General features: G+C 40.7%; 1 protein-coding gene across 1 annotated transcript; it reads right to left on the bottom strand.

Moving 5' to 3' along the window:
* Window positions 1-28,703: 28,703 nt before the first annotated feature.
* KCNK5 (potassium two pore domain channel subfamily K member 5) lies at window positions 28,704-63,419 on the bottom strand. The gene is made up of 5 exons (XM_030946103.1): window positions 63,042-63,419; window positions 37,524-37,635; window positions 35,950-36,116; window positions 34,695-34,863; window positions 28,704-33,869 (listed from the first exon to the last, which is right to left on the bottom strand). The coding sequence occupies exons 1-5, from the start codon at window positions 63,225-63,227 to the stop codon at window positions 33,055-33,057; spliced, it is 1,449 nt and encodes a 482-aa protein (XP_030801963.1). The 5' UTR covers window positions 63,228-63,419; the 3' UTR covers window positions 28,704-33,054.
* Window positions 63,420-72,089: the final 8,670 nt, after the last annotated feature.

The raw sequence follows: 72,089 nt of genomic DNA, 5'->3' as shown, positions 1-72,089 counted from the left end.
GTCAGAGGGTTCATGGCAAGGGATATTTTCTAACTGCTCTGCTCTCCAGGCCTCACCAGGGCATGCTTCCTACATCCCCACATCTCCTCATTGTAGCAGAATGGCTCCAGATTGAGACCAGCTTAGCTGAAGATGTCTTTATGTAACTCCTCCCATTCCAGCCTGTCCGAACCGGTCCTGAGGAGCTCATTCCTCTGCTCAGCTTTTATATGAGAGCAGAGGTAGCTTTGCAAAACAGCCTCAACTAGGATGAATCCTACCTAGCCTGCACAGCATCTGCAGGAAAGCGTGGGTCATAGATATGATTGGTGCTTCCAAGGAAATATCGCTCCTTTTCATTCCTGAAGGTCCGGACAGGGACAGAGGGACTGTCCTGGCAGGGGGCAGCAGAAATCCCTGTCATGTTTACAGGGTCTCTTACAAGCAAGTAAGCGCACAATGAGCAGGAGTCAAAGTACAAATCACAGCTGAGCCCATGAAGCTTTTCTAGCTTCAGGTATCAGATATCCAGCCTTAGGCCAGGCAGTAAAAGACCCTCCGAGCTCTACCATCTCATGATCAATCACTCCTGGAAATGACCAACCCAGCGATGCCAGCACATCTCTGAGGGGCAGCCCAGGAGAGGTTAATGTTGCTCAGAGAGGAAAAGAGCAGTACTCCTATCTTCATCCCTTCAGGGTATTTGTATTGGCACAGACATTGTGTAACTCCCAGGGAAAAGGAGATTGTCATTCTCAGGAACACTTCACAGTATGAAGAGCCTGTGTTCTATTCTCAGGGTGAGTGTTACTGAGAAGGACAAAAATGAATGAAACCTGGCCATGAACTAAAGAATATAAAAGAATGTATTTGCCTTTTTCAGAGGAAATACATATTTGCAGCTTTACTTGCATTTTAAAACAAGCAGACAAAGGATTTTTTTTTCTCCTATATGAGAGACAGACAGGGAAGAATTTGTTTACTTTAACTGCAGAATTTTATAGATGGTCTGAAGTTGGGGGAAGCATTTTAACCAGCTGAAGCTTGAGATACTTTAGGGCTGGGAAAATAGTTTATCTTCCATGTTTGATTTGGATGGCTTTATAAAAGGACAGAAAGGTCCAATTTTGCTTGTAAGTGTCACAGCAGCAGGAAACAATCTTACTTCCCTGAGCTGTCATTCCCATTAACCAGTCTCCAGACTCATGTATTTATAAACCTAGTTGTCCATTTTCTCTCCAGAGTCCGATTTTGTCAAGCTATGGTAAAGCTCCTTTATGCTTTTGTGTGCCTCAAAAGATGCTCTTTCTGCTTCCAGACTGCCTTCCCTGGCCATATGCATGTTCTGTTCTGGCTCTAGCAAAGTCACAAGGTGCATGTGAGCTAACCTACTTCTTATCTGTTGAGGTGTCTGCTTCTGAGATCTGATATCCTTCAGATGTTTGTGTTAATGAACTATTGCCAGCAATATCACTGAGAGGTTTTGTTATTTCTTCCCTCCATCATGTTTGCATACTTTTCTTTCAAGTCTTCTGTCTTCTCAAACTTGACAGCCTTACACACCGTTTCAGTGTGTAACATCATTAATAAAGTAAATTATCAAGTGAAAGCAAACCTCACCCATGTTATTCACTTGCAGCAGAGAGCAAAGCAGCACATCTTTCCTTAACTGTGGTCAATACCTGATAATGCTGGATATTTTTAAGAAGTCAAGAGATGGGCACCATATCTTCCTTTGAATTTAACATCAAATACTAAAATCCAAAAGCTGCTCATCTGTACATAGGTGAAGGGATCTTTTTTTAAATTTCCATTTTGTTTTCTTCTTTGGCTCCTCTTGTTTTCTGAACCCTACAATCCAAAAAACCACTGTAGGGGTTTTCTGCCTCTGCCTAAAAATGAGATAAATATGATTGGAGCATATATTTAGAATAACTCAGATGTCACTACCAGTTTATTAAATCAGCTGAAATTAAAGGTGGCTGCCAGGCATCAGTCTTCTCTTTTGTTTTGTGTGTTAGTTGTGGCAGAGATATTTCATAAGCCATGTGAACTTGAGACTATAGGGCTTTACCAGGCGACAAGAAACCTTAGGGGGAAAAGCTCCATATAGCCTTTTGTTGCAGACTCCTTTGTGCATTTGTGCTTCCTTCTAAAAGGTCAAAATCATGGCAATGAACAAAAGAGAAGGCATTGTTGCCCTGATTTTTTAAGTTTTTCTAAGCCTTCTGATGTTTACATTCTTGTGACAAACTTTCTCACACACTTTATGTAAATAACTTACTGTTTTGCATTTTTTTATGGAGGAGGAGAAATTTGATGGACTGTCGGTTTGTCCATTGTCATTGGAGAGGTGGCACTGTCACCCTCCAATCCACTGTCACTTTTGGAAATCTATAAATGTTGGAGTCAGAAATTAAAAATTCTCTTTTTACCCTTGAGAGAGCTGCATGTCCGTGTCATTTCGTGTCCTATAGTGACAAGGCGTCTCTTGACAAAGCCTTCACCCTCTCACCTCCAGTTCCCATCTCTTCCAAAGCAGCTAGTTCTGAGCTTACACAGGGATATTTTAAGAAGAATTAAAGTGCTGGGAAGGGCCTTCTTTGAAGGAATGTGGGGATAGCTGTGCATGGATTTGATGAAAATTAAAGAACACATGCAATTCTTGGAGCTACCAGAAAAGTTTGGGCCAGAGGATGTGGCTCTGAACTCATATAAGGGAATACAAAGGCAACAAAAATCTTTAGGATGCCAGTATACCAACCAATACATATTTTAGGTCTTTTATTCTTTTCATTATCTCTTCTTTTGACAGCACCTCTGGTCCCTGCTGCTCAGATATCAGCATGTGTGGGGTGAGGATGTTTAAGCTCTCTCCACAGATGATGTTTACGGCTTTCAGACCAGCCACTTCATCTGCCCAGCCCACACAACTGACAAAAGCGATTGCAACATATCCTAAAACCTTACCCCAAATCCCCCACCCACTTATCCAGGAAAAAACTGACGCTTATTGGTTTTTAAAGTAGTGCTCCTCCTCTGTCCACACCATAAGGTAAAATTTATGATGCAATCTATATTTGAGTGTAATTAATTCATTAAGCCTCTTCACAAAAACTTTTATGAAAATACAGGTTTTATCAGACACCAGGAGGATTTGCTTTGACACAGAAGGCAAATGCAGAGGCAGCACAGTGCTATTTGCTACTGTAGAGTTTCCTCAGGAGATAAAAGTAGGAAGCACTGGAAGTTCCAACACTATTGGAAGTTTTGTAGAGTTGATAATACAGAAAGTATTCACGCACTTTTTCCCCGCCTATCACCATGTCTTTAAGGTTTTGTTGGAATGGTTTGCTTCCTATCATGATTATTATTAAATATTTGGTAATATTTTCCCCAGCTGACTTATAGATCATAGAATATCCTGAGCTGGAAGAGACCCACAAGCATCATTGAAGTCCAGCTCCTGGCCCTGCAAAGGACAGACCCACGAGTCACACCATGTGCCTGAGAGCGTTGTCCAAATGCTTCTTGAACTCTGTCAGATGTGATCACTTCCCTGTGGAACCTCTTCCAGTGCCCAAACACCCTTTTTTTGTCTGGTCTTGTTTTGAAAATTCAGCTAAGTTCTTTTTCTAGCTCAGAACAATAAAATCTACACCATATTTCAGTAACAGCTACCTGTGCCATGGTATAAAAAGGAAATGGTCCCGAGGAACTGAACAAATTGTTTTCCCCCTACTTCTCCCACCTTTTACTCTCACTATACCCACACGTTTCCAAAATACACAGTTTTGGAACTTTTAAAAATCATTCTTTACTATGGTTGGATGGTGCCATTTCTAAAACTGTAAACTGTCCTGACATATGCTGCACTGCAGAAAAAAGATTCCCCACAAACCACCTACACACACAAAAATTACTGATGGAGAAGCATTAAGTTGGAGAAGGATAAAGGTCAGACCCACAGCACATAAGTGCTCAGAAAATCATTTGTGGTTTTGTGGTGTAAAAGTAGCATGACTTTTTTATCAAACAATGGTACTCTGATGCTGTCATAGCTTTAGAGATTATTCCACTTCTTGACTCGGAGTTCACAACTGGCCAGAAAAACAACTTCTAAAGGAATAAGCAAGTTCAATGATAACTTCCTTAGTAGTGGATGAAAACTACTTGAGCAATCTGAGACACACAGTGTCCCAACCACAAGACTATCACCAAATGTTATTTCTTGTCACCCTGTGACTCACTTAAGAGGCAGCTATTAAAACCATGAAGGTCTCATTGCTCTTTTTCCCCATGAAGCTTGGATCCAAGTGCTGGGAACTTGGATGACACAGCAGCTCATGATGAGTGGTTTATAGCATCAGACTACTTAAGAAGTATAAACTAATGCTAACTTCCTCTGTTTAAATCTTTACAATAAAAGTTTTAATTTGAGCCTCACTAAAACTAGAGTTGCTCCATAAGTAGAAGAGACTGAGCACACCAGCCACTTCCAGTTTGCTGTATGTGGGACAGGCAATATTAGTGCCCAGTTTCCAAAATATGCTGCATTTCATACCTTGTTCTTCTGCAGTGCAAAGAGGAACAGGTTGGGGATTTTGTTGTTTGGTTGGGGTTTTTTTTCTGAAGTCAAGCTGACAGCTTGACAGTATTTCAACAGAGGAGAAAGCCCCTGCAGAAATGTGAGGATGTACACAATAATATTCAGGAAATAATATTCAGGCAATTGAATTCTTGAGGGCGGACAGACTGCTAGATGCTGAGCCAACCCATCCTGAGGGACATTGCTCTCACCAAAAGCTGGTATATGAAGAAGCAACTTGCTTCACTCTGAGAGGACTTGTTCTTGGAGGTAACAAAATCAGATAAAACTTTTTGCAAAAAAAAGAGCTGCAAATACTGTCTACGATGAGAACAGGGCAGGAAACTCACTGGACTGGGAGATTTACTTGCTCTTTTTCAAGTCTGGTAAATTGCACAGAAATGTGCATGAGAAGAGCAGGTAAATACCAAATGAAAGAAATGTTCTTTGTGTCTGGTCCAGACAAGAGCTGAGGCCAAAGTCAACACAAAGAGGTAGCTTTAGTCATAAAACCCCTCAGTTGTCTTGATGGCCTGGGTTTTTTTCCTCCTTCCTTAGGAATGTCGTAATTACGTGCAACAAAGAAAGATTTAATACAGTTTGCTTAAATATTAACTACCTATGATTTGAGGAGAAACCACAGACTTAGCATAAATATTCTGCTTTTATATGCCAGTGAATGACACATATCCCCTCTTCTGAAAGGGCATCACGCTTACCCCTTCTCAGCAGTATGCAGAGAGTCATGATTGCTTGGTTGATGGGAAGAATTTCTTTCCACAGCTATCAAGGAGGGAATCAGAAAATTATGGTTGCATGATAGGCTAAAATATAATATAATGGACAAAATCAGTGAAAAAGAAAACACAATATCAGGAACAAGAGCATTTAAGTCTCTGTGGGGGAAAAAAAGTTTCAGAGTATATAAAGTATGCATTGAAAATAAATGAAACCTCCATAAAAAGATGTTTTCTTTCCTCCTTGGGAAAGAAAAACGAATACATTTAAAATCTTTACTGAAAGTCAGGAGGAGACATTTGAAACAATATCTGTGCTACACAATTATCTCTGTGATTTTCAAACTGCTGAAAGAGTTTATTCATTCTGTTCTTGCCAAACATAAAAGTGCATAATTGAAATCGTCTGGTTTTTTTTTTGTTTTTGTTTTTTGTTGTTTTTTTTTTTTAATATGACTTGATTTGGAATTGCTTCAGTGCTTATTTAGAGTACCAGTTCAGAGTCCTTTACCCTCCATTCAAATCCAGCTCTGGTGTGGCAGAGGCTGTAATGAACACATAGAATTTGCTCAGCCAAGGACTAGACCAGCTGCTGCCCACCCACACCTCATCATTTTGTTCTCTGACTCTGGGTGCAGAGGCATGACCTGAGCATGGGCAGCATCTTCATTACCAACACACTGATGAGCCTCTTAGAAATTAATACAACCTTTCCAGAGTTATGAACATTTACACAAGGGTGACTGGGTGAGAGAGTCCACTGGGAGCCAAGGGAACAGGTAGCACAATACAATTCTGTTCCTCAGTCCTCAGGCTGCATCTTTTGTGGAGCTTAAAGCTGCCTAAACCTGGAGTAAAGCAGCTTAAAGACTACCACATTATGGTGGCTAATCACAACTATAGAAATGCCATTAATGAGTGTTATTTAACTGCTGCATTCACTATATAACCACATTATTGCATGCTTGGATTTTCACTTATGTCCTTGCTGTATCAGTACCATGACTCAGTGGACAATAATTCTTAGCTTATTTTCCAGCTTCTTTGTGGTCTCTCCCATTGATGCATGCAGCACAAGACAGGAAAAAGACGGCAGAAAACAGTTCAGATCCTGCCACTGTAAGTAGACCTGAAAGCCAAATCTTCAGGCATTGTTGCATCCAGCATTGCTCACTGATGGGAAGCATTGTGCTAAGTGTTTGGCCCTGGTCTTGTACATTGGAGCTGTGCTAGTAACTTTGTGAGCTATCAGGACTGAAGGCACCTAAATATTCCTCTTCCAGCCTTTGTACTGGTGCTGTAGTGCTTCCAGATGTAAGAGCAATATGAATGCAGGATATGGTGCACTCTTTGCACAGGATTTGACTTAGGGTCCCTTATCCAAACAACACTCCAAGCAAGGACTACTTCTCCTGAGTAATTAGCCCCTCTCCTAGACCGTGGTGCTCATCATGGCGTGGCTCTTGCTCTGGTCTCACCAACTTTATGGCAAGTGCTTGCAGTGTTCACAAGGCTGGGCTGGGAGCGTGAGGGGCAGAGCACACACAGCTTGGCACAGACATGAGCTTTACCATCTATAGAAGACCTTTGGATGCTCTAGAGGCTGAGAACAGCAGATGTAAAAATTCCTGGATCTCTGATTTTTAATTAAAGATTTAATCCTGTCATTTGACATTTTCTATTCCAAGATTTCTCCAGTGGTGAGCTTCTTCAATTGGCTCAACGCACCTTGTAATCCCACATCTTCAGATCAGCTGTCAGCTGGATCACTGAGTCTCCTCCACAAACACATACATTTTGACATGATGATGTTATGTGTACATGAGATGTACATTCCTGGGAGTCATTGTTGACTGGGGAAACAGATCTCAGCTCCTCAGAATGTTGAGAAGAGTTGCCAATTCTTTTGGGAGTGATTTGAAGTAACTTAAAAAGCCAGGCAACTAAGGACAGAATGACCACTCCTACCTCCTGTCAGATTTCATCAGCCCTTTCATAGTGCTAGACAGGTACTTCAGTAAATTTAACTCTTTTATTACACCCTCCCAATCCTTCAGGTTTTGAAGTCACTCAGTCACTGTGAAATTCTGGGGACTGAATAAGAATTTACTGCAAAAATATTATCTGTGGGGCTTAAATCCTACTTGGTTTTAGATTATTACTTGGAGCACATTTCATATATGCTGCTTCTACCAGCTGTGATGACTAGACCAAGTAAATAACTAATATATATTAGTTGTATACTGAGAGAGAGGAGCTACAGGTGCAGTCCAGGAACAAGAGCAGTTGCTGTGGCTGCTGCTGTTGAGGAGCCATCCCATGGTCTGCAGCCTTTAGCCTGGGGGACAGCAACCATAAATAACCTAAGAGATCTTCCTGATTATGGAAAAACCTCACAGCAATATGTTCTGTGCTTCCATCAATCCAAGACAGCATGAAATAGCCTTTTTTAAATATTTGATTTCTTTTGGAAAAAAATAAAAGGTCAAAAAATGGTAAATGTTCAAAATTGAAAGTTCAGAAGAATATTTTGGAATCAGAGACGTTTAAATCTATCAGGAGCTCAAGATGTCACCTACAGCTTGTTTGATCCAGATAGAAATATCTGAACTTAGGTGTTCCCTGGCACAGGGATCTTTTAAAAACCTCCAAAATCAGAGTCTCCAAAATGGGCTATGTAGCTTATTTCTAGACTTAGAAAGTTCTTTTCAATCCTTCAGATGAGTGCTGATCACTTTTACATCCTGCCTGTACTGGACATGGAGAGCACTTGATGACATTTTTTTGAAATCTATTATCAGACAAGCTGATGACTTTCATCTGGAATAAGTATTTTCCTTTAAATTTCTTCCACCTTCCACACAGTTCTTATCATACTTCTTGATTGACTGCAACTTGTGATATCAGTTGTGAATTGTGGTGCCTTTGTCAAAAGATTTGGAAGGTCTATGTCACCAGGGATACACTTTTACATTGTCTTAATTTTGGGTAAATTTGAGACACTGAAATTTTGGGATGTTCTGTACATGGACCAGGAAAGCCCTTTCCCCTTTAACGGAGTATTTCAGTTTCACTATAACATTATAGTCACTTGCATTACTTCAAGCTTAAAATACTTTTCTTCCCAATAAGATAGGCAACTATTTGTGCTGATAGGCTTAGATAACTTTTCAGTTCAGCAACCTGTGAATTAATTGAACTTCCCTTCAATTCCATTTACTCAACACAGTAAAAGTCAATGAAGATATACTACAGAATAATGTTTCCAATGTCTAAGTTGTACATCAGTGGACCGGGTGTTTATGTGACATTTATTTGTAGTTGTTGTTGAATTTCTCTCCACAGCAGGACTGATTCCTTGATTTTGCATACCACTATCTAACAATCACTAAAGCAGGATTAATACTACAGGCATATTTCAAATATTTGCTAATGATTATGATTATCTTCTTTGGTCCTGGTTCCTACACAGCATCTGGGCATCTGTCAGTTGAAAATGTTGTGCAAGTGTTTTGCAACACTCCTAGTGTCCTCTTCTGCAGAAGGAACACAGGCGTTCTCTGCTGCAGACTTTGTTTGTTTAACATAGTGATCAAAAGGCACATTGCATTGCCACCAAACCTTGAGTCACCTTCCCCAAGGAACAATCACCCTTTCTTTCCATTTGGGTGGAGATTGTATATTTCTTAGTAAGGCAGTGGTGATCTCAGTCCAAAATTTCTTGATAATACTTGCTAAGCAGAAGAGGGCTGTTTTATATTGAGGTGGCAGAAAAAAGGTTCGTTGCATACGCGCTGGTAAGCTTTGTCATTGCAGCACTGAGACCATGGCAGCAGCCTCATGTCTGGTTTCTTCTCAGCACAGCTAAAGAGGGAGAGGGAAGGAGCATCTTTATAGGTGGTGCTGTTAGCTTTGCAAAAACATCTGGCAGATCCTGCCTGTAGCAAAGGAACAGAAATGTCTCTCAAATTTTTTTTCAGACATGCTGCCTGGTGTGCTTTCTCAGTTTCTAATGGAGACATTATTCTGTGGAATCACTGGGTTTGGCTTTTTATGGCTAGCAAGACGCAGCAATATCAGGACACATCAGGATACACCCTGTTGGTGACTGTTTGCCTGCAGCAGCACGTGGTAGCAGAGGGAAATGGTGGGAGGTGGAAGGTGATGAAGCTGCCTGTCATGTGCTCGAGGACGGACTGGAGTGTGAGCAAGACTGGTTAATCCTGCCCTAGAGGAGGAAAACCAGAAGACTTTGCAGCCAAAAGCCACTTCCTTTTGCAACAAGATGAAAAGCAGGAGGGAGGAAGGAAGGGGAGGAAGGGCAGGGTTCAGAGCCAGGCATATGACAAAACCAACCCATTGGGGTCTCTCTGTTTCTCTCCCATTACTGCCATAACCCTCCCAGCAGCGTGGTCAGGGGCAGAAGGGACTAGAACAGCGGTTAAAGGGACATGCAGGGGATGCAGGGTGGCATATCGGAAATTTGCTGGAATTGGACATTTGGGCTGGACCATGACGGGGCTCTAGAGAGTTACTCATAATACAAAGTTTCAAAATATGTTCAACTCACGCTCAAAAAATGACTTCTGTCTGAGGGCGGGGCATGTTTTCCCCAGCCCCTGCTTGTGAGACAAATAGAAAAATGGGAGGGGGGTGAAATTACTGCAGTGAACTGTTTAAATGAAGAGAGTTGCACTGAAGTTTGCTCAGGTAATACTTCATCTTGCTGCCTGTTTTCTAGAGGCTGTCCACAGCAGGTACCTGATAACACAACTGGGTCCTGGTAGGACACAAAAGCAGCACAGGAGTGTGGCTGGGAGCCTGAGCCTGGGCTCAGCAAGGACTTTGGGGATTTTATGTAAGCTATTTTATGAATTAGGACAACTGATACTGAGCTCCTATGGTTTTTTAAAAGGCTGTCTGCAATCAGAAAGATTATTACTTTCTTTTAGCCTCAAAGAGACAGCAGCTGGTAGATGATAGTTGCCTTTAGCCTATTATTTTTTCTTATATGAATTTTTGCTCTTCTTTCCCAAATGGCTAAAAGTATGAATCTCCTTGTACACAGATACACTTCTGTACTGTCTAACTAAAAAAAAAAAAATGTTTAGAGCAATGGCAGGAAATTCTTCTAATTTTCACTATCAGATTGCTCTTAAAAATTATTGGATCTTATGGCTGGTCCAAATTTTGAACTGGGTACCAGTGCTACTGCTTTACCATCACTGACCTGGGATGATCCTTTCAAAGGCACTTCTGAATAGATACATCTTGACTGCTGCAAATAATTCAGCTGTGACTATCCCTGCATGATTGTGGTGTGAACTGACAGTGACCAGACGCCTGGATTTCTCACAGTTGCAGAAGATGAAGTGACAGAACGGTGTTTGAGCCTGATGGGAGGAAAGCTTCTTCCCAGCCTGTCTGACTTTAAAAAGATCTTTGCTTGCATCAGCCATGTATCAAGTCGCTCTGACCTGCTACGGTCAGGTTTCCATAAATACAATCTACAAAAGGAAATACTTGCTCTAGCTAGTGCTGCAGGAAATTACAGGTCAATTCATTTATCATATGCATCAGTATAATATAGCAGTGGGTGCACACATTATTCCTTTGATTATTCAGAGCATTGCTCTAAATCACTTGGTGCTCAGGACATGTTCCTGCAGATGGCAAGAACCAGCAAGTTCAGTCTAAATTGGGGAGCCATAATTTGCTGTCTCTGTCAGTTACACTGACAGCTACATGGAAGTTTAGCTGTGTTACTGAGCGCTCTCGTGCTCTCTCAGCTTGAAATTAACCTTCAGGTGATGTCCAGGGCAGATGGACATCAGAAGCCAGAGAAGACTCATCTCCTCTGGAGATGCAAACTGATGTGTGATTTTCCCTGCTTTGTCTTTAGCTCTCCCCCTTCCATTTCCATCTGTCTTTACCTGAAACTGCAGATAAGATATGTGGTACCTGCCTGCCTTTTCCACAGTTGTCACTCTGGGGAGGTGGGGACAAGAAGCAATCAGAAATTAGCAATACATATGAGGAGTTTGCCAACATAGTAAAAGAAATAACATTGATAACATAGCTCTTTGCTTTGAAGCTCTTTTGATCTAGCTGATTTCAAAGCACTTCACAACAGGGCAAAGTTCAAGTGCTCTACTGCTTTTTTTCAGCTGGGACCACTGAAGCACAGAGATGTACTAGAATGTGTTCTAAATTACCCACTGAGCCAGGACTTGCTGCACCTGGCACTCTAAAGAGCCCTTGCTTTATCTTAATTAATATGATGTAGGGTGGGCAACTCAAGCCTGGTGAGACATGCAAGGAAGCAAACACAGTCTTTGCAGGAGTCACACATGCCATAGGAAGGATTCAGTAAGGGTTGGTGCCTCCTTTCAAGCTCCATTAGAGTCTCTCCCAGTATTTCTTCTGTCTGTTGCATTCTCTTCCTGCAGATGTTTTGAAATATATATATTAAAAAATTCCTGATGAGTATCTTCATGATGACGGCTCAGCAGTTATTACAAGACTCAAAGCCAAATCCTCACTTCTAAAAGTCTTTTTGAGACCTGAAATTCCTTGTAGGAATAAGGGTCTCTCACAATCAAAACCATCTATCTCCAGGGGACTAGAAGGATGATCTAGTGTGGGTTAACATCAACACTCAGATTATCCTTGTGCTAGGTACAGAAGTAAAGGAAGCCTCTAAGTTTTACTTGGAGGTATTGGGAGCTGTTGGAAGAACAACAGATTCCCTTAAGCTGATCATTCCCTGCTGCTGATGTTCCCTCTTCCCAAAGCATTCCCAAGTATTTTAATTTGTCTTGAGTTTTTAGCATAAAGAAAAATGTTGGATAATACCATAGTGAGACATATCTTTAAATACTTTTTTTATGTTTGCAGAGGTTTACAGGGTGAACATTTTGGTGGAAAGAAGTTTCTGGTGTTATCAATATTTTTCACTGTATAACTTTAAGATTTCCTTAAGGACATTCACTGAGTGGGGTTAAAGAAAAAAAGAAAGAAGTAGCTTTCATCGTTTGCCAGTGAAATTCAGTTTTTGTTTCTCACACTGAGGTCTCAGAGATTTGTTGTCCTTGTCACATGAAGCACTTCATGACAGGAAAATGATGTTCCATTACCAAAAGTGATCAGCAGAAAAATCCTGGCAGTGCAGCCATGCTTGATATTTACTTAAATCAGCTATTGTTTTAGCAAATTGGATCCACTTTTACAGCAAGGTGTTTAGATTTGGAAACATATCAAATTGAAAGGGAAAACACAGCTGCTGATCTATTTAAATGTGTATTTATTTACTGAACTAAGCATAAATTTGAGAAAGGTGGCAAAATAATATTTCTGTGCAGAAGTGAATTTGGTTTATCAATTCTCCATACTTTCAAAACTTCAGTATGCTGCAAAACTAGGTTGAAAAAATATGACAGTATTGCAGACTTATCAAAAGGAGATAGAGCTGGAATGAGGACAGCTGCTTATATAAACATCTGTGAGGGAGGGACAGACAATGTGGGATAATAAACAAGTTAATCAGTTCTTCTTCCTAAAATTCACCTCTATTTCATTTTCACCACAAGGCACTAACACTCAGATAGCTGCTAAGGTGAGCAGAGTAGCTTAGAGAGCCATTTTTCAGGTAGCAAATACCAGTGCATGAATCTGTGTTCAAGATTTCACACCAAAGGTAAATGCCATATTCCTGGCTCACAGAAGTCATGCAGCATGCACAGGACTGACCGAAGAAAGAAGCTTCGCTGATTTGTCTCCAGGTGTTTTGGGAATTACAGCCTTCCCCATGGTGAAAGCTGAGCTCAGGATCTGGGATGAGAGGAGGATCACCAGAGCAACAGCCCTCAGCCACTCAGCAGAGTGTGCATCTGTGCATCAGTGGCACGAGGTACTGCAGGTAACGCAGCTCCTCTCAGCCCTCTGATGAAAGTATCCCCGTCTTTAGGGTGTCTTCAGAGCCTCTTAGAAAAGACATTTCAGATGTGCAGAGTCTCTCTGGGCCTGCCTTCAGTGCTCAGCCTGTGTCCCCAGCCCCAGCTGCAATCCCCTGTTTTAGGGCTCTTCTCCAGCCAGGAAATATTGTCAGCACCTCCCAACACTGCAGCTCTTTGGTAACACAGCTCCAGTCAATCCCCATGCAGTGTAAAGCATGCCAGGAGAAAATACACTTCTTTGCTATTATTTTGCTTGCATCAAGGGTTTTGTAGCTGCAGTTATTGTGGTTTTCCCTCCTGCATTCTTAATTGAGACACAAAACAAATTGTTTTTTAGATGAAATTGACTCTTACTTTTAATCTCCATTCTGCTGCTTGTGGGGGTGTTTCCTGGAACATCTAGGGTTTGATTTTGTTCCCCTAGAGAAGCTCGGGACATTTCAGCCAGATTTGAGTTAAGTCTGACCTGAAATGTGATGTCAGCTCTCATACACTGAAGTTTGTTAAAAATATGAAAACATAGTGTGAATCATAAAGAACAAAATTATTTTGATTCCAGGATTATGATTCTAGCTGGAAAAAATGAGAATCAGTAAACTGAAGACACAAAATGATGCTTTGCCTTTGATGCATTTCCCTTGAAAGGGGAGAAGAAATAACTAAATGCATCTGTTGATCAGAGTATGAAAAGCAGATACAGTACGATTTATTGCTATTGATAAAATAGCAATAGTATTGATAACAATAGCACCTAGAGTTTATTGCTGTAATAGAGTATTCCTTGCTGAATTTCCTGGCGTGAAAAAGGCATCTTTGTTTGATGAGCTTTAATCTGTAAAAATTCCTGACTACTGCTGTGCACACTGGAGTGGAGCAGAGAAAGGCAAATATGCTGGTTAAGGAGAAGATGAAGGACATCAGCTTGTTTAGTCTAACAAAATAAGCACAAAATAGTGAAGTGGGGATACAATTACTGTAAGTAAGTACACAGGGCCATAACACTTTGAAAGGAAGAGAATACTTAAGCTAAAGGATAAGGTTAGCTTACTAAAAATAGGTAAGAACACGTCAAGAACAGATCTCTGCTGGAAAACAGATTTCCAGGCCCCAAAGGAATGAGAATTTGGAACAGTCTTCTTCGAGAGCTGAAATCCCTCATTAGTTTTAAAGGGAAGCTGGATGTATTTGTGAAAACAGTACCTGAGATGCCCGTGGAATATGCCTGCTTGTGCAGAAGATGAAGATACTCTCTGCTCTGGCATTTTTATTTTCAGCCCTTTCTTTTGGATGTAGCATGAGAAAAAATTCAGAAATTATGCAGTCCAGACACACATCTTCACTGTACAATTACAGGGCAGTAAGGGTGCACCTCTAGTGCATCTGTCAGTGGGAGTTGAAACATGGCCTTTCTCACATGCAGAGCTGTTATCAGTCAAACTAAGCAAAAACAAATTTTCAACAAGTGAAAAAAGTTACTTGTTTCTCCACATGCTGTATTTTAGTCATTTGTTTCTCTCCATGCTGTATTTTGTTCCCAAAAGAAAGAAACCAGGAATGTACTCCCTTGGTATGAAGGATAAAATGGAGAAACTTTATTGCTTTGGAAATGACCTTGTTGAGTTGCTCCAAGTAAATTGATGGTTTTACATCTATCAAGTGCAAAGATTAAAAAGCAAACCTCCCTACTACACCTAGACAGCAGCAAGAGAGGGAACAAAATACATAATTTAATGGGAGTTGGTGAATCTGAGGAGTCAGTGGGGAATCAGACCTGCCAAACTTTTGCTACATCAGGCTGCTGAGGTAAACTGCCTCTTGTGCTTTGCTGCTGCCAGAAGGATTCCTCAGGCATCAGCTCCAGTGAGATCATTAGCCTGAACAAGGTACTCCTCTCAGCAGAATTAAGTCACAGTCTCCAAACATTCAGACATCATGACTCAGGCCTCACAGAGGCACAAGTTTTATCTTTAAAAGGCCTTTGATTTGTTAAGTATGTGTTTGTCTAATCTGATAAAACTTTAAATGCTGTTTTACCAGTCTTTTGCATAAAAGATCAGGACAGATTAGGGTATGCCTGATCCTCAGTGTGAAATTCTGACAATGCTGCAGGCAGTGGGAGTTCTGCTGCTGACTTCAATAGACCAGATGCCTTTACTTTCATCTCGGGAACCCTTGCCACTGGTGAATAAAAGCTTCATTTGTGAATTACAGAGGAAGATCAGTTCTCTTCCTTTGTAATTGAAGAAATTAGTAACCAAAGGGTCAATTTGAAAGATATTGTTACCTAATGCAAAAACTGGGGAGAAAACGCAGTTCCTCAGCTGTTATTAAAATTAAACTACCTAAGATGTCACTTCTTAGATCCTATGAAAGAGGATCTGGAGCTCATTACAGGCAAGAAAACAAGCAATCCAGGAGATGTTTATTTGATAGATAAGATTATATTTTGACTCATTTTTTATATGTCTTTTGAGCTATGTAATTCATTGGCCAACGGGCTGCCTCTCCCATGAAAGCTCTGGTAATTAATACAAACTCACCAAAAGCCTCAGATCTTTTCTGTAGTGAAGCTTTATGGTAATGTGAATATTCACATCCCAAACCAGCGCTTCTCTACTGCTTCTTCCATGCTGCAGACAAGACAGTAGCAAAAGAACATCTCTGTGCAGCACAGTCTTGAGAGAACCATCTTTAGTTGAAGAGAGTAGGAGTCCTGAAGCTGGAGATAAGGATCAACATGAAGTAAATAGTTGAGCACCTGCATTCATTCCCCAGTGATAGTATGGGACATTTCTGAAGGTCTTCAAAAGCACGAGGAAGGTCTGGCCTTTGGGATAACTGGATGGAGTATCTCAGATAGTTACACTTGTCTTTAGTTTGGAGGAGCAAACACTTCTACAGGACACAAGGGCACTGTGGTTTGATTTCGGTAGTAAATCAGTTGCACAAATTCCTTATAATCCATATGAAAAGCAATGACAGAAAATAAACAGATTTTGAAAGTTATATCAATGTCTTAATTTCTTTTTGAGGTATATGAGCTTTCTGTAAACCACCAAGGACAATGCCACACAGGATGCAAAGGATGCAAAGTTACCATGCTGCTCTGCCAAAACATGTTCCAAAGGACAGTAGCTGTTACTGCAAAGACTTATGCAGTTTCAAAGGAGTATGTGGAATGCAAAATGATTTGCATTAGGTGCTGAGACGATCTGGTGAAGTCCTGGTCACATCTGTCTTAGACATAAATTTGGGTGGCAAGATCATGGGAAGGGTTTGTTACTGTAAAGTCGGGTGTTGATAGATCAGATTGTTTCAAAGTAAATGCTTGTATGGCAGTAAGTCATGAGCAGGACAGAGACACTTTTCCAGGTGGAGCAGAGGAAAAATCCAGTTGATTTAGTCCTGAAGCAGGATCCAACAGCAACGTTGAGGCTCCTTCTCTATGGCTCAAGGGTGATATACCACCACAATGGCAGCTTCTTCAGACAAAGACCAAAGCAGAAAGTTCCTCCTGAAGACCTTGCTAACTTTGAGGTGTTGAGAGATGTTTAGTTGGTTTTGAACTTCTGAGGTTACAAAAAACAGAAGCAGATTCAAAGAGGTGGAGGGGAATTCCATCTTATATGTGGAGGCTGGAGACTGATCAAAATGGCTCGCAGAAAAGCACACTAGAAGAGAAACTGGGAGTGGCTAAGGAGACTAGAACCCCAATGGCACTGCTGTATGGATTTGGGGAAGGCAAAATGTCTAATCTTGGCAGATGGCATGCACATATATCCCCAGTCATGTGCACACTGACACTGTCTCAAAGAATAATCCAGGTTTTCCAATTGCTGTTCTAAGACAAGATAAAAATTTATAAAAATAAGTTATTTTGATAAATTGGATTTAAACATATAAAGTTAAAGAAAACAAATGGTATCACAAGTTTTGAATTACAGTTGCCATTTAAACATTTCTTCTCCGACAAAAGAATTGTTGCTTTCTATTTGTGCCATTGCTAGAGGTGTACATTGCTATTTGTTATTATGGACAAGCAAGCAAAGGGAAGAGAACAATTATTTTCTGAAAACTATTACTTGTATAGAGTTTCATATTTATTTTCAATACTTTGAATTTTAGAAAATTATCATGACCAACAGTAGCTTATTTAAAAAGTTAATATAAAGCAGTTTGCAGTAGTTAGATGGCTGTTGCTAGTCTGTGAGTCTTTCCATAATGTATTTTACCAGGAGTCGAATCTATTGGATTTTACAGCTGCAGTTGATATGAAAGATCCATCCAAACCTTGCAAGACAGGGCTGTGTTGTGAGTGCTTCCTCCCTGATAGTGTTCAAGGCCAGGTTGGATGGGGCATTGAGCAACCTGGTCTAGGGGGAGTTGTCCCTGCCCATGGCAGGGTGGGTTGGAACTAAATAAATCTTTAAGGACCCTTCCAACCCCAGCCATTCTATGCTTCTGTGGTTCTGTGAATAGGTCAGCCTGAACACTGAAACTGTGGTCTACATTTTCAGTGGTGTTGGTGTGCTACTCCATTTATCCAGTAATCTGTTGCCAAGCTAATGTCTCACACACATGTCCTTCAAGTAAATACAATTGTTTTTTAACATTGTCTCAGATTTCTACATACTGTTGGTGCTGCCACTGCTTCTGACCCCAATACTGGCTTTCCAGGATTCAGTGGGATTTCCAGCAGGATTCAGTGCAACATTTCAAGCCTACAGTGTGTTCGAGCACTGTGTGACCCTTCAGAGTTAAAGGTGCCAGCTAATATTACCAGCCTGCTGGCACACCCATGGTAGCCATTCAAGCAATTCTCTTTGACCACTCTTGCTTACGTTCCCTGAGCTTACAAACCAACTGGACTGTACTTTCCTTGGAAATGAAAGAAAGAAACACTGTGAACAGCAATCGGCAGAGCTGTTCTTGTTCTTGTTCGCTATGAACTGGCTTGTTCATAAATAACCTGAAATCACATTCCACTTTAATAAGTGACAGACTTTCTCCTTGCAAACACCAGGACAGAACGAGCAGAAGGGATTGCCTGCCCTGTATCACGAGGATGCTGCTGCTACAGGTGCTGTAGGAATCTGCTCACAGAGTGTTTGCACAGGTCTGCTCCCCACCCCATGACGGATTGCAGGGAGTCAGTGTATCCTCCTCTCCTCCTGTCCAGGGATTTGGGCTAGCTGAAGAGATGGAGCTGTTGCCTGACGTGTTCCTGTGTTTCTACAGGGTGCCAGTAGAGGGCAAGGATGGCTTTAGGCTTGATGTGAGCAATCACACAGGTTGCCCGGCAGAGCAGAAAAATTGCAAGAGCTAAGGGAAAAGGCAAAAATGTATGGGAGTCTGGGAAAAAGAGTGCCCCAGGACCTCTCTCGTAGCTCCTTCTTCTGTCTTGTGAGACAGGCAAGTGCTGCGGACCATGGTGGTGAGCCCACCTGTGACAGGAGCCTTGCAGGACTCAGGGACAGGAGTTTGTCTGTCCTCAGCGGGACAGACATGGCCCTGCCTGCATAAGGTGCTGTCGGTCCCCTCCAAGCCTAGGAGAGGGACAGGCCTGGCTGCTGTATCTGCTGTGAACAGAGGCTGCTCTGTTACACTGGTCCAACCCCCACTTCTTCATCAGCTTTCCCACCGCCTTTCTTGAACTGCTGCTTAACATGAGCTACGAGGAAGAGTCTTCCACTGATATCACATGGGACCTCATTTCCCTCTTCTTTGCTGGAAAATTTTAAATACAAGGGTAAAGAAGTTTTTTGGCTCTATTCTGGGGAAATGGAATTAGCTGCAGTATAAATAATCTTTAAAGGTTTTGTAATTCAAATAACCTAATAAATTGAGAATAAGAAAGGCAGCTCTTACTTAGGTACTTTCTCTGAGCTGAATAAAACATCATTTATGTCAGTAAGTACTTCAGATAGTCTCTAATATACCTTAGTAAAGCATTGTTTTCTCTTTTCACTGCAATTTCAAGTCCTCTTTCCAGTTGATTTATAAGTTCATTATAATATGCTTCCCTTCTCTACAAGCACATTGTAGGTGTCTAAGAAGATTGTTAATTCTTCTGCTCCAGAAACAGAAATAGCGTAACATTTTGTAAATTTGTCTGAGTCTCTCTCAGGAGCTGATGTAAAACCTTTCAAAGGGAAAAAAAAAAAAACAAAACCAAAAAGAAAACCAAACCAGTGATAAAAATGGAAGTGAATTGTAAATAAGCTTCTTGCTTTTTTTCCTGAAAGAACCTTTTTTCATAAGACTTCCCAATAGTTAGAGGTTTTGCCAGTTCTCTCACCCACAAAGGGAGTGATGTTCCTCTGAGACACCAGTTGCTGCTCTTTAGCTATGACTGTGCAAAGCATCTGTGCTACTCTGGTAGGCAAAGCCTTTCACAGAGGTTCTTACCTATTTTTCCATCCCTTCAATTAGGCAGTGAGGAAAATGAACAGGGACTTGTTACACAGCAGTGAAAGGCCACCAAATGTAGAACTGTAGAACTTCTGGAGAACTGTAATCAAGAGATGACTTTTGTAACTTTACGTGCATGACAACTGATGTACAGAACAACCACTTCATCCAAGTCACATAAATCCATACATGTGGCTGAAAAGCAATGGAAGATGACTAAGGAGTGGGAGGGAAAGATAGGCAAGGAGAACATACTGTTCAAGGAGAAGCTGATGGAAAAGAAAGAGAATAATTTCCTTCTTTCAAGTGGAAAAGCAGATGGGATACACTGACGTAGACATAGCAATATTTGCCTCAACACTATTATATCCAAACACTTGACACTGGAAAGGAGAGCCAGACAATGAACTAGAAGATTCCACACAGCACCATATTCCAGTGGCCTTGACAACTAAGGAAGTGCAGGAAATAGAAAGGATATGAAGTCTCCTTGTCTTTTTATTATTTACCTTTTAATGTTAGTACATTCTAACCATGTTGGGGCAGCCAGTTAAGTAGAAGAGTAATTTCTACAATGCATATGAAATATTGCATCTAATTTACAGCAGAGTCTCATTAGTCTGAGTAACCCTAATGCATAAGAGCAATAATTTAGAGAGTGATAAGAACAGAGCAGACCTCTTAGGATGGACCCAAACTACAGCTGAAAGGGACCTCTAGAGAAAACCAAATATGCCCTTCTGTACTGGGTGTCCCTGCATGTAGCAAGTCTATCCCGAACAGTTCATCTGTTTGCCTAAACCATTTGCAAATTCTCCAAGAATTTAAAGTCCATGTCCGCCTAGGAGTTTATTGCTCTTACAGTTGGAAATCACTTTGTTGTAGCACTAGGCTCTGTCATGTTTATTGCAATGTTGACAGATTTCTTTTATTATTTTCTCCAAGGCCTACAAAGGAACAGTTTAGCCCCTGCTTAGCACTCTTCAGCAGTCTTTTACCCATCAGAAAACTTATGTGTACTGGCTCTTTTGTTTTCTTTTTTAGCCTGAATAATCATATTTTCAGCCTTTTCTAATGACTTTCTCAAATGCCATCCTTTCTTAAAACATTTTCTTTTTTGCTATAATAGAGACTGTTCTCAATTTAGCTACACCTTCCTTAAAATCTGATGATCTGATTCCATGCAAAAGTCTATATTAACCCCACCATCCTAGAGAGTGGAACAATACTTCTTTCTCATCTCTCACATGTTCTAATTTTGCTCATACATCTCAGGAATTATGGCTTTGGAAGCCATCTGATGTGTTTGCTGGGGGATCTTTGACGCCTCCCAGATCCTTTCTTACAGTAGTAATTCTGATGTTATTATAGATATTTTATTTTATTTTAATTATCTTTAAAGTGTTTGAAATTACTTTCTTGAGGTGGGAGGATGGGATTTTAAGAATTTCTTTATATGGGCTCTATACTGGTGCATGTTGATTTCTTTCTCATTAATTCTGGTTTTAGTTTCTTCCTGTTTTGCTGCCCAGAGTCCTCTGCGCCCAGGACAGTGAAAAATTAAAATGAAGATGAGAACAGGAACCAATTATTTCTACTTGCTAATGAGAACATAAAATTATCACAAAATTAAACTTCAGAGAATTGCATGTTATGCGTAAGAAAAATTACTACGTTAGCTGAAAAAAGAACCTGCTGAGGGAGGTGGTGGAAACAGCACCAGTAGATCTTGCCAAAGCTACAACCAGACTTGTCAGCACAGTGTCATATGGGTTTGCTCACTGCAAAGAGTCACACATTTGTGAGGAAGGAGGTCTGCTCACACTCCGTGGCCTCCTAAAGATTTAATAGCATTAAAAATGGGCAAGAGCAAATGAACTTTGCATGAGGGATTCTGCAAAGGGGACCCACCTAGGTTCTGGTCTGATCCTGAGTGAAACAGCACCACTGTCTCCCTTGTGAGAAGATGGGTGAATGGAGCAGCAGCAAGACATGAGACACCTCATGGTCTGTAACAGGGAACAAGGTTATTGCACCAAGAATTATCAGCTGCCCTCCTGGAGAGTCTTCTCAACAAGAGAGGGTTGTGTGCTTCTCATGAAGCATATGGGCATCATTCTTTGTTTAAATGCCATATAATGGAAACCTTTAGTATGAAGATATAGGTTTACCTCTTTTTAACCCTGAGGATCACTGTGGTGAATTAGTGGGAGGGAGGAAACAACTCTTTATTGCGAAGTGATTACAATTTTTGCTTCTTCCAAATTCTTTCCCAGCAGGTGGCATATGGTGGCACATGCCCTGCCCTCCTTGCCTGTGGATTTCTATTAAGGGAACAAGTCCCATCCCAGAGTCCCAGCGCACAGGCATGCTTCAGGGCATTCAACTGCAACAAGAAATACAAGAGACAGTGTTCTAAAACTGTGGAATCCACCCAAACTCATGCTCTTATCCTTCCCACTGCAAATATTAGCCCGGCCTAAACATAAGCCCAAGTAAAGGTCTGTTTAGCAGGACATGGGGATGTAGAAGAATCTTTTTAACCTATAGTTGACATGGTTTCTTATTCCCCCTCATGCAGAGTACCTGCTGTGTGCAGGTACTGGGGTACTATTGTGAACACCTGGGGTGAGGGTTGTTCCATTTTCCTACTCCTTTTCGAAGTTCTAGAAGGTGATTGTCTCCATCTAGTCCTGTTTCTAGGGCTTCATTTTTGTGTACAATGGCTTTGGTGCTGCTAGATATCCCTGATACTTGAAGAAAACTCCTCTACCTCAGTTCAAGACTAACCAGCCAAGAGTGATGCAAACTATAAAAATATCTCTGATAATTCTGCCTGGGACCACTGGCAGCTGCTATTCATAATCTGTCCTTCTGTGCCTGTAATCAGCTGATTGCCCCTGTCTGAAATGGTCCCTTTACACTCCCTGGCACCATAACACCCTAGAATTCATCTATGGCACGTGGCACCAGCAGCATCCATCCTGTGAACTCGTGCCCTCATGCATTATCAGCTTTCTATAGACTCCTTCATAACCCAAGTGGCAAATCTCATGGTGGGTGCTTCTGCACAGGGGTGGTGTGAGACCCCATTCCCACTCGTCCCCTCTCCCTGGCATTTTGAGGCCACTTGGAGCCAAGTGTTACACATAAATGGTTCCTGACATTGATCTATGGTATTTTAAAGTCACAGCTTTGGCATTTATTTGGAATTACTGTAACTGGGTAAGTAGCACATATGGATTTCTCTACTGCTTAAAAAGATTCCACTGTGGGAGTTTTCTGTACCCTAAAGATTTGATATGTAGGCTGTCTAGATTATATTGGTTGCCATCTGGTTTTCAGTCCCACTCTTTGTTTTCAGTCTCCAGGCCATTATGCCTTTAGTAAATAATCAAACATATTTTGTTCTATTCAATTTCTTTTCTTCTGGTGAATTGTTGATTAGGAGCCAAAGGTTTATTTAAACAGGTGACAGCTTTGCTTCTTACTTGGTGCATTGGTAACAAGATTTTAAGTCACATCCACAAAGACAAATGTAGTCATGCCAAGAGATCTGAAAACACAACAACAAACTAAAGTGTATCTAAGGTGTGGAAGCCTTCTGGAGAATTCCAGACTAGAAAGAGCTAAGCTTTATCCTCCCAGTTCAGAGGCTGCAGCAGTAGGGACCACTGTGGTTATGAAGTGGGGTGGAGGAGCGTAGGAGTGGCAGTAAGTGGGAACTGCAGTGGGAAGAAGGGGAGGAGAAACATGCAGCTAGAAAAGGTGCAACTAAAATTCACAGTAGGCACAGCCTCTTTCCAAACCTGTTTTGAACTGGAGCCTCACTAACAAATCCCTGTATTTCAATAGGCTTGCCCAATCCACTTCATTGCCCCCTAGAGAAGTTCTACCCTTGCCCTTTACTGAACTACATCCATGCAAATCCTAATCCCCAGCAGATAAACATAGTGTGGCTGAAAGTGTGCAAAAGCTTGACTTTTTCACTGAAGGAAGCCATGAGTGCTCAGCTGGGGGCCTTGTTTGTTCAGTGTCTGCCTCCTGTAGCTGAAGCAGTTCAGACTGACATTGTTTGAGGGGAGAAGCCAAGTCTGTCTTCTGGCTGTCAGCCTCAAATGCCAAGAGGCTGCTGTGTCCTGCCTGCAGGCAGCTGTGATGTTCCTAGGGGGCATGGGACAGATGCAACACAGCTGAGGGAAGGGGAAATTAAGAAATTAAGACATATAAGCAAGAAGACAAGCGGTGGGAACCAGAAGATAGAGACTAAAGGGTTGGAAGTGGCATCTTTCCTTAAAAAATTGGTTGGGTCATTACTGCATAGGTCTGACTAGAATGTGTGTTTGAAACCACAGTTCTCCCCACCCTGAGTCTTGTTGATATTGCTTTCAAGAATGGTCATTTTACAGTAAATACACTCTGACAAGCCCAAAGTCTCTTCCTCCCTCTCTGTGCCAAGAGTTTATCCCATGCATTTCCAAAACCACACAGCACTTGAAGGCACAGTAATATCTGGAGGCAGAAGCTTTTAAATAAGAGCCAGTTAGAGCTACAATCCATCTCCACCTTTTTTTTTAAATTTTCCTTGCATTCTTTGAAAGAAGCCTGTCTCAAGCCTACACATTTTAAAAGACTGCCAGTTCTTTCCTGCAGATTTTGCACCTTTCAGCTGTTAAGCATCCATAAGATTATACTTTGCATCTACTGACAAACATCATAGAGTTAAACTCCCCCAGAGACTTGGCCAGAAAACATATTCAGAAAACTGCTTGAAATTATTTGCCAGAAAACTAATTTCTTAGTGTTTTACAGCAATTAACAGATTCCTCAGCTACTGTAGTTCTGATTTCTTCCTGTACTTGATACAAATTTTATATCTTGCCCTAAAAAAAATAATTTCTTAATTCAACACCCCATCCCTTTAACTTTGCCTGACTGACATGCTGGGATTACCAGAACTGGGGCTAAATGTCAGGCTCTCTCAATTTGAGCAGCTGTGAAGGATAGAGAACTTACACCACAGAACTACAGATAACTTGAAGGTTAAATTCTAAAAGCAGGTATTTGCTTTACCTTCTTGCCTTCACCTGATCTCTATCATATATCTCAGAAGCTAGTCTTAAAATTTACATCCGTGAATTTCACTTTCTGAAGCAGCACAGAAAAAAACTTAAAATTTGAATCTTCTTCATTGTATGAAAGAAAGCCATCCTTTCAAGCCTTTCTCATTTTAAGCTGCCAATTTTCTACCATTTATTAAAAACTAACAGCCACAAAACCAGCCAAAGAGTGCAGTGTCCCCCTCAGGTGTCCAAGGGGTGTTGCTTACTCCTGCTTTTGTATTAATTTCCCATTCTAATCAGCAATTAAAAAGCAGGCCAATTAGCTTACTATTTTTCCTTCTTTTCCAGCTGTGCCAGAGATGAGTTGGCAAAAGCCCCAGGATGAGAGGAATAGAGTATATCAATACAGATTGTCTGCATCTGAAGTGTTAATATGTTCCTTTACTTTTGCTACCTGCCAACAACCCATAAGCCACAAATATGAAGGTTGCCAGAGAAGAACAACAGAGCTTTAAGAATAAACACTTGCACTTCAGCTTCAGAAGCTTGTGACTTCTATTTCAATGTGAACACAGATTTATTCCACATTGGTGTGCACATATTTTGCCGTTCTGCCCAGCAACCAGGAGTGTGTAGGAACAAGTGCTCCTCTGCAGAGTTTATTTTGATCAGTATGGATAGCGCCCAGCCCACAAATCAGCACAGAAGAGGATTTTTGTCTCTGATCTTAGCGACATTAGGAATGAGGCTACTTCCTCATACACCCAAAGGCTCAGCTAGATAAACAGAAATGTGATCAACACGTGTCCAAAGCCAAAAGTCCACAGAACACTGCAAAGCTGTTGACAGGCCTTAAACAGGAATTCTTTGCTCTTGTTCATTCATACTGAGTGCATTAATTCTCCTTACAATTACAGGCATATTATGGTGCCACACTATACTTTCATATCAAATAAGATTAAAAGTGTGTGAAAGTATTTACATTTTACCTGAATTAATAATGCATTGAAGTAATTTGAAAACATGACTGCTTTTGTTTAGCATATTTAGGAGAGTAGCCAAAAGAATGTTATTAAAAGTTAGCATGGGGAATTTCAAATAATGTCTATAGGAAAAAAACCTGACTTGTACTTAAGGTATTTTGTGGTTTAACCTCCTCACAGAGGAGAAATGCATAGTTTCAGAGATTTTCAATTTTTCAGAATTCATATTTTCAATTTCTTTTTTCCTCTTTCTTTGTCTTTCACAGCCCCACCCCAGTAAGGAGAAAAGAGGAGACAGGGTATATTTTCTACAGCTTTCTCCATGTAGGAAACAACATAACCATCAAAATATGAAGAGTGAGTTATCACTCCTCTGCTCTTTCCTATGAGCAGCACAGAGTGACAAGAGGGAGAGAGATTTTGGCATCCCATAAAAAATATTCTGAAAACAGAAAACTAAAACTCTTTGACTTCACAGTTTTTTGACTTGTAAAATCAAAAATGATAATCAGAATATTTCTCACATGTTAATATATTTTTCATATATTTACTCATTTTTTTATTAACCAGAAGGAGTTCTTGCTTGGAATCTTGGCTATCAGAGGAAGCCCTCCCAACTACGACATGATATCTGGCTTACAGGGAGCCTCTGTGCAGGATAAAGCTTCCAGCATCCCAGTCCACATTAACTCTCCCTTTCCAGAGAAGCCATGCTGGTGTGAAACAGCAAATTCCCTTGGTCAGTTGGATGAGTATTTGTGAGTGTTCTGTTTTGGACCTCTATGCTCGTATCAGTCGTGGTACCACTCCCTGTGCTGGGCTGGCTGGGTGTCCCAGATAACCAGTGGCTGCTGCTTTGTTCACCCCAGGATGCACAACACCTGCTCACACACCTCTAGTCCACAAAACCCCAACCCCTTATGAGTCTGTTTCCTTGGGAGCTGGGAATAAAATCGAGGCAGTTAAAACTTTGCACCCCTTTTTCCCTGAGTCTTTGCCCTTGTGCCACGAGTCAGCAGAAGTTGCATCAGCTGCATGCAAAAGCAGGTATTTGCCAAAAATAAAGTGAATATCCCTCCCCAACCCCTTCAAATACCCCAAGCTGCACAAGACCTGGTGCTGAACAAGTCTGAGTGGAGAGGTAAGGGCCTGCCAGGAGGAGACAATGCCATGGCTTTGCTCTCAGAGAGATAGGTGACTCTGGTCAGGGCTGGGTTTACTCCCCTTCACCCATCACTTCCCCCTTTTCCTCAGGGATGAAGCCACAGCCCAGAATCAGGCAGTAAAGCCAGGCAGGTTGTGTGGAGGAGGCCCAGTCTGGGTGCAGGTCAAGGGAATTCTCCAAGAAACAAAAAGAAGTAAAAATCTAAGGAACGTTGTACTCAGCACAACCTTTTATTCTTATATATCACAGTATTAGTTATCTTGCCAAGGGCAGGTTGAGGCTAAAAGTGTATTGGAAAAAAAAAAGTAAAAATCAACGAACCAAAAAAAAAAACCCCAAAACCAGCCAACCCTTGCCAACAGACACAAGGTACAAGTCAGGAATTTAAAAAGAAAACCCTTCCTCTTTAAACTATAGGTAACAGAGCTCCACCACCTCCTTGCATAAGAGTTGAGACAGGTATTTTATGGGTTCTTCAGGACCCGGGTCCAGCTACAGGAAATTGCCCTGAATGGAGCAGCATTGCCCTGTTTAAAATGGTCCTGAACTGCAACTCATCCTGGTTTCTTACTGTCTTAATCTCAGAAATAAAGGTTTGAATTCTCTATGCCCACGAGCTGCAGGTTGCTGGTTTCATGTTGCACCAGGCACTGGTAAAGGCCTACAATACACATTCAGTGAAAACATTTCAGGCTTTTTAAGTGTCAGCTGCTCTGTGATTTTATCTATTAAGCCATTGTGTTCAGAGAACCTGCAGCCAGGCATGGACCATTAGAACCGCACGTAACAGATACAAGTTTGTCCTGTTTTCCTACTTCTTGCCACCCTCCCCTCAATAAATTAATGACACTACTAAAATTCCAAGGGCAGAAGGTGAACAATAGTGTCCAGCCTGCTGGGAGCTGATAGAAATATTACTGGGTGCTTTCCAGACTCCATGCTATGTGCTGCCCTCAGCCCCATGAGGAGCTGCCACCTCCCTCTTTGGCTGTTTTTGGCATCAGTCACCAGTCAGGCACTTCTTCCTTCACTGCTCCTGTTGTGTGGCTGAAGGAAAAGCAGAGATTGGTTACCCTCACTCAAATCCTGCAGCATCCAGCCTTTGCTGCCATGCCCATGCATCTCCCCACTTTCCTAGCTTGCGCCTCAGCAATTCTACTTATTTGTCTAAAAGCCAAGGTTCAGTCTCTTCCCTCTCAGGCTGAGGCTGTCCCAGTTTCTTCAGGTGGCTCCATCTCTACCATGGGTATCACCAAGTCACACTTTGCTGCCCATTAAGGCAGGTAGTTAGCTATTTTCCAGCGTGTTGCCAAGGAAACTGCTGGAGCTGAAGGACTGCAAATAGTTCTAGCCTGAAAAATGGTGAGCACTGCTACTGGAAATATTGCAAAAATTCATAAACAGCTACTCAGATATTTTAATACCTCTGGCATGAGATTCAGATACCAGTCATAAATGTCCATTTTATTTTATCACAGTACTGATTAATTCTAACATTTCCCATCTTTGTGTATCTTCTTTAAAAGCAGCCCACTGATAAAACACAGCCCTTAAAATAAACTTCAGTTTATTTTTCAACAGCTGTCCAAAATCCACGTTGAATAATACTTCGCTATGCTGTATCTAATTGAAGACCAGATGCCGTTGAACTGAAGTCATCAATACCCTGTACAAGTTAAGGCATCTGCTTGCACAAAACAGCTTGCTTTTTTGGCTCTTTACCTTCCAGCTTTTTGGGCCAGGACCAGTCTCATCTGTAAGGTACAAGTGTAGGTAGTTGTAGAAAGAAATATTGATTGCCATTCTTCTCATGACAGAGAGGATAAACTGTAAATTTTTTATTGCAAAATATTAAAATAAATTACATTTTACAAAGACTTAGCAAATATTTACATACAGTGTGATTCCAGTGACAATCAGCAACAAAGAACAGACAGACGGGCATATTATGGAGTGATAAGAGTCAGAACTGCACAAATGTCAAAAGCCGTATAAAGACAAGCAAATTTTTTAAAGTTAAATCCATCACAAATGGAATGAATCCCACGAGGCACAAAAATTACATGCCTACAAAGTCCTTTTGTTTAGTCAACAGACATATTGCTTTTTGCTCTCCTCGTTTGTCTCTGCACACTCTCCCAGATCAACTGGAGGAAAAATAAAATCTTCGCACATACAGCCGTGGATCTGTTATCAGTCTGGTTTTCATTCTGCGTGCTTTGTGATATCCATTGCCAGCAACAGATTCACGAATCATTAGTTCAGAAAAATGAAACACTCTGATTTCGTATTTCCTCAGTGACTTCGTACCAGTGTATCAGATGTGTCAGGCTGCCTGATGTGAGACAGGTATCTGAAAGTGATGCCCTTCTGGTAAAAACAGGCTTCAGTAACGCAGTACAAACCCAAGAAGCATCACAATGATGTCATGAAGAATGGGGTCACATAGTCTTACAGCACTTAAAAGGCCTTTTGTAGGAACAGACTTCCATGGTCACATTTCAGGATTTAATTTTTGAAAAAAAGAGTAAAATTGAAAGTACTGGCTCATCTTGGCAAAATTAATAACTGAATCCATCCTTCACATGATGTGACTGGAAATAAAATCTACTTGTAGGCAACAGCTAGAAGGAAGAGTTTTCACTGCTATTCCATCCCTTCCTTATACATGCTTTTAAGCTTTTTTCCTTCCTTAAATATCCCTCTTTCCTCTCTTTCCAGGAAATCTGTCTCACCTATAAAACCAACTCCACAGCTTTAAGAAAACTGCTAACATTATTAGTTAGTCAAATGAAATCAATAGGTGTCCAAAGAAAATGTTTCCAGATTGACCAAATAATTGAAATAACTACAAGACATAACCAGGTAAGCACTGGGGAATTCACTCAGAGACACTTTTGGAGCTGAATAGAACAAAATCCAGCCTGGACAACCCTCTAAGTCATTACATGTAAATCTGAAGGCAGAAAGATATTAGTTTAGATCCCCCAGGCAGCTTCTTTTCTCAAGATGTGGAAGACAGGCAGACAAAAAGCTGTCCTGTTTAGCTCTTCGGCACTTCTGAGATGGCACCATAATTTTAAAAACCCTGGGAATGGTTCAGCTTTTTGGAGAGAGCCATTATGAAAGCTATGCATCAACTAAACCCCTCCAAAACTCTGAAACATGTAGGGCTTACTGAGACCAATTCTGTTGGCCCCTGCGTAAAGAGGAATTTTTTCCCAGTGTTAAGATTACATTAAGGCACATGGTGGGATATCTTGAGAACAGTTTTGTGAGGTGTGATCATGTTTCCCCAAAAAACAGGGAATATTGTACTTTGTTTTAATAAATTTAAACTATTACTTTAAATCCCATGATACTTATTATACAGACTTATAGTCTATGCTGACTACACTGGGAAAGGCCAGAGAGCCACATCTAGCTTGATAATATGAAACAGATCCCATCTATTCTCAGCTCTGGCATACAAGTGCACTTTGCTACGCAGAACAGAGTCTGGGTTCCAGTGTGCAACATCCTCTCCCAGTCAAAGCAGCCCAGCCAAGTGTCTGGGTTATATTATTTCAGTATTAAAGAGACTCTTTTCTTTCTTTTTTTTCTTGTTTTTTAAATGAAGATTGAACTATGCTTTTCCATTTCATGCACTTGCTGAAAGTCTTTTCTCCTCATTGTCCTGTAGCTCTCTAACTGTTACTAAAACTTTGATCTTTGTATCAATAATGGAAGACAAGTTGGAGGACAACAAAAACTATAAAAACTATATGGAGTGCTTTCTCATTTTATTTTAAGTTAGTGTGGACTTTTTAAACAAAAAATACAAAAAAAAAAAAAAAAGAGAGAAGGCTAAACTGATTACACAAGCATCCTGCACATATGCACACAATCCTACCTAACATTTCTTACAGTTATTAAGTACAGCTGTCAACCACAGCCCTTCAGATACAAAAACTTGAAGGGCTTGGAGTAATTTTAGAAGAGTGGGGATTAAGGTATCTTACTAGAAGTAAATAAGAATCATCTTGATATGGCCTCTCCTTCTTTCCTGTCAGATACAAGTCAAATTCATCCAGCCACCCCTGCTCCAAATAGCGTAAATATAATAAAATTTGATTACAAATGAGAATCTCTCTTCAACAACACTACCATATATTGCAGATTAAATACAAATCAAATGATGTTGACTCCACAGTTGTTTAGTATGACAGGTGGACACAAGTTGGCCACAATTTGGCCATTGTGTTCACATTCTATTTGAAAAAATGCCATAAATGTGGAAAATTATAGGAAAGAAACAGAATAGTAAAGACAGTCCCTTGTTTCACAGTAGATAACTTCAAAACTCCCATCTCTAGCCATCCCAAGGCTAGCTTCCCATGTATCCCCCTTCTTCTGTGGGACAGGCCAGCAACTGAAGCTGCAGCCAATATTTGCAGATATCAGAAATAGCCAGTAATTTAAGATTAGCATTGCAAGGTTCCAAAAGGTCTTCTTACAGAGCTAGTGAGTCTGCCAGCATTACACTGAAAATGAGACTGGGACAACTTTTAACTGTTCACTGAACTTTGGAAACTTTTGGACATACCATAATGGCTTAAATACTCTAAAACCAAACAGATCAGCAGAACCTGACATGCTAAGGTTTAAAGGTCTTGGCTATCTTCTGTTCCAAGCGTATTGTATAAAACTGAAGTCAATACCTCTTGCCAGCATATAATCAAGAGCCTCATGTGAAAGAGTTGTCAGGGTTAATGCACAGACATAGGAAAAGAAAGAAAAAGAAAACCATGGTAAAATTTCTTAGTAGCCAAAACAATTTGGGCATACATGCTATGAAGAGACATGCTTCCTTCTAGTGAGTAGCCCATCTCCAAGTCAAAAGATAATACTTTCAGAAGCTTAGAGCCAAAGTTCCTTCTAAAAAAAAGTGCCTTATGGCCCGAAGTCATTTGATCACATCTGTTTGCCCAAGGTTTGATATTGCCCAACCTTCTATCAAGTGAGATAGAAAAACCATTGTATACGCACATAGGTCAAACTCTAAAAACAAAACAAAACAATACATGAAGTGTAATCAACTGTTTCAAAAATCATCTCCCATTCAAGTCATGTCTGAAGTACCAAAGCAGGGAGGAACATCGAACAACAATACTGACTAACACACTGCCCAGATCAGCAGCAGTGCTACAGGTCCCTTCTGACAGGCATTAGGGCATTTGGAGAACATCTGTGCTTCCCAAGGTGATTTTTTCCTAAGAAGAACAGTGTCAATAAAACTTCACCTGTACACAGATACTGTATAAGGTTCATTCAAGTATTTCCTTTAGGAAATGGACAGTGGAAGGACACTTTCAACATTAAAAAAGTTCATTGCATCCTGCTTGTGCCCATACATGCTTTGATCAGTAAGTCTTCCAGTCATTTTACTCTTTGACAGTTCTGGAGCTGATATGCAGCTTAGCAGCCCAACTGGCGAGCTTCATCCCAGATTTTTCCTTGTTAGAGGGCTCCTTCTCGATCCATTCCTTTGGAACTCTTAGTATTTTATTTATGAAATTAGAATTCACTATAATTTGACAAGCACTGACGTACTCTACGGAGATGTTTCAGAGCTTCCTTCTCAGTCTGCCAGCACAGCTCAGCTCAGATCTGTGTGCCCTGGCATTCCATCCAAAGTTTCTCTTTAAGTACAGCGCCATATTTTCGGCAGTAACAACTTAACAATGAGCAACCCCCTTGATTTCATTTGTGACACATGCTGGATTCAAATCCAGGTTTTCAGAGGTGAAAGGCTAATGGAGTAACCGAATGTATTTGATGCCCAAAACAGTCTTGCAACAGTATAGTTACAATCCCAAACTATTTCCTCAATGAAATGCATGAACTCAGAGCAGATCCAGTGTATTAACTAGTCTTTTCTATTTTGTTCAAGAACCATGAAATCTAAAGAAGGAGTGGGACTCCAAATTCAACTGTTATTTTACAAGTCTTTCAGAAAAGCAAAGCTGAAAGGCTCAGAAGCCAACTTAGGATGGGAAAAGGAGATTGAAGTTTCTTAGTCTGGGACTTGCTTCTGTTTTCAAAGAGACGGGAGAAGCTGCAAACCTATTTTTCTCCTTGCTCTATGTTCAATATGCACTGACCCCTTTCAGAAAACCATTGTCCAGCATGCTTCACGTGGCAGCCTTCACATTGCTTACTGTATTATATTCATTCATCAGTTGTTCATAAGGCACAGAAAGTTCTAGCTCATTATTGGTAAAGGTAGATTCATCAGAGGATGGGAATTTTACCAATTTTTTTGCAGTTTCAGATTCCTCTGCAAGATTATCATCCATAGAGGATTTTGATGTTTCCTCATCATCTGAGATATCTTCCTCTTCATCATCATCTTCATTTACAAATGTTATATTGGCATTCTCAAATATTAAGGGCCGATAGTCTCTGGAATCCCACACTTCACCTTCTTCTTCACTAATCCTGTCCAGCTGGTTCACAAACATGGTTCCTTCTAGAGGGCTGTCTCCAATGTTTTTGTCATGGAGGGGTCTCAGTACGTGACCATTCTGAATGTCCAGGGAAGACTCATCATACTCAAATGACTCTGTTTTTGTGTAAGTCACCTGAACATCTATACTGGCGTTCATTTGTTTGGCATTTTCCACTATAATCATTTTGTCATTGCTTGTCTTCAGGGCCTTCTTCCCAATTTGCTTTATAAGGTCATTGTAGGTCTCTTCCTTCTTTGAAAGAAAGCTGAAAATGTTGACATCCTTTGAGGTACCCATCTGAAGGGGTTTTTTAGGCCGAGGGTGGTTCTCAAATGACTCTTTTCTTTTTTTCCTCCGTTTCTTGATTGCTTTGTGGACTTCCACAAACATACTGACCTTCCAGTTAACAAAGAGTGAGAGCCAAGCTAGTCCCAGATAGATCCATAACTCCACAAAATATCTGTAAAGCGCATGATAGTTTGCATCTGGATTTACACCTACAGGAAATTAAAAACAGAAACATTACTGTAAGAAGACTCACAGCTGATAAACCTTTGAAGTTGTGACCCTGAGAATTGCTCTCTTCCTCACTAAAAGAGCCTTGTTATTTGAACACCACTCATAGAGGTAGCAAGTGAGGAAATGAAAGAAAAAGTTGATCCCACATCTTCCACTTCTTGGGTACACATATTCTGACCACTGGACTAACAAAATAAAAATGAAGTATATTTATCCTCTCCTTGTAAGATATAAAAGTGAACATTTTTCTGTTTAAAAATTACCAGTCTTCTTCCTGCCACTGAAATATGCATATATAGGTACCTTCCTTGAGAAAAAGATTCAGAGTTCCAGGTATGAGGACCAAAGTGCTGAACAAAGCAGTGGCTTTTAGAGAAAAGAAGAGGTTTAGGAGGAGAGAGGAATATGCTCAGCATTCCCCATTGACTAGTTCTAGGCAGGTGTAGAAAACATTGCCCAATGCCTACACATCCTGCTTAGTATATTGGATCCCATTCAAAGGTGCACAACTAACATGGTGGACAGGGTAGTTCCTTGCCTGAAATACAGACCTGGGGTACCAGAAGGACTTATGGACTCTAGAACTTGGCTGCAAAATTAACCCAATAAAGGCCTTAGGTGTCTACACCAACACTGAAGAGCCAGATCTAGTCCACTGGATCAGTACCTGGCCTTAACAGAATAGTCTATCCTGCAAAATGTGCTGTAAAAGCTTAGAAAACAAATTTTCAAATTAAGAGTTTGGAAATAGAATTGTGACGCTGTGCATGTAATAAAATAATACATAAAATACAATTACTGACCAGCAACAAAATCTCCAAATCCTATGGTGGTGATAGTGATGAATGAGAAATAGAGGCCTTCAATGTAGTTCCATCCTTCAGTCATCATGAAGACAAAGGGAGGAATAACCAGATGGACCAAGACACCCCAAACAATGAATATAGCCGTGCATGTAATTTGGGCTTTCCTCTGCAAAGAAAAAGAAAAAGTCAGGGAACAATCTCAATTTTTTTTCCCACCCATGGCACCAAGAATCATCTGACAGTACCAGATATTTCAGTTTTGTGCCAACAATTTAGCCACCATAATTAAAAGTCCCTAAAAGTGACTGAAGTAAACACACCTTTTTTTTTCCTTTAGGCAGAACTCCCTACCGTCGCAACTATTTGCTCAAAAAGGATTATTTGCTCATAGCTTTCTTTCATGCTCTTGGAAGAGTTTAAGGAGTCCCTAGTATTTTATAAATTGGAATGGGATATGGACACAGCACTCTAGTCTAAAAAGCCAGCACCTCTAATTTTCCTTTTACTCATTTCAATACAGAAGATCAGAAGCATTTTAAGTTGTTTCTCTCCCATTTCTGTTTCCTTCCCTTTGCCACTCATGTAAACCTCTGTACAAACCTCAACATACACACATATTATCACCATTACTTTCTGTATTTTCTTCTCAGGTGCAAACCCAAGAAATTTCTTGCTCTGATTCTGAAACTAAAGCAGTCCCAGTGCCCACCAGGCACTATGACCCTACATTGCCTCCCATTTCTTCGCAGAGTTAGAACTGAGAATTCACTTGCAGTGGGGAAAGCAGGAGAAAGAATCCCAAACAAATCATCACCAAAAACCCAACAAAATGCCACAAACAAAAAAGCAAAAGCCGGTAACTCAGAACAAAATATTGTTTTGCAGTAGGTTCACTGCACAGCAGGAAATATTTGTGCTAGCATGCAAGCAGAGGGAGGCAAGCATATTTTCATTCCTGGCCTGAGGAGCCTGAATGAAATGTCTGTGAAATAGAGCCTCATGCACATTAGTTCTAAAGGTCTTTAACATAAGAAGTGGTATCAAAGGTTTTTATGAGATCTCATTTTGCCAAACTTCTTGCAGAACTAACACATCAAACCCCATCCCTCTTTTAGTTCTTTCAATGCAACACCATTTGGGAAAATTTGTGCAAGTGTTCATTTACTACTAGATAAGCAGGCAAGTTATGAAATGCAAGCTTAATTCATGCATCAAAACTACACAGTTCAAGGGTAAACAAGTAAGGGCTTACCAGGCTTACTCCTCTTTTAGTCAGAAACTGGCCCAGCCTCTTGGCACGTCCTCCAAAGAATTTCCCCAGAGCACTGATCCACGTCAAGCAGAGAGGGACTCCAAAAAGCCCATAAAATATGCAGAAGAGACGCCCAGCGTGTGTCTTTGGGGAAACATTTCCATAACCTGGAAGAGATAAGCATGTCCTCCGTCTGTTCTGGCTGAAGAGAATTCAAGGCAATTCCAGCTGTGCACAAAACAACACTGTGTGGGCTCCTACTGTGTTGGGCACTCCTTACTTCACCATCTAAAAGGGATTTAGTTTACTCCAGCTGCCCATCTTCTGAAACTGGATGCATTCCAATTCTACTCTAACAAACACATATTCCATTACTGCACTTTAGTGTTCCCTAGATTTAGTGCATCTTTTTCTGGACAAGATGGGATAAATAAAAAATAAAGCTCATCTCAAAACTTCTAATGTGATGTCCCAGTCTTAAGCAGCACTGTTAAAACTTGACTGATTTAATTTTACAGTGTGAAACTCAAAATTCATCCTGAAGCTAGGTCCCAGGTGAAAGATACATTATACACATTTAACTTGTGACCTGGTACCTTTGCAGGGTAAGAGCTTGTGAGTTAAGTGCAAGGCAAGTAAGTGCAAGATATTTCAAATTAATTTAGTTCTTTGCTGGTCATAGAACCCAAGAGGGTATTACAGATTCAGGCTCTAAAATCAGCAGCCTATATTCTAACCTTCTGATAGAGTCTTCTTATTTAGGTGTGTTATTGACTTCAACATTTTTCATAAGTTATAATATAAGCTGGGTATTGTGAATTTTAAATAATAAAGAAAGCCACAGTACTGCATATGGTTTAACAGTAAGACTTCTACATTCAGATTTCTCTGGTTATTTTGCATTCCCCCTTTTTTTTTAATTGTGCAACAAGTGTGTAACAGCACCATGTAGCAAAGATTTTTCTGCAAAAGCAGAAGGCAAATGATGTTGAGTTCTGAAAACTTGTATATCACAGGAGAAAGACGTTTTCCAGCGCAGAGGATCTTATAAGGACAAATCAGTAGTGATATTTAAAAAGCAACAGTTGCTCTGCTTCACCTTTTTTTAAGAGGTGGATAAAAAATATAGTTAGTTATGTAAGCCAGAACACTGATAATTTAGTAGTAGCTTAAGAGAACGTGTGTGTAACAAGACAGCAATCCAAAAACCTCATATGCACTTGCTTTAGGTATTCATTTGATGGAATGCTTTGTTACACTTTCGTTTTGGAATTTCATGATTTGGAAATTTAAGTGCATAAATCAATGGAACTGGAATGACACTAGCCAACCACAACAGCACCTTTAGTCCATTACTTATTGGAAAGGCACATTTCCCTCTTCTGTACACACATGGAGAGGGTGCCAAAACCCTTGGTTTTTTCCTCCATGAATCTGCAGGTGAACACACGCTTTAGGCAGCTCCAGCCAAGGGACTTTATTCGGTGGCTACCTTGACACAGAAATGGGATAGTACAAAAAGAGTAGAGCCTACAGAAAACTACAGATTGGAAGGTTGACATAGTAAAATTTACCGATTGTCGTGATCACAGTAGCAGCAAAGATCACAGCATTAGGCCAATTCCAGTTGTTAAAAGTATTGTTCCCAGTGATGGCAACCCCCTGTCCAGCAGCATCTGACACAATCTGTAAGGAAAAAGTAACAATCAATCTTGTAAAATCCTGGCAGCCTAAAAAAAGAAATGTGTCTGTTCCTCTCAGGCTTTCCCCCTTAGCTCATACTTTCAAAATAATCTCTTCAGTTTTTTGTGAAGGCTGGCCTAGTATATTCACTAACAATAATTTTATGAAATACTAAAAACTTTCTTCACATATGAAAAACTAATGCAGGTGCTCTGACGTTTCAATTGGGAGTTTCAATTAGTTATTTACTTGACTTACAAGTTTAAATGGATGTCTTCCAGACAGCAAATAACACTCCTGCAAACTGAACTAGCATTTAACCTCCAGTGCAGATCTTGAATTTGGTTTAATATTAGGGACATCTTCAAAACTACTATCCATTTCAAAACACTGTTACATGCCTCAGCTTGACTTGGGTATGAATGGCATAGAATCCTTGGCAAAGCTCATGTGATTCATGTTAATTCACCTGCTGTCTCTACCAAAGTGAAACCATCTAAAAGCAAATGGTAAAACTGTAATTTTCAAAGACAGAGAATTAACATTTTTTTCAAAGCATTTCATGCAACAGGATTCCAATCATTGCCCCTGAATCAGGCCCTTTTGTTCTCCCACGCTGGAATCTGGTAGCTGTGACAAATGCAAAGCACTAATTCTTATTCAGTGCAGAAAGTGCAAGCTTCAGATCAAAACCATGCATCTTGCTGATTCTCGAGTTCATTTCTACCTCCCCAAAGTAAAAGGACAAAACCAAACAGATATACTGTATTCCCTCTGGGAAATCTCAAGTTATTTAAATGTTTGCCCTGTAGCATCATGATGCAGTTAAAGCCTTACCACGTTACTCTGCTTTTTTCCCTTCAGTGTAAACACTGAACAAAACTCTGAGGCTACATCAATAGACAGAAAAGGTGAAGATATTTCCAAATACTGATTTATAATGTTACCCACTGTCTGCATTTCTCTCTCAATAAGTGATGAACATAGAAACTATCTGCAGCTAAATATTTTAAAAACTGGAAGCAAAACAGTTTAGAAATTTTTTTTAGAAATAAACATGACAGGTGATGTTTATTTTAAACTAGCAACAACTTTTAAAGGTAACAACCAACTCTTCCTTCCCCCATCACCCTTTCCTTCCTTTCTATTTGATTAAGATCTGATCTTGGACCCAGCAGAGACTCTACACAAAGTTCAATGACTACTGAAAACATACACAAGTTAACACAGGTTTTAATTATTCTTGAGACTTATTACATATCACCACCCTCCTACTGTAATAAAAATGCCCTCAAATGAATGTATTGTACATATACAAGATGCACATAATTTAATTAAAAATGCACTTTCAACACACTGTTGTGTGTTGTTCCAGGCTGTTCCAGAAGATAAAAGGAGAAGCACTGCAAATGAATGAAGGTAAAGAACTCTTTTTTTTTCTCCTGGTAAACTCAAAGTGTGTGTAAAACTGGATGCAGTATCTTTCCATAGCCTACAGGCTCTGGATAGAAAAGGGACAGAGTTCTCACCAAGACACTCATTTATCATGAGAAAGTGGTGTACAAATGAGAAGCAGCCCTAAAACAGGCAGGTTGAGGGCAGGCAAGTAAAACACACAATGTTTTGAGAGCAGGCAAGTAAAACACACAAACCCTCTTCCAAAAAAATAAATGGATCACAAGAGCTCATCTGAGAAGAAACCAATCAAAGTACAATCACTCATTTCTGCCATGGTCTGCAGAGGAACTTCCTGAAAGTCCCAAAGGACATCCAAATCACCTGAAAAACACAATCTGTAATCTATTATTCTTGAAAAGATGCCTTGACTTCTTCCATTGCCTAAATATTACACTAAGAGCCAGTTTTCCATTCATTCTCCATTCCATAATCAGACTTGGATATTTTTTAGTTGTTGTTTCCTCACAAAGCAAGTGATCTCCAAGAGACCCAGTGAACTATCCACTCCCATTATCTCATTGCATTAATCCACCTTGGCCTGACCTCATGAGCTCAGTTTCCCAGCACACACAATTATGTCAAGACCTGCCAGGATTTGAGGTCTGGAGGTCTAAAGAGGCCCCAGATCTGAGGGGAAGAAGCTGCTGGACTGAGTGGCACACAGTTGCCCTTTGCAGCCAGGCAGCTAACATTCTGGGGGAGATGGCCAGCTCTACAAGTTAAAGGAACCCTTGGTATGGAGAACCAGAGATAATTCTCCAGACACAACTGGCACCCTCTTCCTATCCCTATTTGCACACAGCTATTGGCTATTAGCACATAATTACCTAAGATCTACAGTCCAGTCTTCTAAGTTACTTCATGCCTGCAATAAGTCTGAATGTACTATATGCATCCCAGCTGCAGGAACAAAGACAGTCACAAAACATGCTTATATAGCTTTGGTGCTGTGGGAAATATGTAGCTGCTTTCCAAGCAGCTTAACTTTTGCCCATACTGAAATAATTAAAGATTCTGGCTTAAAAAAAAAAAGGTGAGTGGACACAATACAACTGAACAGCAAACATGGTTGTGTTTTTTTGCTTGGCAAATCTGTTAGGCTCAAATGTCAGAGATGACTTTGTTTTCATATGCGAGGACATAGAATGCCCCAGGTTGGCTGCGCTTAATTTCCTAAAATACAGAAAACTTCCACCAAAAAGTCTTTGGATTGTAAAAAACAAGGCATGGAAGAAGAGGGTAGATGGTGCAAGTGTTAGTATCTTGAAAGACGTAATTTTAAAATACTTTTTCAAGTATGCCCAAATGCAAAAGCTGAAAATAACTAACTTATAATTTATACATCACCTTAGGTCTCACCTCAAGAAAGTTCATACTGATAAAGGCAGGACTGTTTTAGGCACCTGCCACTTGAACTTCCCCCATATGAGTAAGAGTAGGGCTGGAATGTTCTCAAAACAGATTTTAAAACAGCAAGAAGAGATCTTGGCCCATATAGGTCACACACCATTACTGATTTTACTCTAAGAGTTAAGGAGTGCAAGAAAATCTTAAGAGACTCTAGTAAGGAACAGTTGGGTCTGATGACAGTAAGCAATAGGAAGAAAAAAGGACTTCTGGGGTACTTGTGACTAGATAGACAGATACACCAGACTGAAGACAGAAGACAATAAACCGACTATATATAAACTAGTGCAACAGATCCTGCCCCACAGGCACCCTATTACATACAGGAAGAACAGCCAGATATTGCTCAGAGCCAGGTCTCTTTTGAAGAGGCTAAAGCCTCCCGTGTTATTCAAAGCATTCCCTGGGGATCTCACTTACAGGTCTAATGGCAGCTTTAAGGTTCTCCCAGTGGTATGAACAATTGTCTTTTGAAATGCTATTTTTCCACAAGAAAGGAGATGTAATTGAACTATTAAGCCTGAAATTAGACCCAATGGCTTTCATTCTACTCCCAAGAATATTACAACGTAATGGACAATCACAGCTTCTGAAAGCTGAATCCATTAAAGCAAGAACTGATGCATCCTTTGAGGACTCCTAGGCTTTGTCCTCACTCCTGACTCCAAAAGAACATAGGAGTAAGTTTGCTTCTTTCTCAAGTTGTTTTATCAAGGATGTAAAGATTTAGTGCACTGAAAAACACTGAATTTAGAATCTACCAAGTACTTTAGAGACTTCCCTACAAGAAATAAAAAAGCTTTAACAGCAATCTTTTTTCACACTGACATCTAAATCTTTTATACAATTTGAAGAAACCAGAGAAGTGCAGTAGTTATCTAATCAGAGGTAAGTATAATACTGACAATTAGCCAATCACAATGAAATTGTCCAGGGTAATATATTTTAAATTTAAACTATCAGATGAACAGTATACTTCTGTTCATCTTTTACCAGATTTCAGTTTTTAACCAAATCCAGCAGCAGCAGGGCTAAACAGATAGGTGAAGTGGTACAAGCAACTGTATGAACAAAATGCCTAAAGGAATTCGTAGTGACTTTAAAACTACATAAACAGTTAAAATCCATGCCATGCAAATTGCACACCCTTTTACTTGTCCCACACGGGTTTTACAGTGATTTAGGTTTTCTGGCTCCAGCTATAAAGTTACAGTAGCAGTCAGCTGTTTATAATAATCTTATTTTTAGATGCAATAAAAACATATTTAATTGTTAATGGATATGTTTCCAATAGTAAAAAACCTGAGTCATATGTTAAGACTCCCAGGTCAGATATACATTACAAAGTTCTGGTGACCTGGATAATATTGTCACAGGACTGACTACCTGTATATAAAGAGAAAAGAAACCCTCTCAGCCAGTAACCCTTTTGAAGGAAAAAGGCCTGTGGGTGGTCACAGCTAAATTGACAGGACAGCATACTCAGACTCATTATGCAGACAGGCAGCACAGTGGCCACTGGGGGAAGTTTCCTGTCCTGTTGGCATATTGCACTTTGATGTCTGCGTACACATTAAAAGCAGCAGAAGCTATTTCACAGGCACAGTCTGAATTTTGTAAGTACTTTATAGCTAGATCAAGTTGTAAGATCACAGTCAAACTAGAATATATTAATCCTGGCTTACAGCTCTCATAGCTCAACTACAGAGTAAGTTTCTGTATTTAGTTGTTAAACAACAAATATATATCTAATGTAATACTAAACACCATAATTTATTGTTTTGAGTTACAGTCACTGGAGAAAGACAAAACAACAAACAAACAAGGTAGATATTGAAGGTGATTGGCTTTCACTCTGCACCCCCAATGTGCCCCAACTGAACGGAAGATACTGTCCATCAGAGGAAATATTTTCCTCTCTGGAATACCTTGGCAGCTTGGGTTTTGGGTAAGGAAGGGGAAAGTGAAGCCAACTATGCAACTAATGATTTTACCAATGAATAAAAAACTCTTTCCCCCCAATTACTTTTCACGTCTAGAAATATGAGGTATACACAAGTAATGTTTTATTAGAAATTCCTGTTTGAGTTCTTCAAAGACTTCATATTAACCTATATATTCTTTCACCTCTCTTCCCAACCTCAAAGACAGATGCAGTACTGCTAAGAAAATCTTGCTGTGCCACGCTGCTTACTTTGGTAGCCAGAGACACAACGTGGCAGAGCTGCAGAAAGCCGAGAGAATTCACATACGGTGAAATGATTTCATTGAGGCAGCAGAAAGATCAGCTATTCCCATGTCATCTTTAGAACGGCTGCTATACATGTGTCAGTGCACAGAAATGGAAGCTCATTACTTCTTGGAAAGGAAAAAAAAAATTCTTTAAGGATTAGAATACAAAAACCTCACACAGCCTAGAATACAAAAGAGCAGCACCCTCTCTGGACATGTTTCTGCCACTTGGCACCTGGCACATTTCATATGTGATCTGCTCAAGGCAAGAGCTCTCAGGAAAGCATGGTAGTAACCATCCTCCCCTTCTAAGCAGCTCAAAGCCATGAGAAAAGCACACAATTGTGGTTCCTGCCATCTTTATTCACTGCCATCTCTAGTGTAATGACAGACTTACCCTAACTGCTCGCTTGGTCTCAAGCGTTCCCATCGGAATCACACTGGCAACATGACCAGGGCCAGCACACGGGGCCAAGTGGACAAGCCCTTGAGGCTGCCTTTGCCACTTGACAGTCTCTGCAGGATTACACAAACAAGCAGGACTTAGGATAGCTGACCTCTCATTTCCCTCTCAGCATTATCTGTGTTTGCAGTATGAATTTCATGTTTGTCAGGGCAAGAACCATGCCAGATGTAAAAAGAAGTCTTTTAGCTGAGTCCTGGATTTCCTACTTCTCTTCTGTGGGGAATGGTTTGCGACCTTTTTTGAGAAAGAAAAATAAGACAAATGAACCACATTGTCTCAGTCTGACAGGCAACACCCTTGTGTCTTGCTAACCTGTGAAAGTTTTACTGTCCTTTACTGACCTATGCAGAGAGTTGAGCTGGAAGCAAGAGGTGCAGGATATGAGTCAGCAGCACCTGCAGTATAGGAGGATGGTGGGAATTAATAAGTTCCACATTAAGTGAAGAGGACATCAGTTGACTACATAAGTCTGGTTCCGGATCAACTAAGCATAAAAGAGTGAACACCCAGCTGGCTTATGTTAAACTAGGTACTGCAAGACTCTTGATAATCCTAGAATTTGTATAGTCTGTTTTAACAAACAAAATCCAAGGCAGAAATATCTTGTTTCTAACAGGACAATGGGGTTGTGGATGGTAGCCACCTACCACAAGGTCAAAGTTGAAACTGAAACAAAAAATAGGAAGTAATCATTGAGGGAATTATGTTAACTTTCACTTCTAGAAGAATAGAAACTCCACAAGCTTCATGCTTAATGTTGACAGATGTAAATAACACACATAATCAAAAGAATACATGAAGATTATGCAAAAAACTAGAGAGATCACTAGCACTATATAGGATTCCTTCTCCTTTATGTATGAATTGAAATAGAAGAAAAAAATAAAAACAAACCCTGGAAAGCAAGTATTATTCCTCAGGTTTACATTCTGATGTAGATCAACTACAAATAGCAGGGGAAAAGTTTACCCCTTGCTGTCATAACCAATCACTTTATGAATGCAGTGCAAGTGCTATAGCAAGTGCATACATATTTTGCATTTTTCAATCAATGGTTTAGTCTTAAAATATATATTCAATCAATGGTTTAGTCTTTCTCTTATCAAAAGACAAAGTTTTGAAAATTCCCAGTGGGGGAAAAAAATCCTGGCAAAACATGGATTAACATACTTCAAGGGAGGAGTTTTTTTCCAACAATAGCAAGATTTAATCCAAAATGAGATGATATTTTCACACTTCTATCAATACAGCAAATAGAATATTATCTTCTCACTTTTCCACAGTCTTGGGAAAAAGAAGAACTCAAAGAAGTTTTGCTGGTTTTTAAACTGCTTCAACATGTCAGTGGTTTTTGTTTATTTGTGTGATTTTAATAAGGCAATTATAAAAGTTATTTAAATTTTCTACAAGTGACTTTAAATGATCCACCAGGATCTTACAGCATATAAACCAGAAAGGGATATATAGAGTTTGAATGCATTGTATATAACACACTTTATCCAAAAGGTTATATAACAAGATTGAACTTGCTCCGCAGAAAGAGTTTGGCTAATCTTGTGGATTCTTCATTTACCCAGCCAACTTCTTAGTGTTTCATTCTGTTCATGCAACAGTGCTCCTCAATGCATAAATTAATTACAGAACCAAGACTCACTATTGCTTTCCCTTCATTATGCTTTACTTTGGTCTCTCAGGAACTTGTGCCTTCACCTAAGCAGAATTTTCCTTACCTAACTGAGCCTCCAGCACATGCCACTTCATAGAAAGCTGTCCCCACATCTAAGCCTGATAGTTAAAGAATGCATGTAAATACATGCCTGGTTTTCACTCTGCATAGTTTTGTGATACAACCAACAGCAAATTAGGCATCATTTTTGGCTGTTAGTTTAGAACACAGAATACCCAGAAGATTTCTTTACATGTCGTGCTCTTGATTTCTTACTTAAGTCATTTTGTCACAATTCATTATTGATTTATTTTTAAATGAGAAAACTCCTGTTCTGAGACTTCGATGTGGCTGGCACCTTTTTTTTTAACAGTCTTGCTAGTTTTATTGCAATATGTTATTATCTCCATTTAGGTGGAGAAAGCACAGAGTGGGATACCTTGTGCTCTACTGGACTTTGAAAGCACATTCCAGTGAAAGTAATCAAGTACTTGCTATGAAGAAAACTGTGGATTAGAGCTCAACATCTCTTTTAATTTACTGATTAACCAGCACAGAACAGGCTGTCCAGTAAGAACACCAAAGACAAGAAACTACCAAACAAGATACTATCAAACACAGAGAAACACAGAAATAGTCTTTACTAGAGAGAAAATACTCTTGACTAAATAACTGCATGTAAAGAAGCCCTGTGTATGTCCTTCGAAGGGTGTAACTGAGTTTGAAGAGGGATTAGAAAACATTGACATCTTAATCCTACACAGATACCTTTACACTTGAGAATATTCACTATTTAGTATAATTCTGAGGAAGCCTCTGTAAGGTTTATTTACATACTCAGAACCAAGGAAGAACACTGACATTCCCCAAAGCAAACTGGAACTGCTCAACATGAGCTCCAAAATCTCTCTGCAAGAGTTTGTTGAATATGCCAGTGAACTCCTATTTGCATGTGAAGTTCTATCACATTAGCTGCTCTTAAAATTCACACTACCCAATCCCAGAATCACCTGTAAATGCAAAGAGTATTTAAACAACAGCATCCTTGCTATGGGTTAGTGAATCCATTGTGTTTGTGTGGCCATGCTTTGGTAGCTGGGAGGACTACAGGGGTGGCTTCTGTGAGGATCTTCTTGAAGCTTCCTCCATGTCCAGCAGAGCCAATGCCAGCCAGTTCCAAGATGGATGGGCAAGGCTGGGCCTATCAGAAATGATGGTAACACCTCTATAATAATGTGGTTAAAAAGGAAAAAAATGTTATTGTTCCAATGTAACTGCAGCCAGAGCAGAGAGGCGTGCGAATGTGGGAGGAACAGCTCTGCAGACACCAAGGTCAGTGCAGAAGGAGGGGCAGGAGGTGCTCCAGGCTCTGGAGCTGAGATTCCCCTGCAGCCCCTAATGGGGACCATGGTGGAGCAGCTGTGCCCCTGCAGCCCACGGATGTCCCTGGGGATGCAGAGATCCACCTGCAGCCTGTGGAGCAGCCCCACAGCAGAGCAGGTGGATGCCTGAGAGGAGGCTGTGACCCCATGGGAGGCCTGTGCTGGAGCAGGGTCCTGGCAGGAACGTGCAGACCCATGGAGAGAGCTCACTCTGGAGCAGGTTTCCTGGTAGGACTGTGACTGCATGGGGGACCCACGTTGGAGCAGGCTGTGCCTGAAGGACTGAACCCCATGGAAGAGTGACCCACATGCAGCAGTTCAGAGAGAACTGCTGTCCATGGGACAGACTCATGCTGGAGAAATTCATGGAGAGCTGTCTCCTGTGGGAGGGACTCCATGGCAAAGCAGGGGAACAGCTCCTCTCCCTGAGCAGTGCCAGGAGTGTGATGAGCTGACCATAACACCCCCATTCCCTGTCTACCTGAGCCACTGAGTGGGAGGAGGTAGAGCCTATGAAGGAGGGAGGGGTAAGGGGAAGGTTTTTTTAAGATTTATTTTACTTTTCATCATCCTGCTCTGATTTTGTTAGTAATAAATTCAATTAATATCCCAAGTTGAAACTGTTTTGCCTGTGATGGTAATTGGCGAGTGATCTCTTCCTGTCCTTATCTCAACTCACAAACTTTTCACTGTATTTTCTCTCTCCTATCCCGTTGCAGAGGGTAGGGATAGAGACTTTGGTGAGTGCCTGGCATCCAGCCAGTGTCAACCCACCACATTTTACTATTGCATACAGCCTCCAGAACCTTCCAAAAATGTGTGTGAGTGAAGTTTTTCAGAAGAATTTGTGTTTAGATACAATGCCATTATAAATAAAATGTAAGACATAATATTGTCACACCTCCCTACCTTTATTAAGGCTAGTGGCTTAAGAATCTGTCCTGACTTTGCAGAATAGACCTGCTTTCTAACCAAGTGGAATGGACCTGCTTTCTAACCATTCTGCCAAGTGGAAAAGAGTTTTCCCACACCTTCTCCCAGGCACTGATGATAGATAGTATTTTTCCACTCTTTAGCACCACTATTTTAACACAGCACCAATTATACACATGTTAAACAATGCAGGAAGTTCTTCAGTGGACTGAGTCTCAAAAGGAACAGAGTGACAAATTTCAATCTGGGCATTTCAGGATTTTTTTCTTCTGGGTTTTTTGTTTTTGCAAGTGCAGAGTGTCTGTGGAAACAATGCTAAAATGATGAATTTGTAACAGAGACCAAGCACTTGGCTTTGTTAATCCATAACTGCTGACAGTGACAACCCAGTGAAGAGAGGAAATAATTGATTTAACATGCAAAGGGCAGTCTCATTAAAGACAGTAATACAGGCAAAGCACCTCCCTTTGTCTCTATGTATTCTTACTCTATATGCTTCATAGTTGGTAAAATGAATGAGGGTAGAGAATGTACATTTGTCACAGGCAGAAACACTCCTTATTTCAGTCTTTTAAGTGCTCATCTGTTTTTCTTGTTTTTCAATTAAAATTTAATCAGACTAAGTGATCCTTTAGAAAGGCAATCTGTTAATTAACCCGTATTAGACAGCAGAAATCATGCTCTTCAAGTACAATCTCAATTTATTATCCAGAAATAGCTCTCATTAGTCAGAGACAAGAAGGGGGGGAAAGATTTTACATACAAATTTAGAAGATATATGCTCTGCTCTGGTTTTAGCTTGTTATCTGAAGGCCATGCAATAAATCATGAATTTGGAGGAGATGTAAAGAACTATCTCTTTACATGCCTGAACCTGAAAGACACATAAAACTCTAATTGTGGCTTAAATATAATATTTATGAGTCTAGAAACTTCAGGACACAGTCCAGTGGAAACAAGTTGTGAGTTTACAGATAAATTAATTCTACATCATTGTTTGGAAACAGAAAAGGTAAATAATCCTGACAGCTATTCCCTGCTTGAATGGATGATCAAAATTAGACAAAGCATGAGCAGCATCAAACAGGATACGTAAGACTTGATGATAAAAATTTGATGGCACTCTATAGTGCCAGCATTTGCTATATTGAATATTTTTTTTCCTTACTTTCCCCTGCACACACTCCACTCACCACATCCTACCTCCCAATTAAAAACCAGACATTCACGTGCTGGACATTTTAGTAATTCATATAGATGTAAATGGCGATCACTGCAATGAATTCTACTCTATCTACAAAAAGTCCATAGGGGTGCTTCTACTTGGAGAAACAGTCTTAGTATTGTTTAATGTTCTGCAAGATTAGCTGCTCAATCAGGGCTGGTAACAAGCACCACCACCTTTTCCTTCCCTCCAAGGTGGACACAAACATCACAAAGTTTTGCAGGGAAAGTTACAGCTGAGTAATAAACCTAATCAAGAGAGCTTTCCTGAGGATATGATGCTTCCCAAGATGCAAGTGCACATTTTTTTTTGTGTCACTTGGCATGGAGAACAAAGATTTACAGATAATTTTAAAGTTAGTGGAAGATATCTTGGTAAACAATCCCCATTGAAATGATGAGAGAATTATCTCCTGTGGGACAAACAAATGGGTGGAGATCAAACTTAACCCTCCTAGCTTCCCAACTTCTGCAATATCTGAAAATTAATAGAAAGACAGTAGTTCCAGGAAAGGCTCTCAATTTAATAACAAGAAAGTGCCGGCCTGTAGAAGAGAACCACAGAAAAACCATTTGACTTAGTTCAATTATAGGGACAACAGACTAGCAAAATACAGTTTGAAAGTCATCTATTTTCTTTAATTTCCTACTTCAGTCTAGGCTGTAAACTTAAATTCTCCTTGAATTAGCCTGCAGTAACAGGAGAACTCCAAAACTTCCGTATCTTGAAATTGGACCTCATTGCCCTTGAGAACAACATAGGTTTTGTCATTAATTTTATTTAGAGAAGATAAGCAAGTTGTACTGCAAAAATAAAGGGTGAGAGGAGATAGCATTGCTTTCTTTTTACTGTATCATAAACTATAATGCAAGACCACAAACAAAAACCATTTAAACAAAAAATCCATTTTGGTATAGGAATAAACAACAAAAAAATAAGTCTGAATGAAACTATGCTGCAAATTAAAACAGGCTCTCAACCAGGCAATAGCTGTTAATCAAAGCATTCAGCACGGTAGTGTATAAGAACCTCCCTGCCCAAGCCAAGGTCTAGATTAACAGTGATTAGTTTAGCTAATGTAAATATTTCTGCAATGTAGTGTTAGGGGTAAGATTTTGGATCTGGAATCCTTATTACTACTATAGCGCACTGCGGAGCATATTTTGTCTTTAGTAAAATCCTCTTAGTAAGAGAGGAGGAGCTCTTCAGAGAGATGGCGGGAGAAAGGTTTTACTCTTCTACCATTTTCTGTGGCTCCATTTAAAGGGGTGCAGGAGCTCTTCCTCAAGGATGGACACAATGCCGAGTGCCCAAGAGATAAATGGTGAAGAGCAAACAAATTACTTGGAAAGAAACAACTCTACTGATAAATAGAAGACTAATACTTTTGCAGCATGAGCTTGATTTATTTTTTCTCCTGACAGACTTCTAACAAGAAGGACTTTAAGTAAGATTTGAGTCATGCAGAATACATATCATTTTCTTTCCTGAATATACTAGCAATTCTACAACATGGATGCATTGCCCTACTGACTTTGTGAAGCCTTATCTTAAGGCCACATGGAAAAGAAGTACAAGTCAAGATCACTGATTTCGTAATGATACTTTGCACTCCTTATTTGTACCAAGTGCTATTCTACTGAAGGTTTACAGATGGCTGTTACATCTACAGTTACAGACATAACACAAGAGCTGTCCTCTTCGGATTAAGCACATTTTGCATGGAAATATTCCATCTGACAATGGAAAAACACTAATCTCAGCAACATGGTCCAGTGAAAGGTATCCCTGCCCATGGCAAGGGGGTTGGAACTGGATTATCTTTAAGGCTCCTTCCAACACAAACCATTCTATAATTTTTTTCTTTTGCTTTGTAAGAAGCAATGCAAAAGTTACATTTGTTTTTGCAGCTTTCCATCATAAGCATCTATTTTATAAAACAGTGTTTTAAAAATAGGCAGTGTAAGACATTTTCAGTCAAAACACACACGTGTTTTCTAAAAAGTCCTCACATGGTGTACAGGAGTGTTTGTGGAAACCTGTTATAGGCTGCCCAGACATGATTTGGATAATACTTATTGATTTCATGGTCCACAATGAGTTCTATGTTTTGCCTTTCTCCATCCTCACGGAAACTTCCCACACTACCTTTACTGAAAGGAATGTCCTAAATCTGAGGCTTCATTTTTCATGCAGTAAAATTCAAGAATAGAATCACAGAAGGATGTTCAGCCCAAACAAGGCTGAACCTAAGCACAGATCCTCTCTAAGGCAAATTGAGGCAAAGCCAGCATTGCTCACGTGAACTGATAGAAAAACAGAGTAGTCAGGCCTTTGGAAATATCTGTTGCTCTTTCTACACGATGAAATCAAGCATGCAAACACGCCTTGAAGAGAAAGTGAACGTAACACCACTGATCAGAAACCAAGCAGTTTTAAGATGCTACATGGTGAATTTTGAGGGGTTTTGATAAATTGAACCATTACAGTTGAATGAATAATCCCTCACTACCAAACTCTACTGTCCTGCTGCTAATTTTGCTTTGACATAGCAACTAGCTAACAACATGCTTGATTAGAGACCTCCTGGCCCAGATGTATAAAATAGAAGACTAGGGGTAAACTACTGTGATGAGAGAATTAATTAATTCTGCAATAACCCCCCAAGTTTTGGAGTAGTTTCTATTTTAGAGTGAAACATGAAGTAATTGAGATTTAGGTGGTATGAGTCCATAAAAAACCAATTTCAATAACTGGAGTTCTATTTCTATTATGCAGTTCAAATAGGTGGTACTGTTTCCTTTGGAAAAAAAGGTCTAATGTGTAGGGAAATTAACCTCTTGGAGGCATGTCAATATTTTTACAGCATACACTGTTTAAGACTTGCTTGGGTATGATGTATAGCATGGACAGTTAATTTTCCCATAAGTCATAATTCATAGGACAAACAATGTGAGGGATATTAATGGTAAGAGATCAACAAGGTTATTTCCTTTTTGTGACTTTCTGCAGAGTTAAATAATAAGTGAAACTCTTAATTCAGCAAATAAGTTAACTGGAACTATTTTGTCATCGCAGAATTGAATACTGAAGCTTCCCTATTTGTGATACTTGCAGATCCTATGCTTCAGCAAACTAATGTTGCTTAATTTTATTTCCCCTTTTGATTTCTGTGCAATGGATGTAAATACCAACTGTTTTGAAGAGGCATCTGGCTTTCTTGACAGATCATGACTACAGAATTTAGCAGTTTATATTTTTCCCCTATTAATTTCAGGACTAGAGTCCAGTTTTATGAACTACTTAATAAAGTATTTTGATGAAAAGCATATTCAGTGCTTTACCAGCATTCCCTTGCTCTTTTGATTAATGCAGTAATAGAAATGTTTCCTTTTCACTTTCCCAAGTTCCACATAGACATGTTCTGAAGACAAATTAGCTAAAGGTTATTGCTGCATGAGAACTGCAGCTGTTCTGCAGATGCTGAGTGTCCCTACTTTTCATTGACTTACCAACATTCTCATTCAGAAATAAAACCTATCAGACTATGTCATAGCTTTCATTAGTATAGCTTAATTTGGTGGACTTCTGTTCCAAAATGCTTATAACACACTTTGCCTTGGATGGAGAAAAGAAAAAAAAGGTATTTTGACAACTTTTATGTTGCATCAACTGAAATTAAGACACTGGAATAATCTGTAATACCAGATTAGGCTTCCTTCCTATCTGACTACATACATGGTGACTAATGTAGCCAACTCCCCTTTAGAAGGGGTTTGGAAAATGCTGTTGTCCCCATTTCAGAGATAAGAGAGTGGAAGCAGAAGAGTCAAGAGTTTAATCAAGCCCTCACACCAGCTGGTGACCTGTGTTAGGCAGGGCTAGAACCAGACTGTTTGCATGAGACTCTTGCAACAGAGCTGGTACCGATTGCATAAGCAGATGGTAACCCATGGAGCAGTCTGTTTCCAAAATAATACATTTCAGTTCAGTAGCAATTGATTTAAGTAGATTTAAATGAAACCAAAACAGTCCTATTGTCAATAAAAACACAGTTTATTGAGATGAATTTATAAGATGCAGAGGGGTTGGACAGAAAATGTTGATATTACACAGGAGAAGTAGAAGAGGAAACTGAGTTTAAAATTAAGCTTCCCACCACCCCCTCCCCCCCAACCTGCCATGCTCTCACTGTATAAGAACAGTTAATTAGAACAAGTCAAAACACAAGTGATCTAAACCTGAGAGCTTTGCTTACAGAGGCCCAATAAGCTTCTCAACTCCGTGAGTGAATTGAAACATAAAGTAACACTGCATACTATATTTGCTCCCATTTATAGCAATGCATTAAAATATGCTTCAGGTTAAGAAATTAACAGAAGCTACTTGTTAAGAACACTCTAAAAATTGTTCGGTTTCTTAGGCACCAGAAGCAAAGTGCCATAGACCTTTGGTTTCACAAGCACTTTTGTATTGCATCCCCAAATTTCAACACAACCTTAAAGGTCTTGTTTCTCTGAAGACATGCTAGAGGCTGCTGCTGAAGCATGCGAGTAGCATCACACACCTCATTTCCTATTTAACAACTATCCTAACAACTTACTTGTCTGACAATTCAGGGAGCTTACACATGCTAGAATAAAAATCTTGCTTGTCCCAACAGCATCAAATAAAACAAAGTGATCAGACTTGGGTGGAGCAGAGTACTACTTGCAACAACATTTTTAATCAGGTAGACTTCTGAACTACAGAACAGGAACAAGAAAAAGACACACTGTTGGCTATTAACGCTTTAGGGTAGTACCTTCACTTAAGCCACCTTGTTAAGGCAAAACAACCAGGTTTCCAGGGTCAACCAAAAACTTTTCATAACTTCAACCACACCAGTCTATATATCATTCCTGTTTCAGGCAGCAGGAGGAGGAGGCAAGGCAAGGCATGCTTCCAATGTCAACAGGGACAGGATGCTCTGTATGACTAGCAAGGTGATGGGTTTCTCTTAAGGGGTCTAACAAGGGCAAAAAACCTGCCACAGAAAGGCTCTTAGCTTTGAGACTTCTGTTATTATGTATTTAGCTTTACCCAGGGCTTAAACCTAAAATAAAGTATTTTTATTATAAATCTCTTCAACACTAGGTTAGCTGAAGACTGATCTTTGAGGAGGACTGGGGAAAGAGTGGAGGCTGCTCTGAACAAATATTTTCAAATACAGAGATCTGCCAGCACAGTTACGGCAGGCTAGAAAGAAGTGTGATCAGTAACTGAGATAACAGACTAGGAAACAGTCTGACCTAGACACTCTCAGACCTGTAATAGCTTGGTTTGCCCAGTTTATTTCTTCTGCTGGGTGAGTGTATTATACTGGCAATAACATCAGTTTGCTGCTAAAAGCTAGCTGTGCATTAGAATAGTTCTTAAACACAGTTGTGTCAGCATATATACAACCCCTTTTTTTTGCAGTAATTGTATAACATTAAAAACTACATACACAACATACGCACAGGAACACAATCTTCTGCTATCTTAATACATTTGGCACTACACTAGTAAGTACACAGAAGGGGCTTTCTTACCAAGGGAGCTTCCAACCACTATTCCTCCCATACCACATCTAGTTCCTGGTCAAACCCCACAGGTAAACTAGAAATTGCATATATCTTGTAGAAAGGATTTTAAGTAAGTGAAAAAGTAAGCTTAGTCAACTGAAAAATCTTTCCACTTTAAAACTACCATGCACACTTTGAGATTCATGAAATTTCCCATCCATTTGCAGGTTTCCTCTGAACAGCTAACACAAGACAAATTGCAGGCAAAGAGTAATGTACAGCATTGATGTGTGGTAGGTAATTAACAGACTCTGTGCTCCATCACTTCCCAGCTGTCCCATCCCTGAGGATGCATGAAAGCCAAACCACTTTGTCACCTTCTTGCTACTATTCTTGAAGGCAAGATGGATCAAGTGGCAGCAGTACCACAGTTGTTGCCTTCTGCTACTTTTCTCCTTCCTAGCCCAGATTTCCTGCAACTGACATCTGTGAGTGTTCAGCAGCATCCAGTACCTTCTCCAAAGCTGAGACAGAGGAAGCGCTTATACATTTCTAAGTAGAGAACCCTCAAGCTTAAAAGCTGCACACATACAAGATACTAACGAAGTCAACAAAACCACAGAAAAACTGCAGTTGCCTCAAATAAGTGAGACGGTCTTTCCAAGATGCACAGAAGTCGGCTGAAAACACCTACTCAATATCTAGCATGAAACTACTTTATGACAGTGATTCTCCACTAGGAGACAAGATGTAGCCAGCTGTGAGGACATATGTCCAAATAACCAACTGTCTAATTGCAGCAGAGCTGAACAAGCATTATTAAAACATGCAAATAAAGCCAAGGCAGTCTCAAAGTTTGAACTATATTTTACTTCCCCTAAAAATAAACTAAAGACATCTATTCTCATTTCATTAATCAAGTTGACAGCTTTAGGACCTTGCAGAGACTATGTAACAACTTAATGAAAAAGCATTGTTATCCTATAGTAACAATCCAGTTAAGACACCACCAGAAAATCTAGTATTACTGTAACAAATAATGTAGAGACACAATAAAGATGACTACTGGGTTTGCTGCTAAACAGAAGCAACTTCAAAAATTTTTGCTCTCTCTCCCTTTCCTTGCCTTCCACCCGAAAAGCCATGAAAAAAGTTGGAAGCGGGCAAGTGGTATTTTAAAAGGGCAATTGGTAGTGAGACAGGTGAAAAATTTTCAGAGTGCACTGATAAAAATGAGAAAGAGTGAAGCATAAACTCCAGTGCCCTTCAAAAACCCTCTGTGCCAACAAGGCAAGCACTGATTGCCCTCTGTCATTCTGCAGTCACGTACACACCACTTAAGACAGGCCTGAAGCCTTAACTGGTGGGTTATCATAGATCAACTATTTAACTTTATTTTAACATATTTGCATTACAGTCTGTAGCTGGTTAACAGCAACTGTAAGAGCTGAGCATGTGGCAGGTTGAGTGTTCCAGCCAGACTAATGCAAGAGAGGCTAAGGGAGAAGTTGGTATCACAGCGAGCTTGATTAAATCCTTCCCTTTGTTCAGCTGCTTGGCTCCAAACACCTCCCCTGTTTCTTTGGTGCCTGGAGAAGATTCATCAACCTCACTTCCATTACAGGCCAGAACCAATCTACTCACAAACTGCTGTGTCTCTAGCGAGGGACCAAACACGATTCTTGAGCAACTTTCCTTCACATCTTTTTTTACTCATTTGGAGTGGGCTGGGAGTAGCAAAGAAGAGCAGCAATATGTGCATTTGGAGGTCACACAGAGAAGTCATCACTGATAATTTGATATTTTAGCCAGGCCATCAAAAATACTGTATCATATCTGGCTTTGCTTTCTACCTCAGGACCTTCACAACCCTTTGCAGAATTATTTTCAAGTTCCATCAGCTATTACTCACTCGCTGCCATTATCTGACAATCTTGTGACTTACTTTGCAGTTCAAATGAATGTTAACTGTCACTGTTGTTAGGAAGTATCAGAATACAGAGACCTGTGATAGGTCCAACTGGAACATTTTTGTACCTCTTGCAAGCTCAAAGAGACACACAGGTCTGGGGGTTTTGTTTCTCAGCAGCTGGAAACTGCTTACACAGTATTTCCAAGATGCCGACACAGAACAAAGTCACTTTTAGTATTTGCCAGTTTGCTCAATCACAATCTGTGTCTACCTTTTCACTAAGGCAGAAATACAGTCCTACAGACAGGCTGATCTGTAGAAATTGACCCCACAACAGAGGTTAAAAAACACAGGTCCATCGTTAAGAAACACTACAGATACACATATGGTTAGAAAAAGAAACATAACCTATTATTTGTTTCCTACTTCACTTTTATCATTCACATTTCTTTCTCTTAAGAAAACCTGTGTATGAGGTTTGATTTTAAAACATTTCAGAAGCTATTTTGCACCCAAGAGTGTATTTGATCCACTTGAGTTCACACAACACAATGCAGAGGGGAAAAAAAAAAGGAATCACTTCCCTACTGTTTTGACTGTAAATAGAGCTATTAGGGCAATACACGCCTAGGAATAATCTCTCCTGCCTACAATTCAAGAACCTGGTGTTTTAAAGGAAAGATCTACTAATGCTAGAACCAGCAATGATGATGAGGGACCTGACAGAATCAAGATGGAAAATAAAGGAAGATAAAGCTCCTTCAAGCCCAAGGCATGCCCTCAGCAGACAGTGCTAGCAAAAATGCAGAGTACATATTACATGCTTATTTTGAAAGTTCAATCGGCCTCAAAGTGTGGATCTCCTGAGGATGTCAGCAGCACCACAGGTGGTGCTTCAGTGTTTTAATTTAACTGAAGAGTGCAAGTCTTCCACTCGTCCTGTTATCACATTCTGTTACATACTACAGAGCAGATTCAATTTGTGATGAGCTAAGTTTGGACTAAACAAAGCCCAAAATCATACTACTATTCCAACCTACTCCAGGAAGAAATTTAACTTCATGTTCCTAAGCATTCAATCCATAGAATCAGCATCCATAGACCAGCAGATCCACAGCACCAAAGCACACAAACATTCTCCTCTGCTCCCCAGCTGATCAGATTATTTGCTCTCACTTGTAATCCAGCTTGTTTCTGGGTTGTGTATTATTATTTTGACATCTAATTGCACTACCAGCAAGGAAAACAACTGTTCTGACACTCAACAGCATTCAGAGAAAAGCAAAACAATTCATTGTGTTTAATTATTAATACACAGCAAAAACAACTATTTGTTTTTAAAAAGGAAATCTGTACAAACTCATCCTTACACTATATCTTCACTGGCTACAGAAGGTATCTTGCAAAAACCATATATACAGTATGAACCAAAGCATAGAACAAGCTGTTGATAACTTGCAAAACTACTTGCATGCCATGGTCTCTGGAGCAGAGCTTGCCAAAAACACACCTAGTAGCAGAAGGTAACACGCAAGGTAACACAAACATTCAGTTCTAAGGTAACAGAAGGACAGCATACTAGGAACACTCAAAGATTAAGTTCATAAGAGGAAAAAGGAAAAGCCCATAGCAGAAAAATTATGGCTTCTGATCGATTGCTATTGCTCCATCAGCAGAGTTGCAGTGTATGCACTATCAGCTTTGTTTAACCATGTTCCAAGAAAGTTCAAACAATTTAATGGTTAAACAGGGAAAAGGGAAAAAAAAAGGAAAACACAACAGAAAAGCATGCCTGCTTACATTTGGTTTCCTGTGTAGAAACACACAGAGAAAAGTAGTGGGCTAATGCAGCTGGACAGCAGCAGGAATTTCTTTGCAGAAAGGGCTGTTAAGCATTGGAATGGACTACCCAGGAAGGTGGTGGAGTCACCATCACTGGAGGCGTTCAAGAAACAACTGGACATGGCACTCAGTGTCAGAGTCCGCTTGACAAGTTGGTGTTTGGTCAAAGGTTGGACTCTATGATCTCAGAGGTTTTCTCCAACCCTAACGATTCTGTGCTGCCTGTCCTCAATTCTTTCCTAATGTTGCAGTGGCAGTACCCCTAAGTCACACTCTGAGGCATCTTAGTTGGCTGTGGACAGTGGTCCTACATTTTCATTTCAGTTCACAGCTGCTGAATTTGGACTATGCATAATTAAGATATCAATTTGAACAATCTAGGAATACCTTTATCACATGCATAAGCCTTAATTTACACAGTCAAGTTTTTATATGAAAGATATTGGAAGTAGTTAACAACTTTGTTTTATTGGCAGTCACTTGTCCTTCTTTGAAAGATGCTCAGCTTTACTTTGCTCAGCCTATGAAAAAGGCTTTGCCTTGAAAGAGACAAGTCAACTGTGATTCCAGATAATTAATTCAGTCCCCTATTTATCCACCCCACTTTCAATATCTCCAATGGAAGGGATCAGGATGATAAACAGCAAACAAACAAACAAAAGTAAGTGTAGAATCTCATTTATCCATCTCCTGAAGAGCACAAGAAAGGGAAAATATTATGAAAAAGATGCCACTATTAACTTTACACTGAAAAACAAATCACTCTATAAAGCCTAAGCAAAAGCCATCATCTCCGTTAAATGTTGAATAAAGCATTGAAAACCTAGTTGAAGTTTTTAAGAAAACTTTAGTTTTTCTAGTTTGCAGACTCAAAAGTGTTGCACATAGATTTAAACCTATGTAGGTAGCAGCTTGAAATTAAAGCAATGTGGGAAACAATGTTCAGAATGAGAGAATATTCTTAAATTTTCACAATTTAAGATAAATTCCAAGAATATTCAAGCAAGCTTCACCATCTTCAAACACAACCCAAAATCCCGGAAATGCACCTGCACGTACTTGTGAAAAGTGAAGACACTTTAAAACCGGGGAGTAACTAGTATTAATCCACTTAACTGTTATTTTCTTTAGCATAAACCATGTGCCATGTATATTCCAGTAGCCATCCTTAAAAGTCTTCTAAAATGTTTGTTCACAGCACTGGGCTTTAAGTCTAAGCATTTCAGTTTCTAAAGTTATTATCTCAGGCCTGCTTAGAGTCTTATATGCTTCTCAAGCAAAGACTCCAACTATTTGTTCTGAGTATGTTTGTCTGCTTCCCCTAAACACAGGCAGCAGTTTCTCTTTTCATTTTATTGCTGTTTTGAAAGCAACCATTTTCACTCATCTGCAAATGATTCCCTTTCTTTTCACCAGCCTTGATGTTTATCAGTGGGACCTGTATCATTTTTCAAGGACTCTGGTGGGCAAGTAGATTTCCTGGTAAATAAGACGTGGCCCCGGGTAGGCAAACCTTTGCTCATGTGAATAGACAAAATTGAGGGTCAAGAGGGCACCTCCTTGCATGAATAGCTCCTTTATCATTAAAGCTGATGTTTCACAACCAGGATGGAGCAATAAAGAGTAAAAGTAAGGAACTGGAGGAGAGGGAAATGACTGAATCACCTTATATTTGGTTCAGTCTTCCAAACTTCCTCCTACAGCAGGGTAGATAAAAGTGTCATCACTGGATCCCTGCTTTGCTGCCCTTCCTAAAGAATCCCAGGACTTAGGGCCACTGAAACAAGTGGCTATGACAAGCCACAGAATTGTATCAACAGACAAAGCTGTTGCACTACTTTTAAGATCCTACAATGATGATAAATACGATATACTGACATTAATACTAACAATGTTAATTTCTGCACACATTCCAAAGAGTTATGAGACATTTCTCTTCCAAAGTAATTGTACATAGAGATGGGAGATTACACAGCTCCTTGTGTCAATACACAGTTGTGGTTGAGGGTCTTTAGAGGCTTAAATAATGTGAATAAAGTGGCATCTCAGCCACATTATATCTGAGCAATCAGCTCTACCCAGAAGAACATGGACAAGCAGAAACCAGCCTATACACTGCCCAGGGTGAGCTACCTTTAAAATCAGGGTCTACATAATGTTACTCTGAGAAGTGTTTAAGTACTTTACCTCTTACAGTTATGATAAATACTATGGTACTCTCAACAATCAAAAGCAAATAGATTCTTCACACAAGAGACTCCTAAAAGTTGCTTTTAAGCAAGTTTATTTTTAGGCATTTGTCAGGATGCAGGGAAAAGGCTTTCTTTTTAGCATATCCTACAATACTTAGCTTGTAAATTTTTGCAAGTGTGTTAAACACATTTCTATAAACATTTATTGTGGTGTATTTCTACTGTAATACATTGTGAAATTTTTATTACAGAATATAAACTTTAGACAGCATTTGACCAAATACAGCCCACTTAATAATCAGTCAAACTGCTGGTACAGAGATGCTGGTCTGTACGTGAGCTGAGAATCTGTGCTGATAAACTATTTGTCTTTTTAAGTGCTCAAGATCAACGCTACAGATCTGGCTTTGTAGCCATTCCACAAAGTTTCCATTGCATTTACAGCTAGCATTAGGCTCAAAGGAACACATGAGCTAACCTGGGTGGGGAACAAGGGCAGCAGAGAGACCGGTCTCTGAATAAGTCAGTCCTTGTCACCTTTCAGGCTGCTTCTGGAAACAAAATTGGCATTGTTAGTCCAACTTCAACATTTCTTGGCATCCTTTTATTTTACCAACACCCATTTAAAATTCTACAGTTGGTGATATTTGCTTTAGAACTTTATCCAGTATGTTTTAAATGGGGGTCTTAAATAGAACATCAGAGAAGTAACAGCAAAGCCCAACATGGCACTGTAAAGTCACATGAGTATCAGTGGGGACCAAGATCAGAGTGAAAGAAAAGGCTTCAAGATGAAATTACCTATTATAAAAGAGACAACAGCAGAAAAATTAGTTAAACCACGCAAAATCCCAAGCACAAATTTAGGGAGTCCTTGGAAGAAGCTAGAGGAAGAGGCTTAGAGAAACAAGATAGAAGTGGGGATGAGGATGGGTGGGGAGTTGTTAAAAGCCTATTTTTCAAATCAACATGCTCTGGTTGTGAATAGAGAATAAATTTGGAGGTTTAATAGGAGAAGAGGATGATCAGGTTTTGTGAAAGGGATGCAAGCAATGTTTTAAAGATTCAGCAGAACCAAACAGAAGCAGCATTGAGTGGCTGAGAAAGGACAACTGCAAAGACTATTTCTGATATTCTTTACAGTTATTTAGGACAGAATCCTGATGTCCTTACATGATTCCCCCCCTCATCAGTTAGCTTCAGCTAGGTTAGATTTCACCCTACCATTGTCCTCTGTCAGATATGTCACACTCCCCTCTTTCCCATCACTTCTTACATAGAACTTGAATATGAACAGGCACAAAAGACTACAACTCTAAAAGAGAGCAGGCAGTAAAGTTTGCAGTTACCAATAACTGTGAAATAAAGGCATTTACATTTGAGCTAACCTGAACTTAGGATGACAAGAGAATATCTATGTGGGATCATCAGACTAGCAAGACTGGACATGGAAAGTAGGATAGGATTGGCAGAAGTGCAGAGGGAAACCTCAAACCACGTATGATACTATCAGCAGGGGCTAATGCATTAGAGAGGAAAGGCCCTCCACATTTTTTCATTACCATCTTGTATTTTAAGAAAAAAAAAAAATCCCAAAACCAAAGAACCCCCAACTTTCTGCCACTTCAGGATTCACTGCGATACTCATAATGGGAAAAGACAACCAAACATAAAACCCCGTTAATTTACATTCTGCCTCAATTTATTATGAAAATTAATTATAATTTTCATAATAAATTGAGGCAGAATGTAGATCCTGCATTATGTCTGCAGCAAGTTAAGTGTGCCATGCACATCCCAATCCGAACAATGCTTTTTTCCTTAAGGACATTAAAACAGGTTTGGGATATAATCTAGAGTAAGATTTCATTAAGACTCCAGAACAACAAAAACCTACTCCAAACACATAGCATGTCTTTCATTTTTCAACGTCTCTTTATAGTTTCAAGCCTCTATCCACCTGTTCCATTAAATACCACAGACACTTAGCAAGGCACTAAGACGGGAACAATAAGGACATTGCCACCAGAACGCTCAGCTATCTGAAGTAGACAGAAGGAAGCCACCAACCGAAGAAAGGGAACTTTAACCACAAACTTTGAGGATAAAGAATCTATACTCTTCCAAGCTTGCACAGCATCGCTTACACCAAGAAAACTAATAAGCCACTTTGCCATATTTGAGCATTTTAATCGACTTTTAGTAAATTTGAAAATAAAATAATTTTATAAAACTCCAAACATAATGAACAGAAAATCTTACTTAGCATAAACATTTCTGAAATAAAAGTCCCAAATGGCTCACTCTCACCACTGGAGCCCCACACATCTGGGCAGTCTGTGTTTCATAGTTCACTACTGCTTACCACGGTATTTTAACGGATTCCACATCCATAAGAAGGCACTAAGTTTATATAGCTCTCGGATTTAATACACGCTATCGATGAAGAATTAGGTTTGAAGAGCATTCTGCCGGATGAGCGAGACAGGACAATTATCAACTCCTTATGGCTTGGAAAAAAGTCAGTCTCCTAGAGTATAACAGCGCAAGAGTTGCGAGCATCCCTCCATGCGAGCCGCGCACCCTTTCCTCCCGTTACCCCGACTGACCTGCGGGACCCCCAGGCACGTCTCCAGCATTTAGTAAGGGAAGAAATTAAAAAAGAGAAAGGGAAGAAAATCAGACCAAACACAAGAGGATCGAGACACTTGGCTTCACCTTCCCATCCTCTTAACACAACATCCATTGAGGCAGAAGGAGCCACCGTGGGTGCTAAAACAAGAGCCGCATTCACGGGCGCCGGGTTGAGCAGCGGCCAGGAGCACACTCCGGGCGGCACCTCTGGGCCGGCCCGCTGAAAATCAACCCCCAGCTCCTTCAGGACACAGAGGGAAAGAGAAGGCTCTGTCATTAAGTAGTTAGGAATGATTAAGAGGTTTCCCTACGCTCCCGCTCCAGGGACAGTTTTTCGGCACCGGGCTTTGTGAAGGCACAGACACAGCCGGGCTGCGCCGGGTCCCGGCTGGTTCCTCAGCCCGCCCGCCCACGGGCGCGGGGTTTTCCGCTCCCGGGCGCCCGGCAGCACCTGCTGCTGCTGCTGCCGCCGGCACCCCCCGGCCCCAGCCCCGGTGGCGCCCGCTGTACCTACCTGCAGGATCCTGTCCAGACCCTCTTGGCCCAGGCAAGGGAACTGCTTGAGCAGCTCCGTCTTCTGCCGCTTATAGTTGTCGGTAGCCGAGCGCCAGTGGGGCTCCTCCAGCACCTCGAAGATCGCCGCCCCAATGGACAGGTAGAAGATGATGGCCGAGGTCAGCAAGGGGCCCCTGTCCACCATGGTGCTGGCGGCAGGCAAGGAGGGCGGGCGGGCGGAGTGCGGCGGGTGGGCGAGCCGGGGCGTGTGCCCCGCGCTGCGGCCGTGGGTGCCCACAGCCGCCCTGTCCTTCCCCTGACACCTCTGCCTACCCTGGCTGTCTGCCGTACCTCCTCTCCCGGCTTCTGCCGCGTTCCCTTAGAGTCTTCCACACTCCCCTTCCACACTCCCCTCCCACTCTCTCCTCCTCCCTCCACTCCCCCCGGGCTGTCTCCTTCTCTTAGTTTTCTCCTCCCTCCAGAACAGCGATTTGAATCTGGGGCTCTCCCGCTTCCTCTCTTCCCCCCGCCCGCGCATGCGGCGCTGCCGCTGGGGAGCGGCCGCCGGGGCGCGGCGGCGCTCGGCCCGCGGCCCGGCCGGGGGCGGGCTGTCCCTGCGGCGCGGGAGGGGGCGGTGGGGTCCGGCCATCGCCACCGCCAGCCCCCGAGGGGCCGCCTGGGGGAAGGGGAGCGGGGCCGCGACCTCCGTTCTTCCCGCCCTGCCTGCCGGGAGCCGGTGTGGGGCCGGGAGGGCAGCCCGGCCCCGGCCTCTTCCCCCCGAGTGCGGTTGGTCCCTGCGCCCACAGCCGTCCGTGCGTCCCTCTCTGTCTTTTCCCCAGAGTCAGAGTAAGAAGGAGTAACGTCGCTCAGTTTTATTTTACTTGTTCCCTCATGCCGGCAAGTTCAGCGGAATTTCTCGTTTTCGACGCCGGGAGGCTGTGAAATGAGGTCTGTGGCTTTCCTGGATGCGTGGAAGCCTGAGGGGAAGCTGAGCAGGAGCTTTGAGGAGAAAAGATGTCCGTCCGCCGATTTCACCCCTTCCTGGGATGTCCGCACGTGGGCATTACAGTTCACTAGGAGCAGAAACTGCATCTCCATTTCTTTCATGCCTTTGGTACCCCTCAATAAGTATCGCTATGTCCCTGTCTGTGTGTTTGGGAGGGAGGGGAAACACCGGGTAGTGATTTTCCATAAGATGCTCAAAATATCTTCCAAGCTGAAGATCTCTTAAAGCTCATCCTGTTTGTGAAGCCCTCTTCTGGAGCCACTTACAGCCACGCACAAGCCCTTGCCCTTCTGTGTTCGAATTTAAATGGGTCAGGGAGAGATACAGTGATGTGTTATACACACTGGCAAAGTGCTTCTGGTGTGGACTTACAAACATCATTTTTGTGAGGGTAACTTGTTCTGTTTCTCCTTCAGCCCCCACAACAGGAAGTAAACACTCAAAAAGTAGAGTACTTCATATCAACTGCATCAACACTTAAGAGATTTGGGGTGTATAGGTACTCAGTTGGAGTACACAAACCAAAAGGCTGAGATAAACCCGTGCAGACATAGTTGAAATGGGAAGAGAGGGAATGGATGAGAATGGGAAAGAACAAAGGAGAGAGGTAGAAAATATGAAAGAGAGTATAACAAAACAAAAAGGAGAGTACGTATAAGGCAGAGGAGCATGCGTTGGTTGGAGTTACCTATATAAAATAATCAGGCCAAAAGGATACTCATGTGATATTGCCTCCAAGAAATCACATGGTCCTTAAGCAGTCCTTCCACTAATGTATATAGTGCTCAATAAAAATACATCCGCAAGAGGTTCCTAGCTGCCTAAAAGCAGGACTGGAGAAACTACGAAATCCACAAGCACATCAAGTGATCAGTCTTTGCATGGGATTTTCCAGTTGTTTAAAGGAAGCATTAAAAAGAAAAAAGGATTTTCAAACTGCGGTAGTTAAAAAAATAATTTATATGTACTAGAGAGAATAGCAAGAAAAAACCATCATAATAACCATTTTTTAAATGTCATAAACTATGCTAATTTTTTTATTAAGGGAAAAATGGGGGATGCTTCATGAAGTTGAAAGGCTGTAATTTCCTTTTAATTAAAAGGAAAAGAATTTCATGATGCACAATTACCACATGAAAATTATTCCCAGGTGTTATCACTTGGCCCAAGACCTTTGCAAAACTTGAAAAGCCATTGGCCACAAATGAATAATGTGAGCATCTATCATTGTCTCACTTGCTGATTTTAAAAAATGGTATATAAGTACTTATGGCAAGTGACTGAAAGAATTGAAGAACTTTCAGTAGGCAAATTATGATATAATTTTCCTTTTCGTGCTCTTTCACCTTCTTCTGAGTCACCTGTAAGTGGTTAGGTTACTCAGACAGCAGCAGCAGTAGCCTGACACATTACAGCAATGCTGTGCTTGTGTGTTCCTGACCCTGAACATCTGTGCTTCGTAACTGGAAGGTATTTGATTAAATTTTGAAACTGTACTCTTCTCCATCTGTCTTTAAGCCTCTAAAGGCCCATTTATACATTGAAACAGTATCTTAAAGGCACAAAGAATGACACGAATGACCCTGAACCCGCTGCAGTTTCAGAGTGCAGACAAGAGCAAAAACACTTTCAGGCATTTTACAGAAAGTTTGTTTGTGATTTTGATTCAACATTTCTACTTTCCACTCTAAACTCCCAATCACTGATTGCATAATTAGTACTCTCAGTAACTGAGTCAGTCCATATTTAAAAACAAACAAGCCTGTAAATCACATACCATTTTTCCCTGTGTTGAAATGCTATTGCACTTGTTAGACTGTCTCCTTGTGTTTCTCTGGGTTTAAAAGAGGTGAGCCTGGTAAGGAGCAACATCCAGAAGAATAGTTTATTCCCCGAGGAACCATAACCAGCTACTCCTGCAGGTAGAGGTGATCCACTGAGTACCAACAAACTTCAGGCACTTAGATATTTCACTTTGATTCCATTGTCTTTGCAGAACAAATTACAAGGTATACTTTCATGTTGCTGGCCAAGTAGTGTGGCAAGAAAGAATGTTTTGTGTAGCTGGCCTCTCTTTGCAGCTCCTGATCTAAAATGCTTCTCCTGACCTCAGAAAAGATCCTATATCCTTTTATTCATGGCCCTTTTCTCCTCTTTGTTTCCCTTGGATTAAACAGTACCCCTATTGTCAACCCACAGCACCTGCCACATAGGCCCCACAGCTTTTCATGCTAGCTAAGTTAATCAAAAGGCTGGGGTTATTCACTCACAGGCTTTTAAATCTCATTAAAAATCAAGGGAGAAACGGCAGAAAGCACTGTGGTGAGCAATACCACACCTATCAATCATTTGTATTATTTGCATAGGACATTATTTCAGGCTGTCCAGTCCAAAAGGAAATCTCTTTCATCCAAGCTGTATGTCTAAGACACATTTGCTGTACAGATGTTTCCTAGGACAGCCTGGAATGAATGAATAAATGTCAGAAAATGTTTTAGATGGAGCAAGTAAAAGACATTATTTGGGTAAAAGAAACCTGTCATGTAGTGGCAAAGACTGCATGTTATACCAGGTATGAACTATGGGCGTCTCTTCAAGCCTCTGCCATTTTTCACTTAGAAGCCTATTTTTGGCTGGTTGATGACTGTTCTCAATGCCTGTCAACTCTGCATGTTTCATTTATTTTTTAACTGTTGAAATTTAGACACCTCCAGCGTTTCCTTCAAGTGTTATGCATCCAGCCATGGGTGGTTTAGCTAAGTTGGGGGTGCCCTGTCGTGACTATCATGAGCAGTTTTGCTTCTTTGATGCAGTTCAGTGCACACAGCGAGGGTAAGGGTGGTCTGCAGATGATGCAGAATTTTATATGAGGCATTTGTGGAAAGTTCCAAAATTCTCCATGGGATTGTTCATACTTTTTGGCTTAAGTATTTACAAAAGCACATTTTATCCTCTGAATGTACAGTAACACATAGTAAATCATAATAAAAACCTTTACCAAAACAACCTGCATACCACTGCAGAAGACTTCTTTACCCGTGGACAGATAATGAGTGAACAAACACCACATGACAGATGTTAGTCATGCTGCTTAATGAATAACTGGTGATGAGTACAATACCTGTGTGGAATGGCTGTAATGTGTTCAAGGAAAAGTATGCATTTGGATCATCTGTTTTTCACTGAGGTACCTGTAGTGCTCGAGAGAAATGTCTTCATCAGGAAGAAGCCTTGGTATCAGGAAGAAGCCTAGGTATTTCAACTGTTTTTGTGCATCTGTTTCCTTGACTGCCTTGTTCCTCAGCCATCCATAGCAGTCACTAAACATTTTTCCTTCAAAATATTTTAAAAATAAATACTCTGGCCTTCTCTTTCTGTTCTACCACGACCTCACTGGTAGTGCCAGAAGCTTTATGGCAGTCCTTCATACTGACATTCATGTCAGTGATCTAAGCATTTCAGAATACAGCTCTACGAAAAAAGACCAACTTGTACAATGTCAGTCCTGGGCTGGCTTTTACCACCATGATACCCGGAGGACATTACTCTTCCAGATAATATGCTCAAGGATAGCTGAGCACCATGGTAACAGTCAGTGAATGTGCAACAATCTGTTATTTTCTTAGATAAAACATCACTGTCAGGTCTTATTTTTGGGTCATTTAGAAGGAATTAAATTTTATTTGTGTATAGTAATATGGATGAATGTCTGCCCATCGTCCTGAGACTTGTTTCCCAAACCAGTTTAATTTAACTCTTTATCAATCTGGTGTCATGCAGTGCATGCTGTGCATACCTTCCCCAGTGTTACTGCCTGAATGTGGCAGTGCTGGATTACAGGGGGGAATTCAAGGAGCTGTTAGGCTCCCCTGTCTCCCAGCTGGGTTGCACAGCTGTGTATCTGTGTGCCAGGTTGTGCAATGAAGGGCCTTGTATGTGACTGAGCAGCTCCCAAATCCAAACTGGGCTCCCTTCCATGCACGGTGCATAGCACTCACGTTTTGTTAGTCAACATGTCAGAAGAGCTGTTCCCACCTAACTCTTCCCTTTATAGAAAAAAAGTCTGCACATTAATTTTGGCAGTGGGAAAGCAGACGGAAGGTTGAAGGCTTTTTTGTTTCTCCTTTTGGGTGAATAGAACCTTGTGGATAACAAATGAAGACAGCTATATACCAAAAAAAAATTGAAAAAAAATTGAAAAGGGTCATATTTTTATAATCTGTTCTCCAGTTCCAAACCCTGCAACAACAGCTTGTGAGGTTATATTGGGTCTTATCTAGGGAAAGAAAATATTAAGTAAGTGAAAGAGTTGGCTGCATACAGTTAAAGGAGTATGGATTTTTAAGATTGTTGTTTTCTGTGGACACGAGTTGCTTTTGTGCTTGGTGTCCTGGAATGAAAGAAGGGTCGTGGCCCATGCGGTGTCTATGCATGAGCCTCTGCCTTAAGTGTTTAAAGGGGTTTTGGAAGACAAGAGTCCCTGGCATAGTCAATCTCCACAGCCCCTTACCCTGTCACATGGTTCTTTGTGATCCCTGCTCCGTCACATGTGGTATTGGGAAAGAAAACAGCAAAGGCTGAGCACTAACTCCCACAGCTGTCCTGCAAGTGAAGGGCTTGCAAAGCTGTTAGTGGCTTTTAACTTAAGCTTTGTACCCTCCTAGACCATCATCAGGAGAGGTGTTAACAGAGTTTGGAGGAGCTTGGATTTTAGTGTTACTGCCTTCCATTGGTGCCTCCCCCATGCCAAAATTCAGTGTAAAAGTAGCAAGCAAATCTAGGTGACTTGCAGATATGACTCTTGGGAGGTAACTTGGCGCAAAGGTGACTGGGTTAGAGCATGAGAAAAAAGTTCACCTGGTCTGGTGCTTCGGTCAACAGCAGGACAGTTGCTCTAAGCATAGAAGCTGCCTGCAAGTCCTAACTTCCAAGTTTCGTGGTAAGCACCATGCTCTTGGCTCTCAGTGACTTTGTAGGGATGTGTGTATGCATGGTCACAGTCAATTGCAAGATAACCCATGACTGAGGTGGAAAAGCAAGTTGGATGCTAGATGTTTTCCTCCTGTTGTGTAGCACCTCAGCAGTGCTCTGTTCATCATTCTGTCTCACAACTGGAACACAGTCCAGGGAAACTGAAGAAGCAGTGAGTGAATGGAAGCAGACTCAAATTGCCCATGTTGCTGATCTCCTTTGGGAGCTCATGGGGAAGTCCTGGTAACTCAGGTCAGACTCACAATGGCAACAAGAGTTGAGGGAGGGCACAGAGTGTAAGAATAGACAACTCATAACTATACCTGTGCATCTGCAAAAATCTCTGAAGCAGTTGGGAGAGAGAATATGAGGGAGGGAATACGGACCCCATCAAGATAAAAGGCTGTGGTGCTTTCTAAGGGCATTCAAACAGAGGTGAACATCCCAAACTTTTTTGTTCATTCAAGAGGACCATCTGAGGCTGAACATCTCCAGGGAATACTGCATTGCCAACATGGGTTATAGAAACTAATGGTTAGCAACCTGTTAGAGGTTTCACAACTCATTTCCTTTGAATATTAGTTATTTCTTTTGCAAAGAGAGGCTAAAAAGGGGAGGAGGAGGAAATAAAAACTAAATGGGCTAGTTCATTTATTTTATAAGATCAAGTCAATAAGCAGATGGGTGAACTCTGCAGATGGCATTGCTTCAGTCAAGACAGAAAATTCAGTGCTTTCCCCGCATGTGTTTTTTTGCAAGATTTCTTTGCAACAAGGAAGTGTATGCAAATAATGGGACCAATCTGCAAATGCTCATTCAGCTGAACAGCCGTGAACTCTCACTGATTGTGGGTACTTGGAGCAATAAAGATTCCAGGCTGGGAAGCCTGCTTCATATTCTACCCTTGCTTCACTGCTCCCTACTCTCACCCCAAACTTTTGCAATTCAGGGGCAATCAGAGTTAATAAAGGTGTGTCTGTGATCCTATAAAGCAATTTGCATCATCATGTTTTGTGATGAAATTTTCACAGAGGAAGGAGGAGCAGCAGCATTTTGTCCAAGTAAAGGTTGCCCTGGCAATATACCAAGAAGCCTGAAGCCCTTAATTTTCCTAAGAGTGATTTGATTACCACAGCCTGTATCTGAGTGCAGAAATGTGTCCTGCAGAAACTACACTCCCCCACCCCTTCACTCCCCTTTTCCAAGATAAGTCTAAAAGTAGTCTGGAGCTTACAATCTTGCATTGCTGCCGCTGTGGACAAGCTTGGGCTGCCTCGCTGAAGTTATTGTACTAGGTCTACAACAGATCACAGATCTGCCTCTGCCCTACCAAAACCATCATTTTCCATAGCTAGGTTGAAGAAACTGCTGCTTTCACTAGAGAGAAGTGGCCAGAACCTGCCAGTTGACACTGACTGTGTTGTATGTTTTTTCAGTGTGTGTCTGTTATAAACAAATGACAATGCAACTTCCATTTTGACTAAAGGAACTGATAATCGACACAGAGCTATTAAAACATTGCAAATAAGTAATGTCTAAGCCAGATAAATAAATGAGCTGTTGGAGAAGTCTTTCTTCTGCTGTGCTGCCTAGTGCAAATACAGCAGCCTTGCTTAATAAAGGAGGCCTCATTTAGTTCTGGGCTTGTCTCAACACTAGTCTTTTACAAGCACTTTGGACAAGATCATTAATCCTGCATATATCAACTGAAGACATGCCTCCCAAATTTCCTTCTAATACTGAGAAAAGCCCTAGTTACACAATTATACCTTAACTAACAAATATTTATTCTCAGCAACGGGAAGTGAGGTTTTTTGCAGCTATCAGAGTGTACAAATGCCTTGATGCCTTGTATGAAATTTAGAGAGATTAAATTCTTTTGCCTCTGTTTATACCTGCACTGCTTGTAGGGCATGCTGCTTGGAAAACATGGGAAGATTACAATTGGAATATCTATTATCATGATAATGTTGTGGAAATCTGACAGCTGTTAGCAGAGCTGTGTGGTAAGGACACTCTGTGTGGAGTTCATAGGTAAAGAAGAGAGGGGATTTTGATATCTGCCATTAGTACAGAACAGTGGAAGAAGCTGCTGTGGTGCCTCACTGGCAAGACACAGTGGGGAGGCTGCTATTGCCCCTGGAAGAAAGGGTGAGATGGAGCCTACAGGAAGTGTTGTGCAGGTTGGCTGCCATGGGAGGCCTTTGCTGGCCTTATTGTGGGCAACAGGGTTACGCTGATACTCCAGCAACACACAATCCAGCTATCATTTTTATTTTCCAGAAAAAAGTTGTCTTTCCTCTCTGGGGTGACTAAAGTCTTTTTTCTCCATTTGACCTGGGTGCAAACTCCCCTGTTTTTGATCAGAGATCACAAGTTTTAAGATGCAATTCAAATCTGAACCTTTCCTTATGGTCCCCGCTGTGTGGAGAATTCCTCAGAGTCTGGCAGTTTTCCATGTTAGAAATCTAATATAGTTTACATTGATCGTGGTTTAGACATAAAGCTTGAATTTGGTCCTCTGTGGATAGAAGGATTGAATATCTTCAAACAGTGGTGCAGAGAGAGAAAAAAAGGAAAAAGTAAATGGCCTTGAACAATATAAAATATGGGATCTAGCACTGCTAAGGAGGCAGATCAAATACTCTTGTGGTCTTTTCATATGTGACTTTTGCAATTCAGCATGGGCTTTCCAGGACAATTGACTACCCGCTTCAGGCCCAGGGAGCAGGGGTAGGGAAGAGCTCACAGGAGCACCTTGACAGCTTGCCAATGCACACACAAGCACTATGCACCTTTCAGTTAGTCCCCGCAGTGAATTATGTTTTCAGTTGTACCTTGCAGAGTGAATAGCAAATAACTTCAGACTGTAACGCTGTCCAATCTGTTCCCCCATATGCACTCATTTTCCAAAGAATACACTGTACTGTGCAGTAATGAGTGTGTTCAAATAACAATGGAAAGAATGACTCTGATATTCTCCTGAACCAATTTCAAGGTTGCATATCCAGTTCTCTGCCTTTTTTGGTCAGTCTCTTTACACCATTTATGCCTGCTTTTAAACAGACTGGGTAGAAGAAGAGATTCCAG

Source organism: Camarhynchus parvulus, chromosome 3 (genome assembly GCF_901933205.1).
Source record: "Camarhynchus parvulus chromosome 3, STF_HiC, whole genome shotgun sequence".
Classification (NCBI taxonomy): domain Eukaryota; kingdom Metazoa; phylum Chordata; class Aves; order Passeriformes; family Thraupidae; genus Camarhynchus; species Camarhynchus parvulus.
The sequence above is the reverse complement of the archived record's forward strand: the minus strand, read 5'-3'. Positions and strand labels throughout refer to the sequence as shown.

Excerpts from the sequence above, each read along its gene's own strand:
- KCNK5 (XM_030946103.1), bottom strand. The coding sequence starts at position 63,227 with ATGGTGGACAGGGGCCCCTTGCTGACCTCGGCCATCATCTTCTACCTG. Across the intron at positions 37,636-63,041 it reads GTCTGGACAGGATCCTGCAG|ATTGTGTCAGATGCTGCTGG; the intron begins GTAGGTACAGCG and ends TTTTCCTTACAG. Across the intron at positions 36,117-37,523 it reads TACTGTGATCACGACAATCG|GTTATGGAAATGTTTCCCCA; the intron begins GTAAATTTTACT and ends TATCTCTTCCAG.